This window comes from Macaca fascicularis, chromosome 4 (genome assembly GCF_037993035.2).
Source record: "Macaca fascicularis isolate 582-1 chromosome 4, T2T-MFA8v1.1".
Lineage (NCBI taxonomy): Eukaryota > Metazoa > Chordata > Mammalia > Primates > Cercopithecidae > Macaca > Macaca fascicularis.
This window is the reverse complement of record NC_088378.1, coordinates 12116962-12189050: the sequence shown is the minus strand read 5'-3', so window position 1 is coordinate 12189050 and position 72089 is coordinate 12116962. Positions and strand designations below refer to the sequence as shown.

The 72089-nt window shown below is 42.2% G+C and overlaps 1 protein-coding gene across 6 annotated transcripts; it reads left to right on the top strand.

The window, feature by feature from the left end:
• The first annotated feature begins 21845 nt into the window (after window positions 1-21845).
• Window positions 21846-70264, top strand: OSTM1 (osteoclastogenesis associated transmembrane protein 1). 6 transcript variants are annotated; one of them, XR_010586189.2, is made up of 8 exons: window positions 21846-22337; window positions 32898-33012; window positions 43687-43784; window positions 49964-50131; window positions 51730-51895; window positions 56288-57954; window positions 62663-62781; window positions 69618-70264. XR_010586189.2 is itself a non-coding variant. In XM_005551524.5 (6 exons), the coding sequence occupies exons 1-6, from the start codon at window positions 21936-21938 to the stop codon at window positions 56341-56343; spliced, it is 1005 nt and encodes a 334-aa protein (XP_005551581.2). In that variant the 5' UTR covers window positions 21846-21935; the 3' UTR covers window positions 56344-59617. The 6 variants fall into 6 exon arrangements, 3 of the variants coding, with proteins under 3 accessions (XP_005551581.2, XP_073892908.1, XP_065399271.1); XR_276034.5 differs by lacking the exon at window positions 62663-62781; XR_276033.5 differs by lacking the exons at window positions 62663-62781; window positions 69618-70264 and adding an exon at window positions 59201-59617.
• The last annotated feature ends 1825 nt before the right edge of the window (window positions 70265-72089 follow it).

The following is a 72089-nucleotide window of genomic DNA, read 5'->3' as shown; positions in this document are numbered from 1 at the left end:
CATTAAAGAATTACAAAAATAAAAATGTTTCCATTGATGTATCAATCTGAAAAGCACTTAAAGCAGATGTGCATTCGTATTACATAAATTCAATGTAACAAATGTATTGAGCGCCTTCTCTGTACAAGACATCAGGCTAAGTGCTTCTAAGTATACAAATATAAATAGGACACAGTCCACATTCTCCATAAAATCATCTCATGGCTGGAGTTGACATAAGATATACATTCTGACTTTAATAAAGAGTGAGGTAAAACACAGAAAAGGTTGCCATTTAAAAGAGCAAGTTGAACACATGATTAGATCTGTTCCTTCCTGAAATCCCACAAGATTTGTAAAAGGACTTTTAAAAAGACACATAAGAACATAGAGAACAAGAGAAAAGAAAAAGTAAAAATATTGGTGCTTGGGATGGTGATGCACGCCTGTAGTCCCAGCTACTTGGGAGGCTAAGGCAGGAGGATCACTTGAGCACAGGAGTTTGTTTGTTTGATTGTTTGTTTGTTTATTTTTTTGAGATGGAGTCTTGCTCTGTTGCCCAGGCTGGAGTGCAGTGGCGTGATCTTGGCTCACTGCAAGCTCTGCCTTCCGGGTTCACGCCTTTCTCCTGCCTCAGCTCCCGATTAGCTGGGACTACAGATGCTTGCCACCATGTCCGGCTAATTTTTTGTATTTTTTAGTAGAGATGGGGTTTCACCATGTTAGCCAGGATGGTCTCGATCTCCTGACTTTGTGATCCACCCACCTCGGCCTCCCAAAGTGCTGGGATTACAGGCATGAGCCACCACACCCAGCTGAGCACAGGAGTTTAAGTCCAGCCTGGGCAACATAGCAAGACCCCATCTCTTCAAAAATATATTGGAAGCTGGAAAGCAGGTGGACTAATAAAAACTGACTTAGCAGAACCCAAGCAGAAAAGCTAATCTGTATGCCTATAGTAGGAAAAAAAGGCAACTGAATTATATTATGGAACCCTCAAAGAGCCCAAGAAGTGAAAAGACATCAGGTACCTCTGAAAATATAGATAAAAGAAGAACCAAAACAGGATGATTGAAAGGCTATTTATAATACCCTCCCTACTATTCTATGTCCCATCCCAACTCCAACAGAATACCACTAAAATCCTGATATCTGGAGAAAGCGAAGCAAAGGGAGTCTGGACCAAGAGACATAAGCATATTTGAGGGCAGGGACATTTTGCTAAAACAGGGGGATTAAGTAAAAGTTCATTCACTGAAGTTGAGTTGCCAGCACTGCCAGGATCAGAGATTACTGGCAGCAAGGTAGCATGCTGGCAGAGTCTTCTCTGAAGAGGATAATCTGCCCAAGAGAAACGATTTAAAATACTGATGTTTTCAATGCTTTGTTTTGGGTGACCATCCTGTGCATTTTAAGATGTTTTGCAGTGTTCTTGGTCTCCATTCATCAGATGCTAGTATCATACCCTTTTCCCAGTTTTGATAACCAAAAATTTTTCCAGACATTGCTAAATATACCACAAGGGTGGGGAGCAAAATTATCCCCATTGAGAACCATTGGCCTACACTGAAACCCACAGTCAAAAAGAACTATCCACAAACACAGAGTTTCCATTCAGCTTTGTAGTGCCTCTCTCTTAAATGTAAGAAGAAAGCCAAGGTTAACTAGGCACTTAAAGAAAGGTATAGACAAAAACAAACAGGAATAAAAGTAACTTGGCTGGGTGCGGTAGCTCACGTCTGTAATCCCAGCACTTTGGGAGGCTGAGGTGGGTGGATCACCTGAGGTCAGGAGTTCGAGACCAGCCTGACCAATATGATGAAACCCTGTCTCTACTAAAAATACAAAAATTAGCCAGGTGTGGTGGTGGGTGCCTGTAGTCCCAGCTATTTGGGAGGCTGAGACAGGAGAATTGCTTGAACCCGGGAGGCAGAGGTTGCAGTGAGCCAAGATCACGCCACTGCACTCCAGCCTGGGTGACAGAGTGAGACTCCATCTCAAAAAATAAAATAAAATAAATAAATAAAAGTAACTTGGAAGAAACAGACTAGGAGGAAAACAAAGACTTTAAAAAGATATAACATCTACATAGGATGCCAAGGAGGGCGGATCACCTGAGGTCGGGAGTTTGAGGCCAGCCTGACCAATACAAAATACAAAAATTAGCTGGGCGTGGTGGTGTGTGCCTGTAATCCCAGCTACTCAGGAAGCTGAGGGAGGAGAATCTCTTGAATCTGGGAGAGTTTGCAGTGAGCCAGATCATGTCACTGCACACCAGCCTGGGTGGCAGAACGAGACTCCATCTCAAAAAAAAAAAAAAAAAGGATATAGCATCTACAAAACAAGAAAATTTGGGAATTAAAAATATAGCAGAAATGAAAATACTCAGTAGAAGCATTGAAGAACAAAGTTAACGAAATTTCTAGGAAGTACGATAAAAATATACAAAGAGATGAAAAACTAGGAGGACATAGAAGTTGAGAAAATTTAAGTAACCATCTAGGCGGACTGCATTAGGATCAGCTTAAGTTGCTGTAACAGGGACTCCAAAATATAGTGGCATTCATAGCACAGAAGTTCTTTTCTCTGGGGCCTAGAGTAGGTAGATGACTCTGCTTTATGACCAGCTGGCTCCGTCATGCTAAACATGTTGCATCCATATCCATCTCTGTATCCAGGCTGATGTTTCAGTTATTAACATTTCCTGTCCAGGTGCAGTGGCTCACACCTGTAATCCCAGCCCTTTGGGAGGTGAGGCGGGTGGATCACCTGAGGTCAGGAGTTTGAGACCAGTTTGGCAAACACGGCCAAACCCTGTCTCTACTAAAAATACAAAAATTAGCCAGGCGCAGTGGCATGCACCTGTAATCCCAGCTACTCAGGAGGCCGAGGCAAGAGAATTGCTTGAACCCAGGAGTCAGAGGTTGTAGTGAGCTGAGATTGCACCACTACACTCCAGCCTAGGTGACAGAGCAAGACTCCATCTCAAAAACAAAACAAAACAAAAAACATTTCCTAACAGGAAGAGGGTGGATACAATTCATGACTTAAAGATATGACCAGTAAGATATATGCACTTCAGTTCACACTTAACTGCAAGGAAGGTTGGAGCATGTAGTCTTGCCATGTTCAGCTAAATCTCAGGAGTTCTATCATTAAAAGGAAGGAGAGAATGGATGTTGGAGGAAGTCGAGCAATCTCCACTATAAGGTTTAACATCTGGTTGGGCCTGGTGGCTCACACCTATAATTCCAGCACTTTGGAAGGCAGAGGTAGGAGGATTGCTTGAGGCCAGGAATTCAAGACTGGCCTGGGCAACATAGTCAGACTCCATTCTACAAAAAATAAACACAAAAATTATAGCTGGGCATGGTGACATGTGCCTGTAGTTCCAGCTACTTAGAAGGCCGAGGATCCCTCGAGCTCAGGAGTTCATGGCTACTGTGAGCTATGATTTTGCCACTGCACTCCAGCCTGGGCAACAGAATGAGACCCTGTCTCCAAAAAAAAAGAAAAAAAGATTTAACATCTAAATAAAAAAGGTCCAAAAGAGTGAACCAGAGAAAATAGCAGAGAGGAAATCAGCAAAGAACTATATATTTGGGTGACTAGCTTTTGCTGTGGTGGTAATAAACCTCTTCCAAGGGAGACAACCCAAAAGTCTGACCATGTCATAGTATAAAGCTCAGTCTAGAATCTCAAAGTCTGGAATCAGGATAACCTCAGAAACCAGCAAACATGTATTTGGGTGACTAGGTTTTACTGTGGTAATAAACCTCTTCCAAGGGAGACAACCCAAAAGTCCGATCATGTCATAGTATAAAGTTCAAAGTCTAGAATCTTTGGGTAGTATGTGGGACAGTTTCTACAACAGGTTCAAATGTGGCTCCTTCAGATCCAGAGACCTATGAGCTGAAAGGCTAAGCTCTCTCACCTCATATACCAATGCACAGTGATGAAACGGGATCAGTATAACCTAGGAAATGGGGCCCGGAGACACACAGCAGACGTTAGCCCACTGCAAAAATGTAACAAAACAGTGGTTTCTAAACTATTTTTTCCCCTAGGGGAAACTTGAAAATAATCTTATGTGGAATTCCAATAATTAAAGCAGATCAAGGTGGGCTGCTCTGCTTAGGGACTGGAATGCTCACTGAGCTCCTCTTACCCTCAAACTAGGGGCTGCTCCTGAGGAAACTCCACAATATCTTTAGAGGCCATGAAGCATAGCAAAAGTGAGGTCATCAAGAGATAGTCAACTTTTGTTTCATCAAAGAGAGTAAAGGGACTGTTTAGAGAAGATCTTGGAGAAAACTGAAATTACAGATGATAGATCATGAGTTCCAAAGGACCCAGTAGAATGGTTTGGGAAGGTGGGAAGGCATTGGAAACTGGGTCAGGTGGGATGTGTAAGGTGATATGGTACACTCTCCTTTCATCATACTGGCCTAGGCAGTGCCCCAACAATTTTAAGCCCAACCATTATGCTGCTCTACACTTTCACCTGAACAACTAAACACTGCTGAAGAGAACACCTAATTAGGTCTGTTGATTAGACCTTAAAACTGTGCTCACAGATCTCAAATAGGCATTCAATATTGCCTGGCAATGTTATTATATATACCTAATAAATTTATTTTTTCCTAAGTTTATTTTTTTTCCAGAATAATTATTTCATACCTTCTTTTCGAGCCTCAAATTGCTTATATTCTACCCCTCTCTAAAGGAAATCATATTTCAATAAATATTTATTGAGCATCTATTTCATGCCACTGTTCTAAGCACTGAGAGAGCAGTGGACAACACTCTCAAGGAACTTAAATTCCAGTGCGGGGAGACAGAAATAAACAAGTGTATAGGATTCTATATGGTGCTAAGTGCTATGGAAAAAAAATAAAGCAGGTTGGGAAAAAGAGAATGCTGATAAAAGCAGCAGATCACAGATTCTTCTAAGGCATAACAAGAGTTTTGCTTTAACTTTGGGTGATATCTGTAGCCACTGGTGGAGTCAAAACAAAAAGAGTGACATGATCCAACTTAGGTTTTGAAGGAATCACTTTGCCTGCTGTAGTAAGAATAAACCATCCATAAGAGAGCAAGAGTATGGATAGGGAGACTTTTATTGGCCTTGGTTCCTGGGCCTTTTCTGGTCATCTTTGACTACCTTCTTGGCCTAAATTCTTGCTTCCCCACTATTCCATGTTTTAATAGGAAAAATTGTCCAAGTATAATTTTCAAAAAGTTAAAAACATGACTCATACAAATATAGAATGAAAATGTGTCAAATGTTTATTAACTCATTAATATTAACTCAATGTCTCTCAAACTGGTGAGAGGAGCCGGGCACATTCCTCAGCCCCGGGCTCAAAACAAACAAGCCCAGTACAAACACACCCCATCCTCCCATCTCACCACATATCGCCACATATCTCTCAAACTTCCTGAGCCCAGTACAAACACATCCCATCCTCCCATCTCACCACATATCGCCACATATCTCTCAAACTTCCTGGGCCCAGTACAAACACCACCTAGAAAGTCTCCGATAAGGAGACAGCCATTCAAAGTTTTACTGAAAGCGCGGGAACCAAAAGAATTCCTTTGTTCCCCTGTAACTTTTGGGCTATAAAAAGCAAACACTCGCATTGTTCGGGGCCCTCTTGTATGCTGAGTAATGGAGGGACCAAGTTTGAACTTGTCATAAAGATCCTTGCCGCTTGGCTTTGACTCTGGACTCTGGTGGTCTTCTTTGGGGAACAGAGGGTCTGGGCATTACATCTGGGGGCTCGTCCGGGATTCCCCAAGCCCACCAGACCCCTGGTCAACGGATCTGCTAGGATCGATCTACTGATAGGTGAGCTGGCTCATCTCCGTTTGTCTGTCTGTGTCTGTTCTGAATCTGAATTTGTCTGTCTGTGTCTGTTCTGAATCTGAATTTGTCTGTCTGTGTCTGTTCTGAATCTGAATCTGTGACTAGCGAGGTCTGAAACTGGAGCTGGCACAGTCCTGGCGGACGCGCTATAGGACGGCCAGCGGAGACCGGTGGGAGACGTCCCCTGGCTCTCGTCTGATCTGCACTGCCCCGAGTGCCGGTTTGGGGCTTGGGCAGTAGCTGTCTCTGATCTGAACTGCCCCGAGCGCGTTTGCAGTTTGGGCAGTAGCTGTCTCTGATCTGAACTGCCCCGAGGGCGTTTGCGGTTTGGGCAGTAGCTGTCTCTGATCTGCACTGCCCTGAGCGCCGGTTTGGGGCTTGGGCAGTAGCTGTCTCTGATCTGAACTGCCCCCAGCGCGTTTGTGGTTTGGGCAGTAGCTGTCTCTGATCTGAACTGCCCCGAGCGCGTTTGCGGTTTGGGCAGTAGCTGTCCCTGATCTGAACTGCCCCGAGCGCGTTTGCGGTTTGGGCAGTAGCTGTCTCTGATCTGCACTGCCCTGAGCGCCGGTTTGGGGCTTGGGCAGTAGCTGTCTCTGATCTAAACTGCCCCCAGCGCGTTTGCGGTTTGGGCAGTAGCTGTCTCTGATCTGAACTGCCCCGAGCGCGTTTGCGGTTTGGGCAGTAGCTGTCTCTGATCTGAACTGCCCCGAGCGCGTTTGCGGTTTGGGCAGTAGCTGTCTCTGATCTGAACTGCCCCGAGCGCCGGTTTGGGGCTTGGGCAGTAGCTGTCTCTGATCTGCACTGCCCCGAGCGCCGGTTTGGGGCTTGGGCAGTAGCTGTCTCTGATCTGAACTGCCCCGAGGCGTTTGCGGTTTGGGCAGTAGCTGTCTCTGATCTGAACTGCCCCGAGGCGTTTGCGGTTTGGGCAGTAGCTGTCTCTGATCTGAACTGCCCCGAGTGCGTTTGCAGTTTGGGCAGTAGCTGTCTCTGATCTGCACTGCCCCAAGCGCGTTTGCAGTTTGCGCAGTAGCTGTCTCTGATCTGAACTGCCCCGAGCGCGTTTGCGGTTTGGGCAGTAGCTGTCTCTGATCTGAACTGCCCTGAGGCGTTTGCGGTTTGGGCAGTAGCTGTCTCTGATCTGAACTGCCCCAAGCGCGTTTGCGGTTTGGGCAGTAGCTGTCTCTGATCTGCACTGCCCCGAGCGCCAGTTTGGGGCTTGGGCAGTAGCTGTCTCTGATCTGAACTGCCCCGAGAGCATTTGCGGTTTGGGCAGTAGCTGTCTCTGATCTGAACTGCCCCGAGCGCGTTTGCAGTTTGGGCAGTAGCTGTCTCTGATCTGCACTGCCCCGAGCGCCGGTTTGGGGCTTGGGCAGTAGCTGTCTCTGATCTGAACTGCCCCGAGCGCCGGTTTGGGGCTTGGGCAGTAGCTGTCTCTGATCTGCACTGCCCCGAGCGCGTTTGCAGTTTGCGCAGTAGCTGTCTCTGATCTGCACTGCCCCGAGCGCTGGTTTGGGGTTTGGGCAGTAGCTGTCTCTGATCTGCACTGCCCCGAGCGCTGGTTTGGGGTTTGGGCAGTAGCTGTCTCTGATCTGCACTGCCCCGAGCGCTGGTTTGGGGTTTGGGCAGTAGCTGTCTCTGATCTGAACTGCCCCGAGCGCGTTTGCGGTTTGGGCAGTAGCTGTCTCTGACCTGAACTGCCCTGAGCGCCGGTCTGCGGTACTAAATATCATTAATAAGTCAGATCAGATTTCCTTTGCAGGGATTCAAACACACATTCCTTTACAGGAAGAGACTACAAATTATTACAGGATGGGTAATACCCAGAGCACTCCCCTATCTCTCTTTACAAATAATTTCAAAGAAGTAAGAGCAAGGGGCCATGATCTTGGTATGGAAATCAGGAAAGGAAAGCTAATTACTCTGTGTCGCTCCGAATGGCCCGCCTTTGATGTAGGGTGGCCACCCGAAGGGACCTTCCGACCTGCGGTCATCACTAGGGTAAAGTCCAAGATTTTCCTACCTGGGCGTGTGGGCCACTTGGATCAAATCCCATATATTCTCATATGGCAGGACCTTGTTGAGAACCCGCCTCCTTGGCTGTCCCCTTTCCAATTAGCCTCTGAACCCTGTAAGGCACTGGTTGCTCGACCACTAAAATCCAAGCAACCAACTGCCCCCCCCATCCTGTTCTACCTGATAGCGGGGACCCATTGTTCACAGAACCCCCTCCGTACCCCTCTGGGCCCCAGGCCCCGACCCCCCGGGGTGAGTCACGGGAGGGAGCAGGCGGAGGGGAGGCGGCCGGCACACATGGGCCCGCTGACAGGGAAGGTAACTTTGAAGGGCCAGTGGGGCGGACACGAGGGCGCACTTCGCGGGCTAGCCCCCCCAGCCGCCTGACTCCATGGTGGCTTTACCCCTTCAGGAAATAGGACCCCCAGATGACACAGGAATCCCCAGGCTCCAGTACTGGCCATTCTCCACCAGTGATCTGTATAACTGGAAGACTCAGAGTGCTCGGTTTTCAGACAACCCCAAAGATTTACTGGCTTTACTGGATAGTGTCATGTTCACCCACCAGCCCACTTGGGATGATTGCCAGCAGCTCCTCCGAATCTTGTTTACCACGGAAGAGCGAGAGAGAATACAGGCCAGCGTGGAACTACAACACGGCAGAAGGTAGGGGACGGCTACACCTTTATCGCCAGACTTTAATGGCAGGTGTACATTGAAGGTGTACTCCGGGCAGCTGCTCGCAAGCCCACTAATTTGGCTAAAGTATATTCTATTCTGCAGGGAAAGACAGAGAGCCCAGCCACCTACTTAGAAAGATTAATGGAAGCTTTTAGACAGTACACCCCCATAGATCCAGAGGCTCCAGGAAGTCAGGCAGCTGTTGTAATGTCTTTCGTAAATCAGGCAGCCCCAGATATTAAACGAAAACTCCAAAAATTAGAAGACTTGGAAGGAAAGCGGATTCAAGACCTCCTTCAGATAGCCCAGCGGGTTTACAATAACAGAGATACTCCAGAGGAAAGGCAATTTAAGGTCACTGAAAAAATGACCAAGGTCCTGGCAGCAGTGGTACAGAAAGAGCATCTACAGCCAGAGTACACCCAACCTAGGCGGCCCCCCAGGCATGATAATCTGAGAAAAGACCAATGTGCCTACTGCAAGGAGGCTGGCCACTGGGTAAGAGACTGCCCCAAAAAGAAACAACGAGGACAGGGACCCCCTAGGTCTACACCTGTACTAGTCACTCAAGATGAAGACTAGGGAAGACGGGGTTCGGATCCCCTCCCCAAACCTAGGGTAACTTTGCAAGTAGAGGGGTCCCCAGTCCAGTTCTTGGTCGATACGGGAGCACAGCACTCAGTCTTAGTTAAAACCAATGGGAAATTATCCTCCAAGTCCTCGTGGGTACAAGGGGCCACAGGAGTTAAGAAATACCCATGGACAACACAAAGGACAGTAAACCTCGGAGCCAAGAATGTAACCCATTCTTTCCTGGTCATCCCTGAGAGCCCCTGTCCCTTATTAGGGAGAGACCTGCTAACTAAAATGGGAGCACAGATCCATTTCCTCCCTGAAGGGCCAGTCGTGACCAACTCCCACAATCGGCCCGTGTCCGTCCTGACTATAACCCTAGAAGATGAGTACCAGCTCCACCAGGAGCGAGCGGCCCCTGACCAGGACATAGCAGCCTGGCTCCAGCAATATCCAGAAGCTTGGGCGGAAACGGGGGGCTTAGGACTAGCAAAACACCGTCCTGCCTTGTCTGTTGAACTTAAGCCTGGGACAGACCCCGTGCGGGTACGCCAATACCCGATGCCCCTAGAGGCCAAGAAAGGAATTGCCCCGCATATCCGCCGGCTCCTTGACCAAGGGGTCCTTCACCCATGTCACTCGCCCTGGAATACTCCATTGTTGCCGGTACGAAAACCTAATAGTGGAGAATACAGACCTGTACAAGACTTAAGAGAAATCAATAAGAGGGTTGTGGACATACATCCAACTGTGCCTAACCCGTATACCCTCCTGAGTACCTTAAACCCTAAACATCAATGGTACACTGTTTTAGATTTGAAAGATGCTTTCTTCAGTTTGCCTTTAGCCCCTCAGAGCCAAAAGCTCTTCGCCTTCGAGTGGAATGACCCTGATAGAGGCATAAGTGGCCAATTGACATGGACCAGGCTGCTGCAGGGATTTAAAAACTCTCCTACCCTGTTCGATGAGGCCCTCCATGAAGACCTGGGTGAGTACCGACGCAAACACCCTGAAATAACTTTACTGCAGTATGTTGATGACCTCCTAATCGCTGCTGAGACCCAAGAAGCTTGCATCCAAGGGACCAAGGGTCTCTTACAAGCTCTGGAGAATCTGGGCTACCGAGCCTCGGCAAAGAAAGCCCAAATCTGTAAGCCAGAGGTAACATATCTAGGGTACCTGCTTAAAGAAGGGCAGCGCTGGTTAACAGACGCCTGGAAACAAACTGTTCTGCAGATCCCCAGGCCACAATCCACCCGACAAGTGAGGGAATTCCTGGGGTCGGCAGGATTTTGCAGACTATGGATACCTGGGTTCGCAGAACTGGCTAAACCCTTGTGTCAGGCAACCCGGGGGCAGCAGCCATTTAATTGGACAGATGAAGCCGAGTCGGCTTTCCAACAGATTAAAACCGCCTTACTCTCTGCGCCTGCACTGGGGCTACCTGATGTTACCAAGCCCTTCCACCTATATGTGGACAAGAATATGGGTGTCGCCAAGGCAGTACTAACTCAGAACTTAGGCCCCTGGCAGAGGCCAGTTGCCTACCTGTCAAAGAAGTTAGACCCAGTGGCTGCCGGGTGGCCCCCTTGTCTCCGAATGATTGCGGCCATGGCTCTGATGGTGCAAGATGCTGATTAACTTGTCATGGGACAAGAATTGCGGGTCGTTACTCCACATGCCATTGAAGGTGTACTCAAACAGCCACCTAATCGATGGATGAGTAACGCCCGGCTCACCCACTACCAAGGACTACTACTAAATCCTCTCAGGATAACTTTCCTGCCCCCAACGACCTTAAACCCTGCCTCGCTGCTGCCCAACCCGGACCTGGACGCCCCACTCCATGACTGCACCGAGATACTAGCTCAGGTGCACGGAGTTCGAGAAGACCTGCAGGACTGCCCACTTCCTGATGCCGACCTCGTCTGGTTCACTGATGGGAGCAGCTTCATGCATCAAGGCCAGAGGTACGCTGGAGCGGCAGTGACTTCAGAGACTGAGGTAATCTGGGCGGAACCCCTGCCCCCGGGGACATCGGCCCAGAAGGCTGAACTGATAGCGCTCACCCAAGCTCTTACCTTAGGGGCAGGGAAGAAGCTGACAGTATATACAGACAGCCGATATGCTTTTGCAACGGCGCATATACATGGGGCCATTTACAGGGAGCGAGGGTTACTGACGGCTGAAGGAAAAGAGATAAAAAACAAGCAAGAGATCCTAGCCCTGCTAACAGCCCTATGGAGGCCAGAAAAGTTAGCCATTGTGCATTGCCCAGGGCACCAGAAACCAACTACTCCAACTGCTCAAGGCAACTTTCTGGCAGACCAAACTGCAAGGAATGTGGCAAAGGCTCCCAGCCAACTCCTTACACTCCAGCTCCCTGACCCAGGCCCCCGGGACTTGCCATATTTCCCTGAGTATTCAGAACAAGATCTCCAGTGGATAGACAAACTTCCCCTGAAACAAGTCCAGAATGGGTGGTGGACTGATACTAATGACCAAACCATCTTACCAGAAAAATTAGGACAACAGGTGTTAGAACACATCCACTGAACCACCCACCTGGGGGCCCGGCAGATGATAGACCTGATCAGATGCTTCAAGCTCAAAATCAGACATATAGCTGAGACGGCCAGCAGTATCGTGACAAGTTGCAAAGTCTGCCAGCTTAACAACGCATACCCCCAATCTCAAGCTGCAACAGGAACAAGGCTCAGGGGAACCAGGCCCGGTATCTACTGGGAAGTAGATTTTACTGAAATAAAGCCAGGAAAGTACGGGTACCAGTACTTACTTGTCTTTGTAGATACTTTTTCAGGGTGGACTGAAGCATTCCCAACCAAAAGAGAAACTGCTCAGGTCGTAGCAAAGAAAATTCTGGAAGATATCCTTCCCAGGTATGGCTTCCCTGTCCAGATAGGGTCAGATAATGGGCCCGCTTTCGTCGCTAAGGTAAGTCAGGATTTGGCTTCCATCCTTGGGGCAAATTGGAAACTCCATTGCGCTTACAGGCCCCAGAGTTCAGGACAGGTAGAAAGGATGAATCGGACCTTAAAAGAGACCTTAACTAAATTGACTATGGAGACTGGCGCTAATTGGGTAGTCCTTCTCCCCTACGCTCTGTTCCGGGCCCATAATACCCCTTACAGACTGGGCCTTACCCCTTATGAAATCATGTATGGTAGATCCCCACCCCTAGTTCCCAGCCTAAAAGATGATCTGCTCAAGTCTGAAACAGAAAATGTCTCTGAGCTCTTATTTTCCCTACAAGCCTTGCAGAAAATTCATCAAGAAATCTGGCCCAAGCTGAAGGAACTATATGAGACCGGTCCGCCGCCGACACCCCATCCATACCAGCTGGGAGACTGGGTCCTGGTCAAGCGACACCAACAAGAGACCCTAGAACCCAGGTGGAAAGGACCACTCCAGGTACTCCTAACCACACCCACCGCCCTAAAGGTAGAAGGCATCACGTCGTGGATCCACTACACCCACGTCAAGCCGGTGGACCCAACCTCCGACCTCCTGGGACCAATCACGGCGGCGGCTGCAGCACCGGACACGTGGACTGTGGACAGAGCTAAGAACAACCCCTTAAAACTCACCCTGCACCGACAGCATAGCTCACTGCAAACATGCAGTTAGGTAGTCTGACTCTAACGTTAGTCGCCCTAGTGACCGCTGGAGAAAACATAAAGCCAGCTCCTAACCCCTTTGTCTGGAAATTCTGGCTTTATGAAAACCAAACCCACCCTGGGCAACCTCATAAGCCCGGGAAATTAGTGGCCAGTGCAGATTGCCCCTCCATAGGGTGCAATAGCCCAATTTTACTAAATTTTACTGATTTCCCAATAGCCAAACCAGCGGCACCAATGATATGCTTCGAGTATGATCAGACTCAATACAATTGTAAGCACTATTGGTGGCACCAAAGTGCCGGCTGCCCTTATAACTATTGTATCGTCCATAAATACCAATGGTGGGGTGAAAAAGAACAGATAGATCCCAGATGGCCCTTCCATCGTAGATGAGATGGAGACCTTTCATATACATGGATAGTTAGAGACCCCTGGAACTCCCGCTGGACCACGCCTCAACACGGGGCTGTATACTACTCCTCCGCCTCCACATGGCCTAGCAGTCACCTCTATCTGTGGCGGGGTCTAGTGCAGGTACGGCCCCTGGTCCATGGAAATATCCAGCGACAAGAAAACCGCCTGACACAAGATTTACGTCCTTTTTCCTGGTTAAAATTATTGCAAGAAGGATTAGAACTTGCTAACCTTACAGGACTTCACAGCCTGTCTGGCTGCTTTCTGTGTGCCACTCTAGGGCGTCCACCGCTAACCGCTGTCCCCCTGCTATGGGGATCCTCTACCTCCACCCTAGCTAACAACCACCGAAACCTCTCATATGCCCCTATCCCTAACGTGCCACTATACCTAAACCCCAGTCAAGAAAAGTTTCCCTACTGTTTCTCAGGAACTAATTCCAGCCTCTGCAACATCACTGCATTGCCCCCTAATATCACCTTAAGGGCTCCGTCAGGCATATTCTTCTGGTGTAATGGAACATTATCTAAAAACCTATCAAGCCCCTCTGTTACCAACCTACTGTGTCTTCCTGTCACATTAGTTCCCCGGTTGACTCTACTCACTGCCGGAGAGTTCCTAGGGTATACCGGTAACTGGACCAGTGCTGTTATTCACCCAGTCCTTAGACCGAGACCTGCACGAGCCATATTTCTCCCCCTCATTGCAGGAATCTCCCTCACCGCATCCTTCATGGCAGCTGGACTGGCGGGGGGACCCTTAGGTCACACCCTCATAGAAAGTAAAAAGCTGTACCAACAATTTGCCATTGCTATGGAGGAGTCAGCTGAGTCCCTTGCCTCCCTCCAGCGGCAGCTCACGTCCCTAGCACAGGTAACCTTACAGAACCGGAGGGCCTTAGACCTACTCACTGCTGAAAAAGGGGGTACGTGTATGTTCCTAAAGGAAGACTGTTGTTTCTACATAAATGAATCAGGACTTGTGGAGGACCCGGTCCAACAGTTACGCAAGTTAAGCACAGAAGTAAGAACACGGCAGTTTGCTTCAGCTGCAGACCAATGGTGGAACTCATCTATGTTTTCTCTGTTAGCCCCCTTCCTTGGACCCCTGCTGAGTCTTCTATTTCTGCTTACTGTAGGACCTTGTGTTGTTAACAGAATTTTGCGGTTCGTTAGAGAAAGGTTTGACACCGTACCCAGAGCCCAATACCAACCTGTAGACGCTGAAACAGAATCAGACTTGTAAGACCCAAGATTGGCTCTAGAGATACCTGAAAAGAAGTGGGGAATGAGAGGAGCCGGGCACATTCCTCAGCCCCGGGCTCAAAACAAACAAGCCCAGTACAAACACACCCCATCCTCCCATCTCACCACATATCGCCACATATCTCTCAAACTTCCTGAGCCCAGTACAAACACATCCCATCCTCCCATCTCACCACATATCGCCACATATCTCTCAAACTTCCTGGGCCCAGTACAAACACCACCTAGAAAGTCTCCGATAAGGAGACAGCCGTTCAAAGTTTTACTGAAAGCGCGGGAACCAAAAGAATTCCTTTGTTCCCCTGTAACTTTTGGGCTATAAAAAGCAAACACTCGCATTGTTCGGGGCCCTCTTGTATGCTGAGTAATGGAGGGACCAAGTTTGAACTTGTCATAAAGATCCTTGCCGCTTGGCTTTGACTCTGGACTCTGGTGGTCTTCTTTGGGGAACAGAGGGTCTGGGCATTACACTGGGTGAAGGCACTGAAAAAAATAATGTTAGAATTAGGTTGCTGGACAGCATAGGGGATCATGGTGGACGGGAGGCAGGACTAGATTGCAGCTCCCACGCAGCAGACAGAGCAGTGTGTGGAGACTCGCACTGTAAACTTCTGCTCCAGAACTACTGCAGGAATAAGCCAGGAAAGCTGAGAAAACCCACAGACCCTCTGAAGAAAGTGGATGACTCCTGCCAGACCCTGTAGACACCCCAAATACTGTGAGTGCCTGTCAGGCCTCTGAGCCCAAGCCAAGCCATCGCATCCCCTGTGACTTGCACGTACATGCCCAGATGGCCTGAAGTAACTGAAGAATCACAAAAGAAGTGAAAATGCCCTGCCCCGCCTTAACTGATGACATTCCACCATAAAAGAAGTGAAAATGGCCGGTCCTTGCCTTAAGTGATGACATCACCTTGTGAAAGTCCTTTTCCTGGCTCATCCTGGCTCAAAAAGCTCCCCCACTGAGCACCTTGTGACTCCCACTCCTGCCCGCCAGAGAACAACCCCCCTTTGACTGTAATTTTCCTTTACCTACCCAAATCCTATAAAACGGCCCCACCCTTATCTCCCTGCCTGCACCCAGGTGATTAAAAAGCTTTATTGCTCACACAAGGCCTGTTTGGTGGTCTCTTCACGCAGACGTGCATGACAGTGCCCAAGCTGTGGAAGTGGGAAAAGAGAATTGTCCACCCCTGAACACATACCCTCACTAGGGAACCTGAAGGTCTGGATCACAGGAGAATATTCTGACCTTACCTGGAGCTGAGTCAATTTAGAGAGCCGAGCAAAATACAGAGGTAAAGGGAGCAGCAGGAAAAGCCCTGTGGGCTCTCTGGGTCCCTGGGTAGCCATTTCTGCCTTGTCTCACAGGGGTCCTTGAGGAGGGCTGCCAGGGAAAAGACCACAGGGAGAAGGAAACCTCTAGCTGAACTTTGTAACAATTCCAACTGAATGTGAAGTCTCCTGGCATCAATCTGGTGTGCAGTTTCGCAGACTGGGAGGAACAAAAACCCAGCTGGCTTTCACAGTGGGAGGCTGGTAGCCTGGGGCAAGCTCTCAGCCCTGCTCTCCCACTGACTGGAAATTGACTTGGTGCTGTTGGGGGGTGCACAATGGGAGTGAGACAAGCCTTTTGGGTTGCCTGGGAGCTGGCTAAGGCCTGTGACTGCCAGCTCTCTCCCACTTCCTTGACTAACTGCATGACACAGCAGAGGCAGCCATAATCCTACTGGGAACATAACTCCATTGACCTGGGAACCACATCCCCATTCCCCACAGCAGTCACAGCAAGGCCCACCCAAGGAGAGTCTAAGCTCAGACAGGCCTAAACCTGCCCCAACCTGATGGTCTCCTTCCCTACCCACCCTGGTAGCTGAAGACAAAGGACATATACTCCTCTGAGTCCTAGGGCTCTGCCCACCACCTGATCCTCCCTATACTACCACAGCTGATGCTCTCTTCAAAGTGCCACCTGCCTCCTGGCAGGAGGCCAATCAGCACAAAAATAGTGCATTAAACAACCAAAAACCAAGGACCCTCACGGGGTTCATTTCACCCCCCTGCCACCTCCTCCAGAGCAGGTGCCTATATCCACAGCTGAGACACCTGCAGACTGTTCACATCACAGAACCCAGTGCAGACAATCCCCAGTACCAGCCCAGAGCCTGGTATACCTGCTGGGTGGCTACATCCAGAAGAGAAATAACAATCACAACAGCTCAGCTCTCAGGAAGCCACTTCCCTAGGAAAAGGGGGAGAGTACTTTATCAAGGGAACACCCCATGGGACAGAAGAATTTGAACAGCAGCCTTGAGCCCTAGACCTTTCCTCTGACACAGCCAACCCAACTGCGAAGGAACCAGAAAAACAATTCTGGTACTATGATAAAACAAGGTTCTTCAACATCCATAAAAAAATCACACTAGCTCACCAGCACTGGATCCAAACCAAGAAGAAATCCCTGATTTACCTGAAAAAGAATTCAGAAGGTCAGTTATTAAGCTAAAATCAAGGAGGCACCAGAGAAAAGCAAAGTCCAATTTAAGGAAGTAAAAAATGATACAAGAAAGGAGGGGAGAAATCGTCAGTGAAATAGATAGCATAAATAAAAAACAATCAAATTCCTGAATCAAAACTTCAGGAAACAACGGATGCACTTACAGAAATGCAAAATGCTCTGCAGAGTCTCAGCAATGGAATCAAACAAGCAGAAGAAAGAACTTCAGAGCTCAAAGACAAGGTTTTTAAATTAATCTAATCTGAAAAAGAAAAAATAAGAAAATATGCCCCAGTATGCTGTTTTTTACTTTATTTCCAAATTTGAGGTAATTTTTCATAACAATTTCCCATGAAAACAAATTTTTTGAAAGTCTCACAGAGTCTTGATTAACATTTTGAATTTACAAGAGGAATGTGAGGTGGCATCGTAGGTCAATTTCTCTTTCTCTTTTCTGGTTTCCAGACGTTTCCCTTTGATTGCTAGTTTTTGCTGTTACAATATTGCAGGCAAGAGATGCAAAGGACCTGAATTTAGGCAATAGCATTACTTTTTTTTATTTATTAGGTTTACATTTAAGACAAGACCTTTCCTTATTCTTATTCTTCTTATTCTTACACTATGGGGCTATTGTATCATGATAAATATAATCTTCTCTCATAATCATTAGTTAATCTCTTCAGCAATATACGTAACTACCATCTAATTCTCAGACCCTATTTGAATTTTGCTACTTGTCCCAGTAATGTCCTGTCAGGTGCAGTTCCTTAATCTTTCCTTGACTTTTGTAGCTGTAACACTTTTGAAGATTACAGTCGAGGTATTTTATGTAATGAACTTTAATTTGGTTTGTCTGACACCTCCCTCACGATTGGAATCAGATTATGCATCTTTGGCAGGAATATAACAGAACTGACACTATATTCTCCTAATTGCAGCCTATCAGGTGCACACAATTTCTGTATGTTCCATTATGATGATGTTCATGTTGATCGTTTGATTAACATAGGACTGGACAAGCTTTTCCACTGTAAATTTACTCCTTTTTCCCCATTTGTAATTAATAAGTATCTGGTGGGGAGAATCTATGAAAATATATAAATGTACTTATCAATCTATTACTTAAATTGATCCCTGTGAGCTTGTGGTTTTGTTTTATGTAACGGGTTATAATTTGTTAACCATTATTTTGATGCTGAGATTGACTCAGATTTGACCAGTGGGAGTCTATTTAAGATGGTTTCAGTATGCCCTTGACATGTTTCCAACATTATTCTTTGAGCACTTCCTTACTTTGTGGCACAAGATGATCCAGTCTCAATTTGTGTTTTTTCTGAATCAGCCATTTCTCCAAGGATCCTTGGTTCCTTTTAGTGGAGAATGATACTTAGAATCCAAGATCTGGGCATTATGCATGCTCATTATCACTAGGGTACCTTTGCTACTAAGTGTTCTAAGTGGACAAAGCCAGAGGAAATACACACACACAAACACACATATATGTATACATATAGCATATATTCATATATGTATGTACACATAAAAATATATATACATATATATTTACATCTATATTTATTTCTATACTATATATAGTTGGCCCTCTGTATCCATGGGTTCTGCATCCTTGGATTTGACCAACTGCAGGTCTAAAATACTTGAGGGCTGGGTACAGGGGCTCATACTGCTAATTCCTGGACTTTGGGAGGCCTAAGTGGGAGGATCACTTGAGCCCAGGAGTCTGAGACTAGTCTGGGCAACACAGGAAGACCCCATCTCTACAAAACAAGAGAAAAACAATTCAAAAATAAAACCACAATAAAAAGTAACATGCCACTGAAAGTACATTAAAAATGGTAACTTTTATGTTACGTATATTTTACCATAATTTTTAAAAAACTAATATCTCCTAGTAGAAAAAAAGTAACAATAAAAAACAACATAAATTAAAAAACCAAACATAGTATAACCACTATTTACATACCATGTATATGGTATTAGGTACTATAAGTAATCTAGATATGATTTAAAAGTATAAAGAAGATGCTTTAACAGAATGTAAGAAAAAGAAAAAGAGTATACAGAAGGAAATGTGTAGGTTATATGCAAATACTATGGCGTTTTATGTAAGGGACTTGAGGATCTGAAGATTTTGGCATCTGTAGGGGGCCTTGAAACATTCCCCAGCTGGTATCAGTAGATGACTATGTATTTTAAGCTATGAATTTGCACTGATATTTCTAATTTTAATCCTACATTAGAGTTCATTTCTCTCTTTTCATATTTGTAACTTTCTTCTCTGACAGTCTGAAACTGGACTCCAATTATTCTTAATATATTTACTGATTCCATCAATCCTTCTGAATGTAAGCAACCTCCCAGTCACCGCTGCCAGTCCGCCGCAGAACCCAATACTCTGCATCAGGCTGATGCTGCCACCCTCCCTCACACCACTGTCCTCTTCATCTTACCTGTGGTCTGACACCTCTCTCTGGGTCTCTGACACCCCAGCCCTACCAAGCACAGATGCCTTCTTGCTCTACTTGACCTTTAAGATTGAACTGTTCCAGGAATGGAAAGCAAAGGAAGAGGGAAAGTGTCTGTAATTTCCTTAACATTTTTATTTTATTTTATTTTTTTTGAGACGGAGTCTCGCTCTGTCACCCACTCTGGAGCACAGTAGTATGATCTTGGTTCACTGCAACCTCCGCCTCCCAGGTTCAAGAGATTCTCCTGCCTCAGCCTCCTGAGCAGCTGGGATTATGGGCACCCGCCACCACATCCGGCTAATTTTTGTATTTTCAGTAGAGATGGGGTTTCACTATGTTGGCCAGGCTGGTCTCGAACTCCTGACCTCAGGTGATCTGCCTGCCTTGGTCTCCCAAAGTGCGGGGATTACAGGCATGAGTTACCGTGCCCAGTCCCTTAACATGCTTTTTGAAGCCATCCTTTTTACCATTACAAACAATATTACAATGAATAAGTGTCTATGACAAGGTTGTGAACTTGCTGCATCAAAGAGCACGTGTTGTTGATTCTTCACATTGACTTCCATAGAAGTTAACAATTTACACATCCACTTACAACACAGAATGGTGCTTGAAATCATTTAAAAGAAAGATAATTCTAACCCATAGAAAGACCTAAGAGTTACGTGATGATTTTTGCAAAACTTAAGACAACTTATTTTCTCTTTTGGAAATACATTTATTGGTACACAAATCAAATTTCCTACTATTCAGTTTCTTATAAACAAAAATGAAACAAAATTTACCTATCCAAAGCAAATTTAGGAACATAAAACAACCATCAAACAGGCGGGGTAAAAAATAACTATAAGAACCCCCAGGCTGGGCACAGCAGCCTGTGCCTGTAGTCCAGTTGTCTGGCAGGCCGAGGCAGCCTCCTGACGATCCCTTGAGCCTAGGAGTTCGAGTCCTTCCTGGGCAGTCTAGCGAGACTATGTCTCTAAATCTCTAAACCAAACCAAATACACAACAACGACAACAACAAAGTTTTGGAAGAACTGTCAGAAACATAAATTAGGACCCTAAGATAAGTAGAATTTAGTGCAGCAGCTCTGCAATTTACAAGGCAAAAATTACAACCCTAAAAAGCAGGATGACACAAAGCCCGAAAGTAATTTTCTACCAACTTGGTTGGTCAGATACTTGTCAGAAACTGTTTTCCAGATTATGAGCTTAAATTCTTTTTACAGACTGGCAACGGTATCAGGACGCTTTTTCGAGTGTCCCCTGCTTTTGCCTCGGGCATGTCAGAAACTGGATAGGAGTTTGAAGTTGAGCAGTTTGTCCAGGATTTCCTGGGTTTTAGCACTGAACGCGCTGCGTCCCTAGTACTCCTTCAGTTCCAAGCAAACCTGCTTCTTGGCCACTGTCGGACCAGACTTGCGTCAAGTACAGTCGCCACTATACAGATGTGGCTACTTACATTTAAGTCAAACACTTATTTATTTTTGAGATGGGGGTCTCACTCTGCCGCGAAGGCTGGAGTACAGTGGTGCGATCTCGGCTCACTGCAGCCTCGATCTCCTGGCTCAAGCCATCCTCCCCGCTCAACCTAGGACTACAGGCTTGCGCCACCACGCCCAACGGCTGATTTTTGTATTTTTAGTAGAGACGGGGTTTCGCCTCCAACTCCTGGCTTCAAGCGCTCTGCCTGCCTCGGCCTCCCAAAATGCTGGGATTACAGGCGTGAGCCACCCCGCCCAGCCCTAAATTAAATAAAATTTAAAATTCAGTTCCTCAGCCGGCTCAACATCATAAATGTGTCCAGTGGCTGCCTTAATAACGCAGATGTAGAATATTTCCCTCATCCCAGAGAGTTCGATCTGACAACGCTGAGGCAGACAGTTGAGAGTTTTTTAAAAAACAAAAACAAAAAGCTCGGAAACCGCTAGGCTCCACCACCTATAATAACCAACGGGCATTATTACTCTCTCCAAATGGGATGAGGGAAAAACTACGCTAAGGAACACCACGCAGAAAATCTGCCGAGGCACCGGCCAGCGGGCTTTCTCTGTGAACGCAGCCGACGGTCATTTCCACAACGGAGGCCGTCGTCCGTCCAGCGAGGTAAGAAACTTGTAGGACGCCCGGAACTCCCAGAGGGGTGGGCGTTCAAGGGTCAGGACTCCTGAGATGCAACTGTCCAAAGCGGTGGGCGCTCGTCGTCACCCGCTGGCGAGCCTGGGCTCGGGAGCCTCCAGCGCACCACCCCCGCGCGCACCGCATCTGACGCCGGCCTGGAAGCGAGCGGCCGCAGGGTGGGCGCGTCCCGCACGAGCGCAGGCCCGGGTCCCGGAGACAGCCGGCAGCCAATGGGGCGGGGCGTCGCGCGCAGGGGGCGGGGCCGTGACGCGCCCTCCTCGTGACCCGGCTCTCGGCCTGCGCTTGCGGAAACCGGAAGCGGCGGCTGTCAGCGGTGCCGGTTGGGGGCGGAGAGGTGGTGGTGGGCGCCCTGGGGTGTGTGAGCCCCGTGATGGAGCCGGGCCCGACAGCCGCGCGGCGGAGGTGTTCGTTGCCGCCGTGGCTGCCGCTGGGGCTGCTGCTGTGGTCGGGGCTGGCCCTGGGCGCGCTCCCCTTCGGCAGCAGTCCGCACCGGGTCTTCCACGACCTCCTGTCGGAGCAGCAGTTGTTGGAGGTGGAGGACTTGTCCCTGTCCCTGCTGCAGGGTGGAAAGCTGGGGCCTCTGTCGCTGCCCCCGGACCTGCCGGATCTGGATCCCGAGTGCCGGGAGCTCCTGCTGGACTTTGCCAACAGCAGCGCAGAGCTGACAGGGTGTCTGGTGCGCAGCGCCCGGCCCGTGCGCCTCTGTCAGACCTGCTACCCCCTCTTCCAACAGGTCGTCAGCAAGATGGACAACATCAGCCGAGCCGTGGGGGTGGGTACAGGACCACGTCCGGGACTGTGGCGCGGGAGAGTTGGGACAGGAGGAGGATGTAATGATGGTCAACGCTAGGGGCCTCAGTTTCCCCAACAGTAAGAAAAAGGGGTTGGACTGGGTCTGTGGAGTTGGGACATCAGAAAAAGGGGGTGGCATTATGGGGCTTGGGGTTTGGGTTTTTGCTTCCATGAATGCTGTTGGACAGCTTTGGTTCATATAGGTGTGATTGGTTTTCTTGGGGGTCCTGATTCCTCAACCCTCTTCCTCTTCCTCCGCCCACTCCACCATAGCTTCTCGTCATCTTCTCCTGGAGTTCCCGGGAAGGATCCTTTTCTGAAACAGGTGGGATGGAGACACTGGTAGTGGTTGGGAATTTGAGATTTGTAGCCGGAAATGTTCCATGTCCACCACCTTCTAACTATGTAACCTTGGAGTAATTGTCTTCTCAGAACCTTAGTTTCCTCCTCTATAAAGTGGAAAGAACAGCTGCCTAATGCGGCTGTTGGAAGAATTAAAAGAGATGTTGCCTGTGACTTCATCTTTGTGATATAGACAGTCTGGAGCTAGCGGCCAGGAGTCCAGTTCCATTCTGCTTATTAGCGGTATACTCTGGGCAAGTTACTTACATTCTCTGTCCTTGTTTACTAATCTGTAAAATGGGGATAGGCCGGGCGCGGTGGCTCACGCCTGTAATCCCAGCACTTTGGGAGGCCGAGGCGGGTGGATCACGAGGTCAGGAGATCAAGACCATCCTGGCTAACAGAGTGAAACCCCGTCTGTACTAAAAAATACAAAAAATCAGCCGAGCGTAGTGACGGGCGCCTGTAGTCCCAGCTACTCGGGAGGCTGAGGCAGGAGAATGGCGTGAACCCGGAAGGCGAAGCTTGCAGTGAGCCGAGGTCGCGCCACTGCACTCCAGCCTGGGCGACAGTGCGAGACTCCATCTCAAACAACATAAACAACAACAACAACAAATTAGAAAACTGACACATAGTAATACCTCTAAGTAAATGGGAGGTAAAATTTTAAGAAATTGTAAGACTGCACTTCATTCTTGGTACCTTGAGGGTGTTTCTAGTTGTGTGGTACCTGCTGTGAGGGCCTTAATTTAAAAAAGAAAAACAGACACAATTCCTGCTCTTAAGTACTTTATAAAGTTTAGACTAGGAAAATATTAGAGTGTCAGGGTTGTTGGGAGTCACGAGGTGTGGGCCGGATATGTTTGGTAAAGGAAAAACATGAGGAATAACACTGGGATTGGAGAATGAGAAAGTTCCTCTTGTATTAAGGGGACAGCAAGTAGTCTCATGAAAATGTGGTTGGAATTATTTCATAAATTTAAACTTGTCTAAACTTGTTTATAGTTGCACTAAATATAAATTTGTATCTAGTTGTATCCTGCTTTAAGTCAGCCTGTTATTATTTAAAATAAATCTGTCATGGCTGTGTGTGGTGGCTCATGCCTGTAATCCCAGCGCTTTGGGAGGCTGAGGAGGGGCATCGCCTGAGGTCGGGAGTTCGAGACTAACCTGACCAACATGGTGAAACCCCTGTCTGTACTAAAAATACAAAAATTATCCGGGTGTGGTGGCATGTGCCTGTAGTCCCAGCTGCTCTGGAAGCTGAGGTAGAAAGATCACTTGAACCTGGGAGGCCAAGGTTGCAGTGGGCCGAGATTGCGCCCCTGCACTCTAGCCTGGGCAACAGAGTGAGACTCCATCTCAAAATAAATAAATACGTAAAAATAAAAATCTGTCATTTTACATAAATGGGGAATTTATTGCGTTAAATAAATTCTGTAGTCAACCCTTTTGTAAAGAGCATGTGTTTTTGTTTGTTTTTTCTTTTTTTTTTTTGAGACAAGTTCTCGCTCTGTTGCCCAGGCTAGAGTGCGGTGGTGTCATCTCGGCTCACTGCAGTCTCTGCCTTCTGGGTTCAAGTGATTCTCCTGCCTCAGCTTCCTGAGTAGCTGGAACTACAGGTGTGCACCACCACACCTGGCTAATTTTTTTATTTTTAGTTGAGACAGGTTTCACCATGTTGGCCAGGCTGGTCTCGAACTCCTGGCCTCAAATAATCCACCCACCTCGGCCTCCCAAAGATTTGGGATTACAGGTGTGAGCCACCACACCTGGCCAAGGACGTATTTTCAAGGTAAATAAATTCAGGCTTACATGCAGTATTTTCGAGGCACACTTGCATTGGGTATAGCAAGGAATATATATCTTACTATCACTTTAAAACATAGTACCTAAGACATGTCCCTATCAACTGCAGCAGGATATGGTATAGCATCATATTCAGTGTTGAGCAGTTAAGATGAGTTGTTTTAGGGTTCCATTTACTCTAAAGAACAAGTGTTATTGTGGGCAGAATGGCCAGGGATCATGATGCAAAGTGTGGGTCTTTGGAGGCAGCAAAGCTTTTCTCATATGTGTAGGTACTGTGGAATTAAAAAGAGGCTAAAAGTAGCACCTCAAACTCTAGTGTGCAGTATTATAGGCATCACCCAATCTGCATATGAATTTCTATATGAATTCCCCACTACCCAGAGGAGGCTTCCCAGTGGGGGAGTTGTAGAAACCCCCTTCCTCTCCCTCAGATTCTACCAGCAACCTGGGTACCCAGCTCAACTCACCCTGATGTGAAAGGAAGTAGATAAATAGGTGAAAAGAGGCAGGGAAACTTTTTTTGTATTTTCTCTCCAACTCATCCTAAGCCTTGGTCTCGGCTCCCCTTGTTTCCCCAGTAGAGCTGTATATGATTCTTTAGCTCAAAAACATGACTTCTACAGTTCTGAGGTACTTTATAGATTTAAAAGGCTATACGGACTGGTTTGGGAGTTGAACCATCATGTATAATAATGAACTTATGAGGCCAGGCATGGTGGCTCATGCCTGTAATCCCAGTGCTTTGGGAGTTTGAGGCAGGCAAATCTCCTGAGGCCAGGAGTTCGAGACCAGCCTGGGCAACATGGTGAAATTGTCTCCACTAAAAATACAAAAAAAAAAAAAAAAAAAAAATTAGCTGGGCATGGTGGTGCGCAGCTACTCAGGAGGCTGAGGCAGGAGAATTGCTTGAACCCGGGAGGAGGAGGTTACAGTGAGCCAAGATAGTGCCACCACTCTCCAGCCTAGGGAACAGAGTGAGACTCCAATGCAAAAAAACAAAACAAAAACCTATGGAAAAATGTGTCATGAGTGAACTTGAAGGAATTAGTTGTCTTTTGGGGAGGTTTATTTATCCAGTGTAATGTTTTTTTTTCTTTTTTGAGACGGAGTCGCACTCTGTTGCCTAGGCTGGAGTGCAGTGGTGAGATCTCTGCTCACTGCAAGCTCCACCTCCTAGGTTCGTGCCGTTCTCCTGCCTCAGCCTCCTGAGTAGCTGGGACTACAGGTGCCCACTATCACACCCGGCTGATTTTTTATATTTTTAGTAGAGACGAGGTTTCACCGTGTTAGCTAGGATGGTCTCGATCTCCTGACCTTGTGATCTGCCCGCCTCGGCCTCCCAAAGTGCTGGGATTACAGGTATGAGCCACCGCACCCAGCCTGTTTTTTTTGAGACGGAGTTTCCCTCTTGTTACCCAGGCTGGAGTGCAATGGCATGATCTCGGCTCACTGCAACCTTCGCCTCCTGGGTTCAATCCATTCTCCTGCCTCAGCCTCTCAAGTAGCTGGGATTACAGGCGCCTGCCACCATGTCTGGCTAATTTTTGTATTTTTAGTAGAGACAGGATTTCACTATGTTGGCCAGGCTGGTCTCGAACTCCTGACCTCAGGCGATCCACCCATCTCGGTCTCCCAAAGTGCTGGGATTATAGGCATGAGCCATCACCCCTGGCCTATCCAGTGTAATGTATTTTGTTTGACTCAGACTCAGTCTTTCATTTAAATTAGTTTTTAGCAAGCACCTACTATTCTTGAATATTGGGCTGGTAAAAGGATAAGAAGGAAAAGAAGGGTAAGATTCAGGCCTCAAACTATCAGTATAGTTAGGGGAAATAAAGTACCTTATATGGGGAAATAGGAAAATATTGGTGAGTGTTATAAATTGTACCATAGCAATTTAGAGCAAAAGAGTGAAAGGAATGCCAAGTTAAAGGAGGGAACAGAGCCCAGTGCAGTGGCTTATGCCTATAATCCCAGCACTTTGGGAAGCCGAGGCAGGTGGATCGCTTGAGGCCAGGAGTTTAAGACCAGCCTGGTCAACATGGCAAAACCCCGTCTCTACTAAAAATATAAAAAATTAACCAGGAGTAGTGGTGTGTGCCTGTAATCCCAGCTACTCAGGAGGCTGAGGTGGGAGAATCACTTGAACATGGGAGGCTGAGGTTTCAGTGAACCAAGTTTGCACCACTGTACTCCAGCCTGGGTGACAGAGTGAGACTCCGTCTCAAAAAAAGAAAAAAAAAAATGAGGAAACAGAGCAAGGCTGATTGATCAGAGGAAACCTACAAGCTGAATCTCAAGGCATTCTGTCTACCCTTCTTTAGTGTGAATGGACATGGATTGATTGAGAGAGGAGAGGAGTATAACAAGGAGAAAAAAGAATCAAAGCCAGAAACTAGTAAGCTATTTATGTGGTACAGCAATATAATTAGTTTAACTGTAATAAATTTCCATGATAAGAATCCTAGGTTCTTGTCACTTCCTTTTAGAATTTCTGGGACAGGGATCGCATATAGTTTTATTATCTCAAGGTAAAAAATACAGTGATTTCTGAAACCTGAATGATAGAACTGAGAGGTTCTCTCTTCCTTAGAGTCATACTTGCTCCTTTTAGTTTAAACTGATAGGGATATAGTTTCATTGTGATTCAGCATTATCAGAATGGTCCTGAGGATGCTTTTGACCCCTCAGATTCTGAATTGGTAGGCTCTGTCCTATTCTACTTGGTTTAAAATTTAGATAGTGTTTAAAATTTAGATTTATAGATCCATCCATCTACCTATCTATCTCTATCTATCTATGTATCTGTATATCTTTGTGAAGTGCTAGTCATTTGGGTTATGTATTTGGTGAGTATTCAATATACTTTTACTGTAGATTATTAACTAACAAATTCTTAGGACTATAGGGAGAAAACCAGAACATAGTATAATAATCTGTGCCTTTCATTAGAGATCAGAAAATGTAATATTTCTTCTGCATTCATTCAAAAAAATATTATTGAGTACCTATTATGTACAGGTTGTGGTAGCTACTAGGGATATAGCGTGAATGAGCAGAGCTTGTAGTCTGAAAACAGACATTAAGCATCTCCTTATACAAATAATTATTTAATTCATGTATGGTAAGTGTTGCTGATTAAAAAACCCAGATGCTACCAATGCATATGACAAGAGTGCTGACCTTGAGTATGACTGGGGGATAGGTAGAATGGTCAGTGATTAAAGCAGACATCTACAATTTGAGAGAACATGGGGCGTGGGAGGGAAGGTGTACATGTAAAGAAATAGCAGGCATGAAGACTGAGATGGGAAGGAGTTTGTGGTGTATTTGAGGTCTAGAACACAGCGCAGTGAGCAAGAAGGAGACCCATGGTCTGAGCCTGAAGAAGTAGACAGGCGGCAGGTCATGTGGGCCTTGTAGGATATGTTAAGGATTTTAGACTTTGATTTTAAAGCAGTATGATGTTATTGAAAGGTTTAATTCTGTGGAATGACATAATCAGATTTGTACTTTGCTATGTGACAGAAAATGGAGGGGGTTGGGGCTGGGGAGGGTAGGGGAAGAAGATATGTGGGAAGATTATAATTAGACTATTGCAGTGGTATGAGAGACAATAGTGGCTAGATTATGTGGGGGCCATCATGATGGGGAGAAATGGGTAGATTTCAGAGATACTTAGGAGGCAGAAATTAGAGGCTTGGAGGTTAATTGAAAGTGGGGAGTAAGGAAAAGGTAGTGATGATTTCCAGGGTTTTAATAAGAGCAGCTTAGTGAATAGGGTTGTCATTTACTGAGCTGGCAGGAGGAGTCTGTTTAGTGGGGGAAGATCATTAACTCAGTTTTGAACTTGTTGATTTTGAGGTGTTTATGAGCTTTCTAAGTGGAGCTATTGCCTATGTGGTTGAATATAGACATCTAGAGGACTGGACTGGAGATAACGCCTTTGGAAGTGTCAGCATAAAAATGGCATTTGAAATTATGACTTGGGTGAACATACCTGAAGAATTAGTAGGAACACTAAGAATTTAAGATTAAGTAAAGGATAAACTCTCAAAGGTGACTGAGAAGGAAGAATTGGAGAGATAAAGAAGAATGAGGAGAACATGATGTCCTGTAAATCAAGGAAAAGGGAAGGGGTGGTTATTTTTGTCAAATCCTGCTGAGAGAATTGGAGGTCCATCTGTCAACACTGGCAGTATTAGTGACACTAGCAAGAGTGAATTTGATGGAGTCCTTGGGTGTGAAAGTGAGATCAGATTGGGTTGAACGAACAGGGATTGGAAGATGAGGACTGGAAGATGAGGACGTGGTAAGAGTGAACCTAGACAACTGCTGAAGAGTTTGACCTTGATGGGGAGACAAGAAAGAGAGGCCACTAAAGAGCAATGTGGGACTCAGAGACTTTCTTTCATTTCTGTCTGTCTCTGTCTGTTTTTTAGACAGAGGCTTGCTCTGTCGGCTAAGCTGGAATGCATGGCACAATTTCGGCTCACTGCAGCCTCCACCTCCCGGGTTCAATCGATTCTCCAGCCTCAGCCTCCTGAGTAGCTGGGACTACAGGTGTCCACCACCACACCTGGCTAATTTTTTATTTTTAGTAGAGGTGGGGTTTCACCATGTAGGCCAGACTGGTCTCAAACTCCTGACCTCATGTGATCCACCTGCCTCAGCCTCCCAAGGTGCTGGGATTATAGGCTTGAGCCACCATGCCAGGCCAACTTTCTGTCATTTCTTTCCATTCCCCTGTCCCTCCATTCCTTTGTCCTGCCTTCTCTTCTTTCTTGCCCAAGATGGGAGAAAGCTGGACATGTTTAAATGTTGATAGTAAGGGTCCTTTAGAGAAGGTGAATATTTTGTAGGAGAGAGTGGGAAGCAGACAAGGTCAGTTTCCAGAAAAGGCAGGGTAGATGGGATCTAGGGCATCTTCAGAGAGATGGGCCTTGAAAGGGACAGGTGCCTTCCCCACCATAATAGGAGGGTAGAAAGAGAGGTTACATGTAGAGGTAGGCAGGTTAGAGTTTCAGCTCGAAGGCTTCTGTTATCCAGGAGGCTAGATCTTCTCTTGAGAGTAAAGAGTGGGAGAGGGATCAGAGTTTCTGGGAGAGTGGAAAAGTTGTAAAAAGGAGAGAATGAGCAGATAGAAAAGCGAGGGATATGGTTTAGGATTATGGATTTACTGTGGAATTAATCTGTGTTGTTAATTTTTTGCCAGCAACTCCTGACTTCCTGGGTGCAGGCATGATCAAAAGAAATGGCTGGCTTCATGATAGTTAGGGTTCTGCTAAGTGGTTATGATAGATTTGAGTATTAAGAGGTCTACGTATAAACAAGGACCATTGCTTTTTTGGTCACTTGGCGAGGTGTTGTGAATACAAAGATGTGGCAGTTTCCATTTTAAAGGGACGTCTGTCCAGAAGAGAAACCTAAACGTAATAGATGGATATCATGCTTTAAGAAACCATGCATCAGGGTAATGACACATGGGTCCCACATTGCTCTTTAGTGACCTTTCTTTCTTATTTCCCCATCAAGGCCAAACTCTTCAGCAGTTGTCTAGGTTCACTCTTCCCACATCCTCATCTTCCGTTCTCTGTTCAACCCACTCTGACCTCACTTTCACACCCAAAGACACCATCAAATTCATTCTTGTTAGTGTCACCAATACTGTCAGTGTTGACAGATGTACCTCCAATTCTCTCAGCAGGATTTGACACAACCACCACTTCCCTTTTCCTTGATTTACAGGACATCGTGCTCTCCTTATTTTTCTTTCTCTCTCCAATTCTTCCTTCTCAGTCACCTTTGATAGTTTACCCTCTACCCAGCTAACAGTACCTATTTCATAGAGTTGTTATGAGGATTAAGTAAGGAAGTGCAGTTGGGACATTTAGAACTGAGAAGTACTAAATAAGTACCTCATCATCGTTTGGATTATTAGTCATTTCCTTTCTGTCCTCACTGCTGTCATCATCCTTTCATTATACCTGAGCTACAGAAGTAGTGTGATGCAAGTCTCCCTGCCTCCTCACCTTACATATCACGGCCTAAACATATATTCCTGAAACTGCTTTTCATGACACCCTCCTCAAAAATCTTCAAGAATTTCTCACTAACTCTCATGACCCTCAAGGCTTCTCATAACCTTGTTCTAACTTAGCCCTTTAATAGCCCTACTTTCATAGACTACCGAATACTCCCCGAATACCACATAATCATTATCACTTTCATGCCGTGATAATTTAATTCTCCTATTTTCGAATCCTTTTCTCTTCCTCAATATAGGGCTTAGTTCATATCCTGCTTCCTTCATGAACTCTTTCCTAACTTCTCAAAACTACATTGATATCTTCCTCAACTGAACTATTCCACACACTGAACACCCATACAGGCTTTACTATTATTGGTTTTTAAAATGGCCAGTCACCTACTTATGAAGATTCAACTTAAGCAACTAATTACACTTATCCAACTAACCCTACTTAGAGCACTTCATGTTGGCAGCATGGTAGCTAGGTGAAATAGCATATATCATTCACTGTGTACCAGATAATGTGCTGAGTGATTAATCTATGCTATTTCATTTAATACATACAGTAACTGTAGAACCCTTGATTTTGAAACCGAACCTTAGAGAGGTAGGTCAGCTGCCCAAGGTCACTAGCTAGTGATCCAGGCTTGTATTAATACACTATTATTACTTCTACTTAAGAAGAGATAATAGGCCAGGCATGGTGGCTCATGCCTGTAATCCCAGCACTTTGGGAGGCCAAGGCTTGTGGATCACCTGAGGTCAGGAGTTCAAGACCGGTCAGACCAACATGGTGAAACCCCGTCTCTACTAAAAATAAAAATTATCCAGGTGTGGTGGCACATTGCCTGTAGTCCCAGCTGCTCGGGCGGCTAAGGCAGGAGGATCACTTGAACCCAGGAGGCAGATGGTACAGTGAGCTGAGATTGTACCACTAAACTCCAGCTGGGGTGATAGAGTGAGACTCCATCTCAAAAAAAAAAGTGATAATAGAAAATTTTCTTCTGGCCGGGCGCGGTGGCTCAAGCCTGTAATCCCAGCTCTTTGGGAGGCCGAGACGGGCGGATCACGAGGTCAGGAGATCGAGACCATCCTGGCTAACAGGGTGAAACCCCGTCTCTACTAAAAAATACAAAAAGCTAGCCGGGCGACGTGGCGGGTGCCTGTAGTCCCAGCTACTCGGGAGGCTGAGGCAGGAGAATGGCGTAAACCCGGGAGGCGGAGCTTGCAGTGAGCTGAGATCCGGCCACTGCACTCCAGCCTGGGTGACAGAGCGAGACTCCGTCTCAAAAAAAAAAAAAAAAAAAATTTTCTTCTATGACTGGTATTGCTCAGAAGGTAATTCTAAAAAGGAGTCTTTTAAAATGTTGTTCATGGCCAGGTGCAGTGGCTCTAAAAATACAAAAATTAGCTGGGTGTGGTGGCATGCCCCTGTAGTCCCAGATTCTCACTGAGGCACAAGAATCGCTTGAACCTGGGAGGCAACGGCTGCAGTGAGCTGAGATCTTGCCACTGCACTCCAGTCTGGGTAACAGAGTGAGATTCTGTTTCAAATAACAACAATAATAATAGTAATAATAATAATAATAAATAAAATGTTTTGTTCAATTCACTATTTTAAAAGCAAGCACTCATTCAAATGGACCTTTTAATGGTATGACAAAACTAAGCTACAAAGAAGATAACCTTCCCAAAATGAACATCAGCAAGTATTTTAAAGCAGAGATTCTTCCTTTTCTCCTTTTTTCCATTTCTTCTCCCACATGGCTGATCATTTGCTTCCCAGGAGTTACCACTCTCGTTTATTATTCGTCACACTGTATAACTCCTTGTCTGTGTATCTGCGAGAGGTTCTCAAAGCCCCAGAATCGATGGCATTCTTTTATACTTTTTATATCATCAAAACTTCAGGATTTTTATAGTGCCTAGTAAATAGTAGGAGTTAAATAACTGTGAAAGAATTAAGGGTCAGTAGGACTTAGTTCCTTGCTTGGGGCACAAGGGAAAGAAAATAGATAAGGATCAAATAATTTGGGAACTTGGATTTATTATTTGCATAGCATGAGTTTCTTTCATTATTAAAATGATCTGCAAAAGCGTATTTTTCCGTCTGAGTACAAGCTATTTAGGTACAAAGATTTTCTTCCTTTGCAGGTGAACCTAGTACCAATAAATGTTAGCTGCTAATTACTTTATTATCATTGTTATTATTAATGTTAACATTATCTGATCATATCAAACAAAATGTTACAAAGCTTGTAATAAATGTTATTTTTTTGTAAGGTTTTTGCCTCAAGTTGTTTGCAAAGTCTAAAAATACTCAGATTGTATTTTTCTCTCTTGTTTTTGTTATAGAATACTTCAGAGAGTCAGAGTTGTGCCAGAAGTCTCTTAATGGCAGATAGAATGCAAATAGTTGTGATTCTCTCAGAGTTTTTTAATACCACATGGCAGGAGGCAAATTGTGCAAGTAAGTAATTCTTTCATTTTCTTGTTGCAGTTACAGTTCAGTAGTACAAATGTCAGATTTTATTTTAGTGAATTTTGGGATCTTTGAAGCTGGATAATACTTTTTATTGCTAAGTTTAAATGAACTGTCATGGACACCATAGTTTATTAATGGCAACTGAGCAAATGGTGAAAGGCAGAAAAGTGTAGCAGTTACTACGCGCTTTGGATTTAGACAGACTTGAGTTTGATTCTAAGCTCTGCCACTTACCAGCCCTAACCTACTAGCTGTCAGATATGGGAGAAAAACTTTGCCTCTTGGAAGTTCAGTTTCTTCATCTGTAAATTGGTGGTAATGATAGAACCTATCTTATATAGTCACCTTGAGAATTAAATGAAGTAAATTGTGTAAAGCACTTAGCTCAATGCCTGACATATATTTAATGTTCAAGAAATGTTAACTGTTTAGTATAATAATAATTATGATGTTTACAGTAATCTGTCAAGTGGTATGTGGCAGGGGATGGGGTGGGATGATAACATCTGTTCTACCTTCTTTGCAGGTTTGTGTGTAATTGTGTAATAAAGTAAGATCTATTTTTAGATAGTCTTTGGAAAAATTAAAATCACTATCCCAATTCAGATGGTGTTTTGAATACCAACTATGTGCCAGGCAGTTCTTATTTTTCAAGTCTTTCAATTTAGTGAGTGAGAAAGGTATATTTACAAATACAACCTAGGACAGACACATAAATGCTTTAATAAAGTTATAGAGTCCTTGGAGGAAGAAGAAAACAAATTTTACTGGGGAGAATATGAAGTGACTTCCTGGAGGAACTACCTTTTGAACCTAGGCCTGTACTATTGGACATTATTTCAATAAGTAGAGATGACGCCAGTGAGGTGGCTCACGCCTGTAATCCCAGCACTTTGGGAAGCCAAGGCAGAATTGCTTGAGCCCAGGAGTTTGAGACCAGCCTGGGGAACATAGTGAGATCCCCGTCTCTACCAAAAAAAAATTTTTTTTAATTAGGTGGGCATGGTGGCGTGTGTCTGTAGTCCTAGCTACTTGGGAGGCCAAGGCAGGAGGATACCTTGAGCCCAGGAGTTCAAGGATGCAGTGAGCTATGATTGTGCCACTGCATTCCAGCCTGGGCAACAGAGCAAGACCCTGTCTTTAAAAAAAAAAAAGTAGAAATGAGAGAAGGACATGGCAGGTAGTGGCATGGGCAGAGGCACAGAGGTATAAAAGGGCAACAGATGTTCCAGGAAGCATAGTGGGAGGTAAAGTTGGCAAGGGAAAGTAGGACCTTGACTGATAGAGTAGTTTACTGTTTGGGCCAACATTTTTTATACTGCTTAGATTATAATCACTATATTATTAAGAAGGAGTTATAGACCAGGCATGGTGGCTCATACCTGTAATCCCAGCAGTTTGGGAGGCCAAGGTGGGAGAATTGTTTGAGCCTAGGAGTTCAAGACCAACTTGGGCAACATGGCAAAACCTTCTCTAAACAAAAAATAAAAAATTACCTGGATTTGGTGGCGTGTGCCTGTAGTCCCAGCAACTTGGGAGGCTGAGGTGGGAGGATTACTTGAGCCTAGGAGGTCAAGGCTGCAATCAATCATGATTGTGCCACTGCACCCCGGTCTGGGCAACAGACCTAGACCCTATCTACAACAACAACAACCAAAAAAAAAAAAAAAAAGAAAAGAAAGGCTTATACAGTATTCTCCTATTATGATTATACAGTATTCTGTTAGCCATGGTTTCACTTGCTGTAGTTTCAGTTACTGCAGTCAACTGCAGTCCAAAAATATTAAACGGAAAATTTCAGAAGTAAACAATGTATAAGCTTAAATTGTGTATGATTCTGAGTAGCATAATGAAATCCCACGACATCCTGCTTCATCTGCGTGGGCTGGGAATCACCCCTTTGTCCAGCAGAACTATGCTGTAGATGCTGCCTGTCCTGCGAGGCGCTCAGGAGCATCGTGGTTTTAAGGTCAGCTGTCATGGTGTGGCACTACTTGTGTTCAAGTAACCCTTAGTTTACTTACTAATTCTTTAATAATAGTAACATAATTATTAGTTTTTGTTTAGTCTCTTCCTGTGCCTAATTTATAAATTAAACTTTATCATGGGTATGATATAGAAAAAAGATAAAATCATAGTATATAGAAGGTTTGGTACTATACTTGAAAAAAATAGAAATAGAAAAAGCATATTATATAGAAGGTTTGGTACTAGGTTTCAAGCATCCATTGGGGGTCTTGGAATGTATCCCTTGAAGATAAGAGGTGACTACTATATGTTGTAATATCTTTGGGATTTACAGTGTACCTGGAATATTAAATGCATTGAGTAGTACTACAGAGTTTTTTAAAAGGATTTTGTTTTTGGCTCAATGGGGAGGCTCACGCCTGTAATCCCTGCACTTCGGGAGGACACGATGGTAGTATTGCTTGAGCCCAGGAGTTCAAGACCAGCCTAGGCAACAAAAAAAAGAAAAGAAAGGAAAAGAAAAAAATTAGCTGGGCATGGTGCCAAACGCCTGTAGTCCCAGCTGCCTGGGAGGCTGAGGTGAGAGGAGTGCTTGAGCCCAGGAATTGGAGGCTGCACTGAGCTATGATTGCCGCATTGAGCTATGATTGCGCCACTGCACTCCAGCCTAGGCAACAGAGCAATACCCTGTCTTAAAGAAAAAGGTTTTTTAAACATCATTTAACCTAGCACTTTCTAAGCCTTAAAAAAAAAAAAAAAAACCACACTGCAAAGATCCTTTTTTCATGGAACCTCATTGGAAGAAAGAGAGACCAGTAAGAAGTTTACTGCTATAGTTTAGGCAAGAAGGAAAGAAAATGTGAAGTAGGGAGGGGCCTTGGAAATAGAAGGATAGATTAAAAATTTGTGTCCCTATAAATCATTAAGTAGCTTAGCTTTTATAAAGACTTATCTTTTTGTTTAGTTCATATGAAGGAAAACTAAAATGGGATAAGAAGCCCCAGCTAGTTTTTTTCCCTTGTCATTATACCATGGTATATTGAATATTGACTTTTAAAATTTTGTCTCCGAAGCTTGACTAACACAACTTTTTTTTTTTTTTAGCATATCTTTTACTTTTCAGAGTAAAATTTTCTAGTATAAATATGATTGAAGAGCATTTGCTTAACATATGTAAACCTGTTTTTAAGTATTAAGCTTTTTAGAAAAATCCATTAACATAGAAAATACGTTAATTATAAATAATTTAAAATCAGTTAATTGGAATAAGTGGATATGTACTGGGATTCACTTCTTTATTTTTAAATTTTATTTAATTCATTTAATTTTTTAAGACTAGTCAAGTGAAGCAGTGAGAAGAGGAGAAAGAGTAGAACAAGGAGTTCAATCTGTAACTGACTGTGAACAATTAATTGAGATAACTCACTACCTTCAGATGAGCCAGGGTTTCACTTCTTTTGACTGATGTGACTAAATTTATATACTTAGAAGAGGTAAGGCATTTTTTTCTTTAAAAGATGTTTTTGTTTGTTTGATTTTTGAGACAGTCTTGCTCTGTTGCCCAGGCTGGAATACAGTGGCACAGTCTCAGCTCACTATAGCCTCCACCTCTTGAGGGCTCAAGCAGTCTTCCAGCCTCAGCCTCCCAAGTAGCTGGGTGTGGGGAAAAGAAAGAGAGTTCAGCCTGTTACTGTGTCTATATAGAAAGAAGTAGACGTAAGAGACTCCATTTTGTTCTGTATTTGAGATGCTGTTAATCTGTGACCCTGCCCCCAACCTTGTCCTTGCAAGAGACATGAGCTGTGGTGACTCAAGGTTTAATGGGTTTTGGGGTGTGCAGGATGTGTCTTTGTTAAACAAGTGCCTGAAGGCAGTTTGCTGGTTAAGAATCCTGCCCTTCCCTGGGCAATGGAACATCTCGGTGTGAGACCCGATTGTATGCTCTGTTTACTGAGATAGGAGAAAACCCGCCTTACGGCATAAGGTGGGACTTGCTGGCGGGACTTGCTGGCGCAATGCTGCTAAAAGATTTGTGGAGATGTTTGCATATGCGTATTAAGGCACAGCATTTTCCTTTGAACTTACCCATGTCACAGAGATCTTTATCCATATGTCTTACTGCTAATTTTCTCCCTAAAATGATCCTATTGTCCTGCCACTTCCTTATCTTTAAGATGGTAAAGATAATTATCAATAAATACTAAGGGAACTCAGAGACCGGTGCCGGCGTGGGTCCTCTGTAAGCTGAGTGCCAGTCCCCTGGGCCCACTTTTTTCTTTCTCTATACTTTGTCTCTGTGTCTCATTTCTTTTCTCAAGTCTCTCGTTCCACCTAACGAAAAACGCCCACAGGTGTGGAGGGGCAGGCCACCCCTTCAGCTGGGGCTACAGGCAGCACCGGGATGCCTAGCCAATTTTTGTGTTTTTAATGGAGAATGGGGTTTTGTCATGTTTCCCAGACTGGTCTCAGATTCCTAGACTCAAGCCTCCTTCCTTGGCCTCCCAAAGTGCTGAGATTCAAAGTGTGAGCCACTGTGCCTGGCTTAAAAGGCATTTTCTAATAAAGATTTCACTAATTCGAAGTACAGACCTTTTTTGCTCAGTTAGTTGAAAAGAAAACATTTTACTGCATATTTACTCAGTATGGCAGGTATAAAATGCTGTAGAAAAAATTCTTAGGGTATTTTGTTCCTCTGTGAGGCATCCTATCTTGAAAATATTCCTTACATTGAACTTCTGAGGACCAAATAAAATGCTAAGCAATTAGATATGACTTACTTAAAAGACTTCCCAATTAAAATTAATTTGGCCCAGACATACGGTCTCAGGTAAAAGAAGCGAGGTACAGAAAAGTATGATATTTTGTGTTCTAAGAATACGTATGTATTTTGAAGGAAGGTGGTTGGGTAGCTGCGTGGGCAGGAAAGGAAGGAAGATTTAGTTTTCACTGTATTTGCATTTGTACCCTTTGGATTTTATGCCATATACATTTAATACCTATTCAAAAATATATAGAAATTTTAAAAATTTAACAATGTTCAAATCTGTGATAAGTATTTGTATGTTAGATGTGGTTAGAGAGATTAGCTATTTCATTTTCCAGAATTATGCATTAAAAATTATTGTCATTCATCATCCCATTTACGTGGCAGAAGAGTGGAAGAGTAAATCCCATTTGTGAAGAAGGAACCCTCATGACCTGGTCACTTCCTAAAGGCCCCACTTCTTGATATTATTACATTGGCCATCAAGCTTCGACATATCAATTTTGGGAGACACATTCTGACCATAGCAAGGGCTATTAGAATTTTTGTAAAATAATATTATTAAACAATAGAAAAAAATGTAAAAACATAAAAGGTAAAATATTTCTAGAAAGAATATTATTAAATGAGTATACTGCCCCAAACTATCTTTCTGTTCTGCTTAATTTAGCTTGAAATAGGGGTGGCATCTAGTCTCTGCAGTTATTATTCATGAAAAGAATGCTAGGAATCCAAAAGAGGAGAGAATGCCATCCATGTACTACTCCCATCCCTTTTCAGAATTCCTGTGTCTTCGAATGGTATTAGTCTTGGTAGGAAGCTGGTTATTGGAAATGGATGGAGGGTCAAAAGAAGTGTTAAGAGTGCAACTGTTTCTACTCATACCACAAATAACATGGAAACTAGCTCTTTCTTATGGAGAATGACTGCTAAAAAGTAAAGAAAGTATATTAAAGGTTTCTCAGAATTTTAAAGCTGTGTATTGTTGACATAGGGATAGCCTTGTATTGAGACCCTTCTTGCTTATTTTGTGCATACAACAGTTAAATAATCAGCAGAATGACCAGATTTCATGAGTTCATGACTGCTTTAGTGTTTGGATTCTTTGGTAAGCAGTATCCAGTATGAAGCATTATTGTAATAGGATAGGCTTCAAAATTATCAGTTCATATGTTTGTTCTTACACACTGAAAACTCTTTCTTTATGAGCAACCTATATCTTTAGTGATCCAGGTGATCTGGGTGATAATTAATGAACATAATGATGCTATTGAACCACTGTGTAATCCTGATGTATATTCTGATTCATCAAAGGCAAATTAACTTTCAGTTAATACATAAAATATATGTCTCGATGCTTTAAAAAGCAACAACAGTAGTACTTAATGGTTAACCAGAAGGTCAATTAACCAAAACCTTTCTTCACGTATTTTATCCAGAGGGAAATGTACTAAGCGTTATAATCATATCATTTGTATCTTATAATTTAAAGTATCTTAGTGTTCATATTTGTTAAACTTAATTAGGTCATTTAGGTACAAAGTTTCCGTAGTTTATTTTGTATTTTCTGAAGCTTACCCTAAATTGGTGATTATCTCTGCTATTTTCTATAAAACTAGTTTTGAAAAACTGCAAAGATCTTTGTAAAATTCCTAAGAGATGCCAAATGCTTTATTTAAAGATGCATAATTCCTGTTATGATAATTTAGTAGGTTTCTATGTGAGGTCTTAACTCGAATCCTTAATACCCTTAAGAATGCCTCTTGAGGCCGGGCACAGTGGAGGCTGCAATGAGCTGAGATTATGCCACTGCACTCCAGCCTGGGTGACAGAGTGAGATTCTTCTGTCGCAGAAAAAAAAAAAAAGAAGAATGACTCTTAAGCTGATGCCTGAGCCTTCTCTGAGAAAGCCACTCTGCTAATCTGTCCTTGATGAGGCTCCATTGATTAAGATGAAGGAAATTCATAATGACCACTTCACTTAGTGCTTAAAGGAAGCTTTATTATTATTAATATTCTTTAACTTACCAATTTCTAAACCGTATAGCTTTTCATTGTTTATAACCTTAAGCTCCCAATTCCTGCAAAAAGATAAAAAAGGAGTTTACTAGAGATCTGTTATTTTGATTCAGAAAGTCACGGCTCTTTAATGATGAAGACTTTTTAACCCCATTATATAAATGAACTCCTTTGTGCTTTATGTTAGCACCGTCTAATGATCATTGAAAAAGTTTTGATGGTACTGCATGAATGTAGTACTTAACAAGATGACCAGTCTATATTGGCTTTTCATTTTCAAAGTATTTTACGTAAAAAGTAAATGGCTGTCAATAAGATAGAAGACATTAAGTTCTTTTGTTCTTCAGAGAAGCTTTCTTTATAAATTACTTTTTAAAAAGAAATTATTTGTTTTAATTATGTGTCTTGCATAAAAGAAATTTGCTATTGCTCTCTCATGATAATGTACTGTATACTACTTTTGTAGGCAGTATGTGGACCCCTTTCATTGTTGGAACCGAACTGTCGATTCCCTCCTGGGCAGGGGGTCGCCGCGAAGGATCACCGACACGAGATTCACAGCAGAGAGTTATTTATTACTAGCGCGCTAGGGTCCCAAGCTCTAAGTTGGCCCTGGGACCCCGAGTGCTTGTTACAGGTTGTTTATGTAGGCAAACACAAGTTCAAACACAGCTTAAGGCGCGAAATTCAAACAAAGCTTTAGGCGCGTGGTAATTGGGTCTAGCTATGGCCTGAGCAAGGTGTCTTGTTCTAATTGGTTAGAGCAGGACCTTATGAGGTTTTTTCTTGGAGTTGCTGATTCCGGGAACTTCGAGGCAGGGTGGGACCCCCGGAATTGGCAGGGTGGGACCCCATGAGGTTGTTTCCCGGAATTGGCAGGGTGGGACCCTATCAGGGTGGGACCCTATCGAGGCAGGGTGGGACCCTATCCAGAGCCACCTGGTGTTAATTTTTTCTATATGAGGCCTAGTTTCTAAGTTTTATGAGGCCTAGTTTCACATCCCTATGTTGTATATGTCAGTTGTCATGACATAGCTCATTATAACACAGATGTACAATTGTTGTGAATGAAATTGTGTTCCCTCAACTTCCCTGCAATACATCAACTACAAAAACTGAAAACTGTTGTCTTGTTAGCCTAATATCCTAATATTCTGCATATATGTAGTTGTTCTTATTTATATCAACTATGCCTCATCCCTAAAAGGATTGCAGGCTACTTCATGATGATATTAAACTAGCATTAAGAGGAGCTATGAGACGAGGTCTTACTCTTTCATGCAGGTTGGAATGCAGTGGTGCAGTCACAGCTTATTGCAGCCTTGACCTCCCCAAACTGAAGCAATTCTCCCCTCTCAGCCTCCCAAGCAGTTGGGACCACAGATGCATGCCACCATGCCTGGCTAATTTTTGTATTATTTGTAGAGACAAGTTTTCACCATGTTGCCCAGGCTGGTCTCGAACTCCTGGACTCAGGCAATCTGCCTGCCTCCCAGAGTGCTGGGATTACAGATGTGAACCACCATGCTGGGCCTATTTTTATTTCAGTGCCTTATTAACTTGTGGTATGATCATCAGCATATCACCGATTTCTCTGGCTTAGTTTCCTAATTTGTAATGATCCCTCAGATTTTTTAAATGATAAGGGTGAGAAGTTAGAAAGAGATTCATGTTCTTGAGAAGATAAAGCTTCAGAGAATGTAGAGTATGTGAGTTCAGAGAGGGGACGACTCTAGAAATAGGTTTACCAAGAGGGTCCTGTGTACAATGGGTGCAGAAGGAGCCCTGCACAAGGGGCCTGTGCAAGGAGGTGAATGGGGCTGAACTCCAGCGTAGCTTCTGGAGGCAGGAATGACCTTTTGTAATTTATCCACCCAGAGCGGGTATCTTTTTCTGATTTGCACAAAGGAGCTTTACTGTACTGTCTGCCCCCTGTCTACCAGGTTTAGGTTTCATCTCAGTTGCTAACTCTGATCAGTTGGTGGGGACTGCCTGAATCCCTGTATGGTGTAAGATATATATGGGTAGTGGAGGGAGTAGGCAGTGGCATGTATTTGTAGACTCTGAGTCTTGAACTTTTAGTAGTTTAGAATGTAGATATAAATATGTTATTTATTTTGCAGTGTTTGAGAGTGCAGACTTAAGAATCAGTCTGAGTAGAGATTCTAGCTTTTTACTTACCAGTTTTATGACCTTGTGTAACTTCCTTAATTTCTCTAAACTTCTCTCTGTTCCTTATTTATAAAATGGAGATTAATTTTTGCCTCATGGAATTACTGCAAGAATTAAATGGGCAAATGTGTTTAAAGTGCAGTGTAAGCATAGTTCTTAGAACATAGCAAGTATTTAGTGTTAACTTTCGGTGTAGTGATTGTTGTCTATCAGAGTATATGGATGTCCCTTAGTATGTCATATCCTAGTGTCTACCTAGTCAGTCTCTCTTTTCTCCACGAATTCTACTTGCCCTGCTGCCTTTCTCCTGGGTAATTGCAATAGCTTTGTATGTTGTCTCTCCACTTTAGTTGAGAGAGATCCTATCTGATGGCCCTGAATTTCTAAATAAGGTGGCATAATACAAAGCCATCTGTTGAAATTAAGGGGAACAAGAGTAGGGTTGGGGACTAGAGATTAGAAAATATTTGGAACATCCCTTGTAGAGCAATTAGTAAGGCATCTACAAGGATCATTTTGTTTCCCTGAGATCAGAACACATGAATTTGAATTGAGTCCCTTCATTATCATTTTAGAATTTCTGTAGTAGTATTCTATAACCAGAATGAGAGTATAGAAAGTAGATGGGGACTGTCCAGGAATGAAAATGGCCGTGAGTGTGTGGAAGATAAAGAGGGCAAGGATTCTAGGAGAGTGAGATGGAAACGGCTGACCACAAGTTCCAAGATCTGGATCCAGGCAGTTGAACCTCGATTGGAGATAGCAGGCTGAGAACACAAGGAGAGGTAAAGACAAAAGTTTATCTGAGGATAAAGACTAGGTTCCCTGGCTGAGCGCAGTGGCTCATGCCTTTAAGTAATCCCAGCACTTCGGGAGGCTGAGGTGGGAACATCACTTGAGCTCAGGAGTTCAAGTCTGCAATGAGCTGCAATTGTGCCACTGCACTCCAGCCTGGGCAACCGAGAAAGACCCCGTTTCTTAAAAAAAAAAAAAAAAGAAAGAATAGATTATTCCCTGAAGAAGAGAAAATGGATACATAAATTGTGATATACTCATACATAGAAAACAAAAGGGATGAGTGAAATTGAGCTAACTCTAAGCAAGAATAGCCAGTTACAGAGAAATACCATTTATGTAGGATTTTTAAAAATGTAAAACAATTTTGTTTCTAGACTTTACTTGAAGCCCCCATGTCAGTATTTTAGGCAAAATTCTCACCAGTTTGTTTCTCTGGGCTCCCAACTCATGATGGATTAGAAAGAGCAAATTTTAAAAGTTACCCCATTAGGTACAATAAATGACTCATTAGTGAAGTTGGAAGATGCAGAGAACTATGAAATTTGACACAAAAAATGATGATAAGGCATATGAGTTTTGGTAAAATGAATGCGGGGTAAACAGTCTTACGCCTAAATAGCACTATTAAGGCAGCATTTGATAGCTGATATTCCATGATTATGACCTTGTGCCATCAAAAGTCAATTTGAATTTTATTTGGTATATTTTTATGAAAAGAGGAGAGTATGTGATTATTTTAAGATGTTCATGAAAATGGTTATGACTTTTTTTAACTTCTGGAAAATGAAAGGAGTGAGCTTCATATATTTGGAAAATTCATGCTTGTTTGAATAAAGAATTACTGTAGTGTGAAACGAAGCTGATAGCTTAAGAGATAAACGACAACATATAATTGTTTCTTGAGTTATATTAATATACTTTTTGAATTTTTTTGACAGATTGTTTAACGAACAACAGTGAAGAATTATCAAACAGCACAGTATATTTCCTTAATCTGTTTAATCACACCCTGACCTGCTTTGAGCATAACCTTCAGGTATTTTATATATAATATTTAAAATTAAAATGCTGCCTTATACAAAGGAATAATGTGCAGTTCCAAGTTTTTATAGCACTAATTATTGATATTTATCTAAATTCATGATGTAGAGGAGTTAGTGGACCTGGATTTCTGCTCTTTAAGTAAGTTCTTCTACTTACAAATCATGAAAACTTCAGTTCTCTCATTTGTAAAATGGAGATAATATCTATCCTGCCTATCTTCAAGTATTTTGTAATGAGAATCTGGTGAGATAATGAGTGTGAAAACATTGAAGTGTGTGATTGTTTAATTAAAACACAATGGTTTTCAATCTGACTTAGGTAGGTATTTTGCAGTGTAGTAAGATTCTGTCTATAGGAAGTTTATTCTTTGCCTGAAATTTGCTTAAATATGTTTTACCTACCTTAAAAAGCACTGTTTAGTAAAGTATCTTTGAGTATTGAATTATGATAATAAAAGGTAGCCTTTAAGAATCTTAACCTTGTAGATTTTTGCCATCTCTATCACTGACTCTTGAATTTTGGTATTGGAACTTGTCTGGTCGTGGTGAAGGATGAGGTTGGAACTCTGGTTAAAATGTAGTTTTGAAACTTACATAACAAGGAAGTAATCCCCACAGTAGATGTACACATGCTTACAGTATAAGCATGTATGATTTCCTCTGTAAGAAATGTGGTAACACTGAATTATGAATTTCCCTAAGAATAATAAAAATTGGGCCGGGTGCGGTATCTCATGCCTGTAATCCCAGCACCTTGGGAGGCCGAGGCAGGCGGATCACTTGAAGTCAGGAGTTCGAGACCAAACTGACCAATATGGTGAAATCCTGTCTCTACTAAAAATACAAAAATTAGCCAGGCTTGGTGGTGCGCGCCTGTAGTCCCAGGTACTCGGGAGGCTGAGGCAGGAGAATCGCTTGAACCTGGGAAGTAGAGGTTGCAGTGAATTGAGATCACACCACTGCACTCCAGCCTGGGTGTCGCAGCGAGACTCTTTCTCCAAAAAAAAAAAAAAAAAGGTGAACATTTCTCAGAATTTGTTCTGCAGCATGTTAATAGATGTCCTATCAGAAAAGGTTTAGTATTCCATTAAGGTTGGGAAATGCTTTACTATAGGACTTCACAACCTTTAGTGGACTGATGTGTGTTGTAACACTCAAATAGCAATTTTTCTATAAAGTCGTCCTTCTTATCTATGGCTTCACTTTCCACAGTTTCAGTTACCTGTGGCCAACTGCAGCCCAGAAATATTAAATGGAAAATTCTGGAAACAATAAGTTTTAAATTGCATACCATAAACAGTCTTCTTTTCATTTAACTTAGAGCACTTGTATGAGTTTGGTAGATTTCTAGAAGTGGAGAAAAAGACAGTAGAGAAAATTATCTCCAAATATGATGAGTGTACTAGGGAATAAGAAAGGAGTATCATAATTTGGAATGCACTGGCAAACCACCAGTACATCCAGTGAGGGAAGGGTAAAGGGAAGCTTTTACTAGCAGAAAGGGAGAGGTTCACACAAACTGCTTAGAAACTGAGTTCACTGGTTCCAGAGGCTCAAAGCCAGAGTTGTCGTCAGTTCATTTGTGGAGATGCCATTACTGGGCAAGTGTTCTTCTGAGCGCATCTTATCCAAATTACTGCAGTCCTAAAGAATGGCAGTGGTAAACCATGTGAAAGCAGGAGTTGCATGAAGGGCGTGAAAGGGTTTCTTGTGGGGTTTTTAGAAAGTCCTTGGAAACAGCTATGTCAGACACATAAGCATGAGTCTCCTCTCCTTTGGGCCTTCCTGGCTGTATTTTGTCTGGGTCTGACAAAGATGATTTCATCCTAATGTCTACAACTTTCACATTATCAAAAGATATGTGCATTTTAAATTTTAATAAAAATGGCAGCCAGGTATGGTGGCTCCTGCCTGTAATCCCAGTACTTTGGAAGGTCAAGGTGGGAGGATCATTTGAGCCCAGGAGTTTGAAATTAGTCTGGGCAAAAAAAAAAAAAAAGGTTAAATTACTCCCCATCAAGATTATGTGCACAATTTTAGCTAAATTGATCATGTGCTCAATTTTTTTTTTTTTTTTGAGACAGAGTCTCGCTCTGTCACCCAGGCTGGGGTGCAGTGGCGTGATCTCGGCTCACTGCAAGCTCCACCTCCCGGGTTCACACCATTCTCCTGCCTCAGCCGTCTGAGCAGCTGGGACTACAGGCACCTGCTACCATGCCCAGCTAATTTTTTGTCTTTTTAGTAGAGACGGCGTTTCACTGTGTTAGCCAGGATGGTCTCGATGTCCTGACCTCATGATCCGCCCACCTCGGCCTCCCAAAGTGCTGGGATTACAGGCGTGAGCCACCGCGCCTAGCCCTGTGCTCAAGTTTTAGCTAAGTGCACAATTGTTCTGTGAAAAACAAGCAATAGGCTATTTCTTGTAGCAGACTAAGGAGAGACTTAGTTTTTCTGTCAAATAGATGGTGAGGGTCACATTGTTGGGCCTACATCAGTGTAATTAGTTTGATTTTTCTCTTTTCTCTTTCATCCCAATGTTCAGTTAGTATCCTTTCTTCATACTAGAAGGTAAAGAAGAAAGGGCGTAGAAAGCAAAGGTGTGAATTGACTGTTTAGCAAACTTATTCTTGAAAAGACAAGTGTCAGTCTAGAAGTACAAAAGATTGAGATTTACTAGCATAATTTTTTTTAAATTTTTTTAATTATTATACTTTAATTTCTAGAGTACATGTGCATAACGTGCAGGTTTGTTACATATGTATACTTGTGCCATGTTGGTGTGCTGCACCCATCAACTTGTCAGCACCCATCAACTCGTCATTTACATCAGGTGTAACTCCCAATGCAATCCCTCCCCCATCCTCCCTCCCCATAATAGGCCCCAGTGTGTGATGTTCCCCTTCCCGAGTCCAAGTGATTTCATTGTTCAGTTCCCACCTATGAGTGAGAACATGTGGTGTTTGGTGTTCTGTTCTTGTGATAGTTTGCTGAGAATGATGGTTTCCAGCTGCATCCATGTCCCTACAAAGGGCACAAATGCATCCTTTTTTATGGCTGCATAGTATTCTATGGTGTATATGTGCCACATTTTCTTAATCCAGTCTGTCACTGATGGACATTTGGGTTGATTCCAAGTCTTTGCTGTTGTGAATAGTGCCGCAATGAACATACATGTGCATGTGTCTTTATAGCAGCATGATTTATAATCCTTTGGGTGTATACCCAGTAATGGGATGACTGGGTTGTATGGTACTTCTAGTTCTAGATCCTTGAGGAATCGCCATACTGTTTTCCATAATGGTTGAACTAGTTTACAATCCCACCAACAGTGTAAAAGTGTTCCTATTTCTCCACATCCTCTCCAGCACCTGTTGTTTCCTGACTTTTTAATGATTGCCATTCTAACTGGTGTGAGATGGTATCTCATTGTGGTTTTGATTTGCATTTCTCTGATGGCCAGTGATGACGAGCATTTTTTCATGTATCTGTTGGCTGTATGCATGTCTTCTTTTGAGAAATGTCTGTTCATATCCTTTGCCCACTTTTGGATGGGGTTGTTTGTTTTTTTTCTTGTAAATTTGTTTGAGTTCTTTGTAGGTTCTGGATATTAGCCCTTTGTCAGATGAGTAGATTGCAAAAATTTTCTCCCATTCTGTAGGTTGCCTGTTCACTCTGATGGTAGTTTCTTTTGCTGTGCAGAAGCTCTTTAGTTTAATTAGATCCCATTTGCCAATTTTGGCTTTTGTTGCCATTGCTTTTGGTGTTTTAGACATGAAGTCCTTGCCCATGTCTATGTCCTGAATGGTATTACCTAGGTTTTTCTTCTAGGGTTTTTATGGTATTAGGTCTACATTTAAGTCTCTAATCCATCTTGAATTAATTTTCATATAAGGTTAAGGAAAGGATCCAGTTTCAGCTTTCTACTTATGGCTAGCCAATTTTCATAGCACCATTTATTAAATAGGGAATCCTTTCCCCATTTCTTGTTTCTCTCAGGTTTGTCAAAGATCAGATGGCTGTAGATGTGTGGTATTATTTCTGAGGACTCTGTTCTGTTCCATTGGTCTATATCTCTGTTTTGGTACCAGTACCATGCTGTTTTGGTTACTGTAACCTTGTAGTATAGTTTGAAGTCAGGTAGTGTGATGCCTCCAGCTTTGTTCTTTTGGTTTAGGATTGTCTTGGCAATGCGGGGTCTTTTTTGGTTCCATATGAACTTTAAAGCAGTTTTTTCCAATTTTGTGAAGAAAGTCATTGACAAATTAATGGGGATGCCATTGAATCTATAAATTACCTTGGGCAGTATGGCCATTTTCACGATATTGATTCTTCCTATCCATGAGCATGGTATGTTCTTCCATTTGTTTGTGTCCTCTTTTATTTCACTGAGCAGTGGTTTGTAGTTCTCCTTGAAGAGGTCCTTTACATCCCTTGTAAGTTGGATTCCTAGGTATTTTATTCTGTTTGAAGCTATTGTGAATGGGAGTTCATTCATGATTTAGCTCTCTGTTTGTCTGTTACTGGTGTATAAGAATGCTTGTGATTTTTGCACATTGATTTTGTATCCTGAGACTTTGCTGAAGTTGCTTATCAGCTTAAGGAGATTTTGGGCTGAGATGATGGGGTTTTCTAAATATATAATCATGTCATCTGCAAACAGGGACAATTTGACTTCTTCTTTTCCTAACTGAATACCCTTGGATTTCTTTCTCTTGCCTGATTGCCCTAGCCAGAACTTCCAACACTATGTTGAATAGGAGTGGGGAGAGAGGGCATCCCTGTCTTGTGCCAGTTTTCAAAGGGAATGCTTCCAGTTTTTGCCCATTCAGTATGATATTGGCTGTGGGTTTGTCATAAATAGCTCTTATTATCATCCTGATACCAAAGCCTGGCAGAGACACAACAAAAAAAGAGAATTTTAGACCAATATCCCTGATGAACATCGATGCAAAAATCCTCAATAAAATACTGGCAAACCGAATCTAGCAGCACATCAAAAAGCTTATCCACCATGATCAAGTGGGCTTCATCCCTGGGATGCAAGGCTGGTTTAACATACGCAAATCAATAAACGTAATCCAGCATATAAACAGAACCAAAGATAAAAACCACATGATTATCTCAATAGATGCAGAAAAGGCCTTTGACAAAATTCAGCAGCCCTTCATGCTAAAAACTCTCAATAAATTCAGTATTACTAGCATAATATTTTATGTACCTCCACTCTCCTCATTTTAGGTTATATAGTTCTTTGGTATTTGGCCCTTTTTGTTGACTTGAAAGGCCTAGATTATGAGCCTTGTGATAAGAGAATTGAGTGGGGATGCAGTTTTGGTGCCTTTTCCCTTTCCATTTAAAAAGTCCTGTCTCAGCAAGATAAACTATGGTGTTGAAGTCAGCATAGGCAGGAACCTATTTTATTTATTCAGTGAGAGTAGGATAGATAACTGCAGATTTGTAATGAGATAATTTAGGAAATTTTGTATTTAGTTACTAGTAATTTGGCATATGAATTATTGTTATCCTCAGTTAATATTAGCTAATGCGGCCGGGCGCGGTGGCTCAAGCCTGTAATCCCAGCACTTTGGGAGGCCGAGATGGGCGGATCACGAGGTCAGGAGATCGAGAGACGATCCCGGCTAACACGGTGAAACCCCGTCTCTACTAAAAAAATACAAAAAAAATAGCCGGGCGAGGTGGCGGGCGCCTGTAGTCCCAGCTACTCGGGAGGCTGAGGCAGGAGAATGGCATGAACCCGGGAGGCGGAGCTTGCAGTGAGCTGAGATCCGGCCACTGCACTCCAGCCTGGGTGACAGAGCAAGACTCCGTCTCAAAAAAAAAAAAAAAAAAAAAAAAAAAAAAAAAAAAAAAAAATTAGCTAATGCAGCAGTTTTCAAAATTTAGAGGCACCTAGAAAGTTCCAAACAGTTTGCCATCTGCTTCACATACCAGATCTCTAATCCTTTGGACTTATAATAGAGGTAGAGGTCGTTTTATTTTGTAGATGATAAAACTGAGACTCAGAGTGATTTAGTAACCTACCCAACATCACAGCTTAGCACTTTAACATACCATATTGTTTCCCGTCTTCTAGAAGGGCAAATAGCTTACATTAAAGAGATATTGTGTATAATGTTTATTGTATATATTACATGTGCCTTTGTCATTTTAGGGGAATGCACATAGTCTTTTACAGACAAAAAATTATTCAGAAGTGTGCAAAAACTGTCGTGAAGCATACAAAACTCTGAGTAGTCTGTACAGTGAAATGCAAAAAATGAATGAACTTGAGAATAAGGCTGAACCTGGAACACATTTATGCATTGATGTGGAAGATGCAGTAAGTACTTTGCTTCTGATGTGATACATGTATTAGAGTGTTATTGAATGTACCTTCAGTGTGATTATTCTTTTTGGAGATACAGTGGAATCTGCATATTCTGTCTTCAACCAAAAATAACTAGTTATAAAATAGTAAAGTTTTAGAATATCCTGGTCTGTTAAACCAAAATGGATATTTCCCTAGTCTCATGGTTAGGATAAAAATAAAATAAAACAAATAAATTAGGCACTTCATAAGTGAGTTGATCATTTGGTACATTTAATCTTTTTAAATTTGAAAATATGTCCATTTGCAGAGGTGTAGATATTGTTATATATTTATATTTCAGTTTCTTGTGCACTTATCGCTAATTTAAGAAGTTTCTGGGTGGGGCGCAGTGACTCACACCTGTAATCCTAGTACTTTGGGAGGCCGAGGCAGGCAGATCACGAGGTCAGGAGTTCAAGACCAGCCTGACCAACATGGTGAAACCCCCATCTCTACTGAAAATACAAAAATTAGCCAGGCGTAGTGGCACACGCCTATTATCCCAGCTACTCAGGAGGCTGAGGCAGGAAAATCACTTGAACCCGGGAGGCAGAGGTTGCAGTGAGCCGAGATCGTGCCACCGCACTCCAGCCTGGGCGACAGAGCGGGACTCCATCTCAAAAAAAAAAAAAAAAGACGTTTCTGGATTTCACTACCTGTTTTAGAAGCCATTCTTCGATAACTTCCTATTCCATTGTTTTATTTTCTTATATCTGTTACCATCTGAAAATATTTGTTTATAGTCTGTCTTCCTCACTAAAATATAAGCCACATGAGGACAAGGACTTAGGCTTTTTTTGTTTACCATTCAGTATTTAGGACAGTATTTAGGACAGTCTAGCATGTAATGGGCTTAATAAACATGTATTAATTGAATGGTCAAAAAAATTTTTTTTCCTCCATTTTATAGCCTGCCTTTATATAGGGTGCCACTAGATGGCAATCATGCCTTTTTAGGCACTATGATGCCTGAGTATTGGGACATTAGAGGAAACTGAGAAATTATTGGCTCAAAGTGGAGAACTTGAGGTCAAAATTAATGAGCGTAAGAATTGAGAATGAGTGTGAATTATCACAGCAGCTCAGAGGGAACTATAAGAACCAATAATATTCGAGATGGTTAAAAAGCACTTAAAATGAAATGTACAGTGTGGATTTTTGTTTGTTTTTACTGCTCCCTTCCTATTGCCTAAAACAGTACCTGGTTTCTAGTAGGCTCTCAATAAATAATAAATATTTTGTAAATGAATAAAACAGGGCCTAACTATATTCCTCTTCATACAAGTTCTCTGTTTGAATGTACAAATGGTTGACATTCTAGAATACTTTGGTCAGTGTTATGGACTTAGAATATGAAATTTCTGTATGGATATAAATTTATACAATGACTGATTGTGAACCAGGATTTTTTCGTGGCAGAAGAAGTTGTCCTCAACTATCAGTAGATTTTTAGAGATGAATATTTAGTCTAAATTCTAGGTTCCTGTTTAGTTATTAGCAAAATAATTATAAGAAATTGAAGACAAGTTAAATATAAAATAGAATGATATTGTTTGTTCTTGTTCCAGATGAACATCACCCGAAAACTTTGGAGTCGAACTTTCAACTGTTCAGTCCCTTGCAGTGACACAGTGCCTGTAATTGCTGTTTCTGTGTTCATTCTCTTTCTACCTGTTGTCTTCTACCTTAGTAGCTTTCTTCACTCAGAGCAAAAGAAACGCAAACTCATTCTGCGTAAGTTTTTTACAATTATTTATTTTATAAATAAAAGCCTGTATTTTAAAAACTTAGACCTGTTTTAGAAATGATAGCTACTCTGAGAACTCAAAGTGGATTAGCCTAAAAGGACTCTCTGCTTTAAATTTTACAGTCATGCTTACTGTAAAAAAGATCTGTGAAAATTTTATAAGTGTAGACAATATAAAGTTAAAACAGGGCCGGGCGCAGTGGCTCACGCCTGTAATCCCAGCACTTTGGACACTTTGGGAGGCTGAGGCGGGTGGATCACAAGGTCAGGAGATCGAGACCTGGCTAAGACGGTGAAACCCCATCTCTACTAAAAATACAAAAAATTAGCTGGGTGTGGTGGCACATGCCTGTAGTTCCAGCTACTCAGCAGGCTGAGGGGAGAGAATCACTTGAACTTGGGAGGCGGAGGTTGCAGTGAACCGAGATCGCGCCACTGCACTCTAGCCTAGGGGGCAGAGTGAGAATGTCTCAAAAAAAAAGTTAAAACACGGTGTCTTTCAGATGATTAAATTGAAAATGCTAGATTACCCCTGGAATAAGGTTGGCAACAACAGAAGAATAGCAACAGAGACTTTGCACTCCTGACATGGCAATAGCAGGGAGATACAGACAGCTCTTAGATCCACTGGAGTTGTGGGTCTTAGAACCACCTAAAGGTGTGGCAGGCAGGAAGAAACTATAGCTAACATACAGGCAGTTTGTGAACAAATTGGAGTCATAGTTCCAAGGAGATTACTTGACATAATAGTGTATGCTCAATACATATTCATTCCCTTTCTTTCTCCCTATGAAATAGGCCAGAGCAAAAGAAGCACTAACTAGAGATCCCATCCAGCTAAAGAAGAGTGGCTTCTAAGTCACATGGGTTTCTTGTTTATTATCAGAATGAAAGTATGGGCTTATGCTTTAATAATTTTAGTTTTTAAAAAAGAGAACTGTTTAGGGAAAAAAGTTAACTTTCTTTTCTCTCAGATACTATTTGTAGTCTAGGAATGTATGGTATAAAAATTCTTTTCCCTGTAAATTTGGATCACTGCTTCATCTAACTTTGCTTCTAATAGATCTAACTTTTAAAAAAAGGTTACCTGTAGATGAGTTTGAACTGAATTTGTAATGTTTTGTCCCCTTAAAATGCTACTAGAGGGGAGAGTCTTTGTCACAGGTGTATTTAGTAAAGCTTTTTGAAGGCTGCCAGCATTCCGTAAATATGTAGTAGCTCAGGTCCTTGAAGCACTTATTCAGAATAACAGCAAAATATTGTGGGCACCTCACCGTTGAGAAACTATTTTTCAGAGCTTGGTATACTTTTAAAGTTTAGCATCTTATTTGCCTTGCAAATCTATTTAACTTTATGGAAAGTATTTACTGCTTCTGATCAGGATCTTTTGTTTGTTGTCACAGTAAAAGTCACTACCAGTGTCACTATTTGCTATGGAAGCCACAAACCTTGTAGTCATTTCTTACTTCTTTTCTTTCTTTCATTTTTCCATTCCCACATAACCCTCCTCATCCCCTTTTAATTCATTAGCAAGTATGCTGCCAGTCCTACTTAGTTAGTCTTCTCTCTCCCTCCACTGGTAAACCAAGCCATCTTCATCTCTCTCTTATTTATTTATTTATTTATTTATTTATTTATTTATTTATTTATTTTTTACAGAGTCTCACTCTGTCACCCAGGCTGGAGTGCAGTGGCACGATCTCGGCTCACTGCAACCCTGCCTCCTGGTTTCAAGCTATTCTCCTGCCTCATCCTCCTGAGTAGCTGGGAGTATAGGCACATGCTACCACGCCTAGCTAATTTTTGTATTTTTAGTAGAGACGGGGTTTCAACATATTGGCCAGGCTGATGTCAAACTCCTGACCTTGTGATCTGCTCACCTTGGCCTCCCAAAGTGCTGGGATTACAGGCGTGAGCCACCGCGCCCGGCCCTTCATCTTTTACCTGTACTAATGCAAGAGCCTCTTAACTGGTATCCCTCCTTCCATTTCTTGATCTACTAAAATCCATATGCCATAAAGTGGCTAAAATAATTTTTTAAACACAAATTCACCATGTTTCTCTACTACTTGGAACCCTTAATGTGTTCCCATTGTACCTAGAATAAATCCAAACTTACTTTCCAGGGTCTGCTCTCCAAGCTGTACATGACCTGCCCCATAGCCACCTTTCTAAACTCGTCACATCCATTCTCCTCATTGCTCATGGTGCTGTGGACAGTCTGGTTCCTTTCTGTTCTTCTCTGCTACCAAGCTCATTCACACTGCTGCTTTTCCAAGGCCCTTCCCTCTTTCCTTACCTGGCTTCTTGCAAGCCAGGTCTTAGCTCTAAAGTTACTTGCTCAAAGAGACCTTTTATGACTCCCCAGTCTTAAGAATCCACCCCTCCATTCATTTTTCTGTGCCGTCTTTCTTTAATGGCACTTAATCACTTAAGCTAATTTAAATTAAATAATTGGTTATTTAAATCATCTTCTTCATTTATTCTCTATTTGTTTGTCTCCCCTGCCTGGAGGGAGCAGCGACTGCATTAGAGGTGTTGAAATTCACCATTAGATGATCCCTGGGGTAGAATTTTAAAGGATGTGGGGATTTATCAGGTAGAGAATATAAAGGCAAGGAAGTTGTAGGTGTATGTACTCATTCGTATTTAACTTGGCCAGTTTATTAAGTCATTTGAAATTTAGTCAGAAGCTAGATCACTTCTAGTAGTTTTTAACAAAGTAATTCTCAAAAACCCAAACTATTGATTTGGTTTGCCTCCCAAATCTGCTGAAGTCTTAAGAAGTAGATTTTAGTTTAGGTCAATGTTTTTAGTTTAAGTTTTCCCTTTAGTTTAAGCTGAAGCAGTACACTGGTCCAGGAAGTCATGTTGTCATTTTCCACTTACAGTGGTGGTCAGGGGGACCCTGATAGAAACCAGAGACACTGGTAGGCCAGGCGCGGTGGCTCACGCCTGTAATCCGAACACTTTGGGAGGCCGAGGCGGGCAGATCACAAGGTCAGGAGATCGAGACCATTCTGGCTAACATGGTGACACCCCATCTCTACTAAAAATACAAAAAAAAAAAAATTAGCCAGGCGTGGTGGCGGGTGCCTGTAGTCCCAGCTATTCGGGAAGCTGAGGCAGGAGAATGGCGTGAACCCAGGAGGTGGAGCTTGCAGTGAGCTGAGATCAAGCCACTGCACTCCAGCCTGGGCGACAGAGACGAGACTCTGTCTAAAAAAAAAATAAATAAAAAATAAAATAAAATAAAATAAGCAGAAACACTGGTTCTCATCCTTGGCTACATATCAGAATTATCTGCAGAGCTTTAAAAAAAAGTACAGGTACTAGGGTCTCATTGCAGAGCTGCTAAATCATAACCCCTACCCAAGTTTTGTGAAGCTCTGAAGTAGGGACACTCTTAGTTACTCAGTATAAATGCTCTCACTGTGGGCATGATTGGTTTTCATTTCTAGAACATGAGAAACATTCATGTTTAACTGTAAGTACAAAACATATTACCAAGCCAAATAGCCATGATTTGTTTTATTAACCCTAATGACTCAGTCCCATTAGCATCAAATCAGAATTGATGGTAATGTATTTTGTTAGCTGCCATATGTGTTTGTGTGTGTATATAACATAAAACTCACTTCTCTTTGAGCATCTTTAAACATTTTTTTTCATAATGCAGGATTCCATAATAATATACAACTCACTTTTCTTTGAGGGTCATTAAAATTTTTTTCTTTTTTCCATTACAGAGTTCTTTCACTGAATTTTTTTTCACCTGAAAATAGAAGCAGTTGTATTTCTTTATTTTCAATATGTATACCTTTCCTTTTCTTTCTCTTGCCTTGTTGCACTGATGATAAATTAGTGGCATGATGTCGAGCAAGACCAGGTATTTTTGTCTTATTCTAGATCTTAGGGGGGAAAAAATCATTCAGTCTTTCACAATTAAGCATAGTGATTGCTATAGAATCTTTGTACATGCTCTTTATCAGGTTGAGGAAGTTTTCACTGAATTCTTTTAAGAGAAATTTAGATTTGGATTTCTAACTTAGACTTTTAGATGTATAATTTTGTTATTCTACCTTATAGCACTTTCATTGTCTAAGTACATTTATTTCACCTACATTACATATTTAAGATTGTGATGTTCAAGAAGATATAAATAATTTTGGTACTGCTTCTAGCAAAGTCGTGCAATTTCTAACAAAGTTATGTTTTTTGAAGAAAGTTTTAATTAGGTTTTAATTCTTATAAGGCTGGAACTGTTAGGATTCAAACATAGAATTGATAGACAAATACTGTAGTTTACATAAAAATAGTAAATAATTATGTTTGATAATTAAATTTAAGTTAAAACACAATTCTTTTGATTTGTCTAGCCAAACGTCTCAAGTCCAGTACCAGTTTTGCAAACATTCAAGAAAATTCAAACTGAGACCTACAAAATGGAGAGTTGACATATCACATGAATGAATGGTGGAAGACACAACTTGATTTCAGAAAGAAGATAAACTGTGATTTGATAAGTCAAGTTCTTAAGAAATACAAGGACTTCAGATCCATTTTTAAATAAGAATTTTCCATTTTTCTTTCCTTTTCCACTTCTTTCTAACAGATTTGGATATTTTTAATTTCCAGGTGTAGCAATGTTATCTATTTTAATGTGTATTTGTCACAATAACAGAAGATGCAAGAACAATCATTATTTTATTTTATAGGCATTTTATCACCATTCTAGACTTCTGGTATTAATAAGAATAACATAAGTATCTCAAGTAGAAACGTTTTTGAAAACTAACATTTAAAAATTAATTGGTTATAGCAAATACTTCGAAAAAGAAATGTACTTGTCAGGAAGTAGCACGCCCAAAGATTAATTACTCCCCATTGCAGTATTATTATTATATATATAGTTAATATGTTGTACATCACAATAATATATAATTCAGTCTCTAGTTTCCCTAGAGTCATTTTTGAAACCACTGATTCCAAACCTCCCTAACAATTTTTAGAAGTAGTAAGCCACATTACATTTATCTTTGTAAAAAGATTTATGGTAGCTGGTTTCTTACTTGACTTTTATAAATAGTATTTTACATCTTATTTTTTGCCTTTATTTCATAACTAATTTAAAAATCACTGGATTGCTTTATTATATTCAGGGCAATATGGATTATTTTTATACCAAGGATTTGCATCGTGAATTACATTAAGTTATTTGGCAATTTATAATTTATTACTACTTTAAATCAAATGTAGCATTATCACACTGTATTTAAATTGTCATTTTTTAAAGGAATATTTTTCTCTTGAGATATGTAGAGGATTTGGGAGCAGAGAGAAAGGAGGGGTAAAACCAGCTTAAGGTTCAGCGAGCAGACAGGGACCTGAGAGGATGCTGACTGTAAGACTGTTGGACAGTGGTGTGTATTGAGGGCATGAATTGGAATGATAGTCTCATACAGAAAGCAGTGAGATTAAGATGATCCTTATTTTTTCTAAATTTTTCAATCAGATGAAAGTGATACGATTGAAATGAAATCACATATTTCATGCTCAGAAATTCTATTTTGGTATGTTTGTATTAGCCTTTAAAAAAAAAACACTTCATTTCAGAATTGTTCACAATTTTATTTCTTAGGTTTTTAGAGTTCAGGATTTCATTTATTAATTTCTTCTTGCTTTTTTGGTGGAAATAGGCTTTGTTGTAAACATTAAGAATGTAACATCTCCTCTATATAGAAACAAGAGTTTTGTTAAATAATAAGAGAATTTGAATCCCTCCCTATACTATAAAATGCTCTATAGGGAGACAAAGTGTTTCTTTTTTCTTTTATGTTTACCATATATGTGGAGCGAAAGATAAGGCTCTTGGATGTGTAACATACTCAAAAGCTGTTATACTTTCTCTGATTTGCTGTGATCCACTGAAAATGTGCTGGGGTTTGTTCTGCTGTCACTGTTCATGCTGCTGGAACTTAGCACTGTCTTGATTTGAAGCATATGATTGAGAGCCATTGGAAGCAACCTTCATTAATGCAGATAAGTAAGTGGTGACTTTTTGAGCACCTTTCAGTATTACGTATTTGTAAAAACCATTGTTTTTGGATATAAAGCTAATAAGCACTTTAAAAAGGAAAAGGCAGCCTTTACTATTTTTTCTGGTTGAGTCATTGCTCTTTAGACATAGCATCAGCAATAGATTTCAAAGATGAGTATTAAGCGCTACCCTAAAGTATGTACATTTTTCATTTTGTCATATTGAAAAATTATTTGCATAGTTCTGAATGCTGAGAGGCAGCTTATATGTATTCACAAGAATATCTTTAAGTGTTTTTTTGACATGTTAAAATAAAGGAAATAAAATAAGGAAATTGTAAGCTTTAGTTAGATTTTTAAATACATTTTTAAGTTTTCAGATGTAATTTAACATCACATTTCAGTTTTTCGGGTGTTGAGTTTGGATGCCTACTTTTATGAGTACCATCAGCTGGACACAGTGTCTCACACCTGTAATCTCAGCACTTTGGGAGGCTGAGGCAGATCGCTTGAGCTCATGAGTTCGAGACCAGCCTGGGCAACATGGCGAAACCCTGTCTCTACAAAAAATGCAAAAATTAGCTGGGTATGGTGGTGAGTGCCTGTAGTCCCAACTACTTGGGAGGCTGAGATGGGAGGATGTCTTGAGCCCGGGAGGCGGAGGTTGCAATGAGCCGAGATCGTACCACTGCACTCCAACCTGGGCGATAGAGCCAGAGCTTGTCTCAAAAAAAAAAAAAGTACCATCTATCTTAAATTTTGCTGCAAATAAAAATGTACTTTGGATTATTTATTTATTGTTGAACTTGAGAGAGAGAAATAACATCAGATATATTTTTTCTTTTTTTCGATAATTAAATTTTTTTTTTTTTTTTGGAGAGACAGTGTCTCACTGTATTGCCCAAGCTGGCCTTGAACTCCTGAGTTCAAGTGACCTTCCTGCCTCAGCCTCCCAAAGTGCTGGGATTACAAGCATAAGCCACAACACCTGGCTGAACATCAGATATTTTAAAGTGTAGCCCAGAGTCTAGCTGGTAAATGTTACTTATATTGGGACTAGTATTTTCTAATGTTTCTGGGATATGCTTCCTATAAAATGAAATGTTTTCCTGGAACAAAACTAGTTAGGATTGCATTCCTGGCCAAAGATATGACATCATATAAGTAATAGACATCACCAGCAATGAATTTTGAAAAGCAAAAAATACTATTAACCTATATAACCATTTAAAATGGAAAAAATTATATTCCAGGTACCTCTATTTTCTGAACTAGAAGAAACCTTAGAGGCCATCTGATCATAGAGTCCCAGAACTGGATGGATCCCTAGAGACTACCTAATCTGACTTTCTGTCCACTGCATGGATTCCTCTAAAAAGTGTGTCACTTATTTCCCTACCTTATTAACTAAAGAAGCAGAACAGCATAGAGCTCTTTATGTATAACAGGCATTCCTTGATAATCAACTCTAAAATGGAGACTTGAGATGCTTAAATATTGTACTACTGTGCTTATTTTATAAAGATTTCATAAAATGATAGTATTGGTTATTTTAAAAGGGCTTTGGCTTATGCTGAATTATACATGTGCACCAAAATATTATAACTCTACTAAATTTCCTTGTTCTAAACTATCATATTAGCTATAATAAATATTAGTCATACATGTAACATGTTTAATGACCAATACTTACTTTGTCTCCTTGGAATTAAAGAGGGCTTTTAAAAGATAATTTGACTGATCCATGCTTCTTATAGTGTGGAGCTTTTCAATAATGATTTTTTAAATATGTTTTTCTTGTGATCAACAGGTATGTTTAAAAACATGCTGGGTGCAATGACTCAGACCTGTAATCCCAGCACTTTGAGAGGCTGAGGCGGGAGGATCACTTGAGCCCATGAGTTTGACACCAGCCAGGGCAATATAGTGAGAACTTGTCTACAAGAAATTAAAAAACTAGCTGAGCATCATGGTGTGTTCCTGTAGTCCCAGCTACTCAGGAGGCTGAGGTGGGAGGATCACTTGAGTCTAGGAGGCAGAGGCTGCAGTGAGCCAAGATTATGTCACTGTACTCTAGGCTGAGTTACAGAACAAGATGCTGTCTCAAAAAAAAAAAAAAAAAAAAAAATCCATCTGAGTACCCCAATGCAATCAAAACATTTCAAAGCTTTAAAATGAATGATGCTGGGTACAGTGACTCCTGCCTGTAATCCTAACACTTTGGGAGGCCGAGGCAGGGTGATTGCTTGAGGCCAGGAGTTCAAGATCAACCTGGGCAACAAAGTGAGACCCCCCATCTCATATTTTGAAAATTAAAAAGTAAAAGTAAAAAAGAAAAAAAAAACTAAAATGATAGGCTCATTTCAGCTAGAAATTGTGGTAATTCCTCCATTGTCTTAAATGCTCAGGATCATGTCTGAAAGATTTGCCCAGTAGCATTGGAAGTGGAAAATAATTCAATTGTAATTCTCAGATGATTGTATACAACTAGAGTATAGATAGGCAGAATTGATAATTATTAGTTGCAGGCCGGGCGCGGTGGCTCAAGCCTGTAATCCCGGCACTTTGGGAGGCCGAGATGGGCGGATCACGAGGTCAGGAGATCGAGACCATCCTGGCGAACATGGTGAAACCCCGTCTCTACTAAAAAGTACAAAAAAACTAGCTGGGCGAGGTGGCGGGCACCTGTAGTCCCAGCTACTCGGGAGGCTGAGGCAGGAGAATGGCGTAAACCCGGGAGGCAGAGCTTGCAGTGAGCTGAGATCCGGCCACTGCACTCCCGCCTGGGCGACAGAGCGAGACTCTGTCTCAAAAAAAAAAAAAGAAAATTATTAGTTGCTTGTCCTGTTTTGACTTCTGAAACAGAAGAGTGGTCACACAAAGGTAAGAGAAGGGCCGGGTGCAGTAGGTCACGCCTGTAATCCCAACACTTTAGGAGGCTGAGGCTGGCGGATCATTTGAGGTCAGAAGTTTGAGACCATCTTGGCCACATGGTGAAACTCCATCTCTACTAAAAATTAGCCAGGCGTGGTGGTGCGTGCCTGTAATCCCAGATACTCAGGAGGCTGAGGCAGGAGAATCACAGGAGGCGGAGTTTGCAGTGAGCCGAGATGGCACTACTGCACTCCAGCAAAAAATAAAAAGAAGGGAGGAAAAAACTACTATCACTGTATTGGGTATCTTTAGAGGCAGGGGCCCACAGCAGAAAGCCTTGCAGCCATCCCTCTTTCCAGAGAGGATCAGCTATTTTTTCCTTTTCCTCTCTCTCCTACTAGTACCTCATTTTCTACATTGATTTGTAGTGCTATTGCCAGTAACGTAATAGGAGCTGAGCTACAAAGGGCTTGCTTGGCCTTGACTTTTTGAAACCCTCTTTACATCTTGGCTGTCCTCCATTAAATAAGGCACAATGTTTATTTGTATAACCCAGAGACTCTGAGCAGTCAAAATCCAACACCCACCCACCTCCCTCCCCACTCCATGCTCATGTTCTCTCTTACTGTGACAACTAGCATAAGGATAGCATAAAGAAGGTAAGTAAGCAAGTGGAATCTCTAGATTGAATTTCCACTACCCCCAGTCGTGACTACATCCTGTGATTCCTGAAGGTATATGAGGGAACTAGAGGTAGCAGTCTACACGGAAAAGGGAAGTTGGGAGTCACTTGTCTTGAAGAGTGTATGTGTAGAAATTGTAAAATTAGATTGTATATTTTTAAGCTTTTGGGAAATGATGGAGATTATGGAAAGGATTGAAGTTCTGCTTGACCTTGCACTACTTGGCACATTTGGCCCACCATCCATTCAGGACTCACCCCTTGCTTCAACTCAATATCTCAAATAGGAGCACATGGGTGTTCCTCCTGGGTCTGTGACCTCTGCATTAGCAGATTATTTGTTCACCTTCTTCTTCCTGTCTCCTGATATCACAATAGATGAAATCATAGGAACTATCCTTTGTAGTTTGGCTAGTGTCACAATCTGTACCATTCATTCTATGTCTTTGAGACATTGGGGGATAGGTACTTAGGTGGGCACTGCAATTATGCAATTTTGCTTGTAGCCAACTCCACTGTGCTGAAAGTTATTTAGAGAATGTAGTCTCTGATGTGGTCTGGCTCTGAAAAACCCATTTTAGGTTTGGGGACCTTGCTTATTGATGGCCTGATTTCAAGAGGCATACCCATATCATTCTGGCTCTCAGGTGCACCCCAGCACCTTGCATCTAAGCCCTATCATTTACTCTTGTTCCCACAGTACCACCATCTTTCTTCTCAACTCTAGCCCTGATTAGCCTCACTAACACCAAGATTTCAAGTGACCTGATAAGATTGTGGTAAAGTCTAAGTTTTCTATTATTTTAAAGAAATTACTCCATTGCCTCCTGGCTTGCAAAGTTTTTGTTGAGCATACTGCTGTAATTCTAAATTTTGGTCATCTATACATAATTTTTTTTCCTTGTTGCCTTCTAGATATCCCTTTTTAAAATTTTTAGCAGTTAAACTATGATGTGTCTTTTTTTGATACAAGATCGATTCTGTTGCCCTGGCTGGAGTGCAGTGGTGTGACCTCAGCTCTCTGCGACCTCTGCCTCCTGGGCTCAAGCAATCCTCTCACCTTAGTCCCCTAAGTACCTATAATTACATGCATGTGCCACCATACCCAGCTTTTTTTCTTTTCTTTTCTTTTTTTTTTTTTTTTTTTTTTTTTTTGTAGAGCTGAGGTTTCACCATGTTGCCAGGCTGGTCTGGAACAACTGTGATCAAACAGTCCTCTCACCTTGGCTTCCCAAAGTGCTGGGATTACAAGCATAAACCACTGCGCCTAGCCTCTGGGTATGTTTTTCTTTGTATTTCTTTTGCTTGAGATTCTCCAAGCCTCCTGGGATCTGTTTGTTGTTTTTTATTAATTTTAGAAAATTTGCAACCATTATATGATCAAATGTTCTTCTGAGACTGCAATTAGATTTATGTTAGGCCATTTGATATTGTCCCATGGCTCTGTTGGATGTGCTGTTTTATTTTATACACTCTGTTTTTCTTTGTGTTTCAGTTTGGATTATTTCTGTTAATCTATTTCAGGCTTACTGATTTTCTCTTGTGCTGTGTTCAGTCCACTGATAAGCCTGTTGAAGAGATTCTTTATCTCTTAATATCATATTTTTATTTCTAGCATTTTTATTTAACTCTTTTTTTATAGCTTCCATCTCTCTGCTGAAATTCCCAATCTATTTATGCATGGTGTCCATCCATTCCACTAGGTCCTTTAGCATTTTAATCATAGTTGTTTTAAAGTTTCTATCTGATAATATCGGTATCTGGGTCATCTCTGGATCTGGTTCTGTTGACTACTTTATCTCTTGACAATGGATCATTTTTTTTCTTGCTTTTTAAAATGTCTTATAATTGTTGATTAAATGTCAGATGTTGCATGTTAAAGAACAGTAGAAACTGAGGTAAATAGTATTTATATCTGGAAATGGGCACAGCTTTCCTTCTATTAGGCCATTAGGCCTCTATTAGGGAGAGGCAAATAACTCTAATAAATAGTTGATCTGAGTTTGAGTTTGTTGCTGCTATAGTTACTTTCAGTATATCACAGATTTCAAATTCTTCAGTGGTGGACTGCTGCTGCCGTGGGCTTAGTGTGTGGCCTAGAGTGCCAGAGTTTTTCTCAGTGTTCCTGCTCCACCCTCAGCTTTTAGCAGACTCTGCATGCTTATATCACCAGTGATACCTCTCTCTCTCTGCTCGTGTCCCTCCTCAGCTGTAGAAATCTATTGCTTAGTACTTTGTGCAAGGCTTATGGTTGGGGCAGGAGGCGGTTCTCCTCCTCCGGCCTCTGTCTCATGCAAACCATGGGTGTGTGAGCTTCAGGGCTGGGTCCCCTTTCTCTGTGGCACACAGACCCTGCTTTGTAATTGTGGGAGTCTTAGGTGAGAGTGAGTTTCCCGTCCCTCTCTCACTGGTGGCAAACCTCTGCTTTGCATCAGTGCGGGATCATGGTCACAAGTGAGTTTCCTTGCCCTGTCCAACAGCAGATGTTTTTTGCTTCAACTCCTCCCTGCCTACAGCCAAGTTCGTTGGCTGAAACCAGGGGATAGGCGGTTTCGTATCACTTCCCTGGTGGCAGAGGGCTTTTTCTTTATGTAAGAAAAGGACCTGGGTTTCATATCTCTCTCACAGTGGTAGCTGGTTGTCACCTGCATGCCTGTGTCACCGAAAGGAGTCTCTTTCAGTTGTCCTGCTCTGTCCCCAGTTTTTCTTATGAACACCCAGTGGAGGCTATGAAAAAGAGCCGGTAACTAGGGCTAAACTCTCCTTGTGTCTGTGGCTCTTGGGAATTCTAAGCTGTCACACTAGCCCACACTTGCTCTTTAAGCATTTGTTAAAATTTCAGTTTTCTTTCTTTTTTTTTTTTTTTTTTTTAATTTGCTGCTATCTTTCATCCTGTACTCTGCCCAAGGCAAAGTAGTTTGTGAGAGCAATGCTTCTTGGCTTTCTCTATCCTAAGTGGAACTGGAACTTACTGATTGCTTTTTTTGTTGTCAAGTTTTACTTGACAGAAAATTGCTCTGAAATGTGTTTAATAGGTTTGAAGAGATAAAACAAGAAACAAGATTAATAATTATGGAAACCATAAAAAGAACAAAATCCCAAACAAAGAAAAATAGTAGGTGAAATTAAGAACTAAATGGAAAGGTTTTATAGCAAATAAGACATAGTTGAAGATATAATTAAGAATATATTAGAAGAACATTTCCAGAAGGAAACATGGAGTGAGAAAAGGTCGTAAGTACAGACAAGGGGGATAAGAGATATAGGGGATACAATGAGAAGATTTAATATAAATGTATTTAGAGTCCCTGAAAAGCAGAGAACAGAGACAATGTGAGAGAAGCAACTTTTTTTTTTTGAGACAGAGTTTTGCTCTGTCACCCAGAGTGAAGTGCGATAGTGTGATCTCACCTCACTGCAACCTCCGCCTCCTAGGTTCAAGAGATTCTCCTGCCTCAGCCTCCCGAGCCGCTGGGATTACAGGCATCTACCACCATACCCAGCTAGTTTTTGTATTTTTAGTAGAGATGGGGTTTCATCATGTTGGCCAGACTGGTCTCGAACTCATGACCTCAGGTGATCCACCCACGTCGGTCTCCCAAAGTGCTGGGATTATAGGCGTGACCTACTGCACCCAGCCTAGAAGCAACTTTTGAAAAGATAATAGCTGAGGACTTTCCAAAACTGGTGAAAAGCATGTCACAGATTAAAAATCCCAAGCAGAATTTAAAATATACAAAAAACCCAGGCACATTCATAGTAATTGATAACCAAAGATAAAATCTTACTAAATAGCGAGAGAAAAAAAGACATCACCATCAAAAGAGCAACCACTAGACTTACTGCTGGATTCTCCAGAGAAATAATGAAAGCCAGAAGACAAATAGAATATTTTCAAAGTGCTGAAAGAAGGTAATTGATTGGTCAGGTGTGGTGGCTCATGCCTGTAATCCCAGTACTTTGGGAGGCTGAGGCAGGCGGACCACTTGAGATGAGTTCGAGACCAGCCTGGCCAACATGGCGAAACCCCATCTCTACTAACAACACAAAAATTAGTTGGGTGTGGTAGTGCATGCCTGTAATCTGAGCTACTCAGGAGGCTGAGGCAGGAGAATTGCTTGAACCCAGAAGGCAGAGGTTGCAGTGGGCTGAGATTGCACCACTGCACTCCAGCCTGGTTAACAGAGTGAGAGTCTGCTTCAAAAAAAAAAAAAGAGTGTAACCAATTGTCTAGAATTCCATGCCTAGCAAAAATGGTCTTCAAAATTAAAAGGGAAATCAAGGCATTTCAGGACAAAAAGAATTCATCACAAGTAGGACTGCACTAAGAAAACACTGAAGATGCCTTCAGGTAGAAGGAAAATAAACCCAGTTGGAAACTCACAGGTGCAAGAACAGGAAATTAGTGTAAAGGGCAACTATATGGATAAATCTAAATAAATATTGACTGTATACAATATTGTCATGTGGAGTTAACATATATATATGTATATATACATACATAGAGAAAGAATAAAATGCACAAGTGACATAAAAATCAAGAGGTGGTTTATATTAGGGTTCTCCAGGAAAACAGAACCAGGAGGAGAGAGAGATATATGGTATATAAGCCATATTATATATGATAATATATAAGCCACTTTTAATTTAATTTTATTTTTTGAGACAGAGTCTCACTCCTATCGCCCAGGCTGGAGTGCAGTGGCACCATCTCAGCTCACTGCAACCTCCATCTCCTGGGTTTAAGTGATTCTCCTGCTTCAGCCTCCCAAGTAGCTGGGATTACAGGCATGTGCCACCACATCCAGCTAACTTTTGTATTTTTAGTAGAGACGGGGTTTCACCATGTTGGCCAGGCTGGTCTCGGACTCCTGACCTCAGGTAATCTGCCTGCCTCAGCCTCCCAAAGTGCTGGAATTACAAGTGTGAGCCATCATGCCTGGCCATAAGCCACTACTTAATAATTAATATGTATGTCATAGGAGATAGATATTTTATATATGTTGTACATTTAATATATGTCATAGGAAACACATACTCTACATATAGAACATTCTATATAAACAATCTACATGTTATATGATCTGTATATCATATATTCTCTATGTATTATATGTCTCCTATGACATATATTAAATATATATAGCATATAAATGTCTTCTATGACGTGCATACATCATACATTCTTGGTGCATACATGAGCCAAGAAATTGGCTCATGTAATTATGGCACTTGAGACATCCCGAGATGTGCATTTGGCAAGCTGGAGCTACGGGAAAGCTGTCAATGTAGTTCCAATATGAGGGCAGGAGACTAATGCCCCAGCTCAGAAGTCAGGCAGGAGAAGTTTCCTCTTATCAGACTTTTTATTTTATTCAGGTATTCAATTAATTCGATGAGGTCCACCAACATTGGGGAGGACAATCTACTTTATTCAGTCTACTGATTCTAATGCTAAGCTTATTCAGAAATACCCTCACAAACACACCCAGAATAATGTTTGATCAAATGTCTGGGCACCCTGTGGCCCAGTCAAGTTGACACATGAAATTAACCACCACAATATTCTTGGAGTTAAAATGTTTTAGGTTGTGGCATTATTTGGGAGTGAGATAAAAATTCAAGTAACATTGGAGATTAGGATTAATGTTGAAACCTTTAAGGTAACTGCTAAAAAAAAAAAAAAAGTAAAAGAAGGTGTAACTACCAAACTAATGGGAGGAAGGGGAAATATCAATATAGCAGAAATCAAGAGAGAAACGGGAACACAGGACAGGACAAATAGTAACATGATATATTAAACTCAAATATCAGTAAGTAGATGAAATAGAAGAGGGAAAGAAGGAGGGAGGGAGGAAAGGAAGGAAGTTCCAATCAATTTTACAAAGTCAGCATCATCTTGATGTCAAACCTGATGAACATAGCACAAAAATGAACTAAAAAATCTCACTAAAAAATATTGAGAGTGAAAACAAAACAAACAAAAATATCGAGAGTGGCAGGAGGCAGCCAAATGCCTAGGCAAATAGGGATGGGTCCCTGGTGAAACCCCATCTTCAAGTCCAAAAGCCTGAAACCTGCAGCCCAAAGTGAGAACTTCTATTCCTGTTTGCTCTGTCTCTCTTGATTTGTTCTTTCTGAATAATGTCTTTTTACCAATCCAGTGTTGCCTTTTCCAAAACTACCTATGACCCACCCCACCCCCATCCTGTGCCTATAAAGATCCCAGACTCAGTCAGTAGAAAGGAGAGATGGCCAGACTTTGGAGAAGAGAGGGCCAGATTTTGGGGAAGACTATCTGCTTTTCCCATCCCCTCTCCAGTTCCCCTCTATGCTAAGAGCCATTTCCACTGCTCAATTAAATTTTCCACCCTCACCATCCTTCAAGTGTCCACGCAACTTCATTCTCCTTGGATGCTGGATGGACAAGAGCTCAGGGCCCACGGAGTGTGGGGACCCCAAAAGGCTATCACACCGGCCCTTTGCCCTTGCTGTCAGAGGGCAGCCACCCCATGTGACGAGACAAGGGGCCAGCTGAGCTGTTAACACACAGCCGTCTGCAGATGGCAGCGCTAAGAGAGCACTGTAAAACTCCCCCTGGGGTTTTGGGGTCACAAGCTCCCTCATCTTGGTGGTGCCATGGGCCCTGCACAGAGCTTGCTCCCGCCAGTGCCCAAAGTGGCCAACCAGATCCTGCACTCACTCGCTCACTCCTGATCTGGCCATGAGCCTCACATGGAGCCTGCTCCTGCCGGTGCCCAGAGCAACTGGCCAGATCCCACACTCACTGGCTCATGGCTGGTTTGGCCATGGGCCCCACATGGAGCTTGCTTCTGCTGGTGCCTGGAGTGGCCGCCTGGGTCCTACACTCACTTGCTCACAGGCTCCTACCCACAAGGGGTTGAATGTGGTGGGCTGAGTAAATGTTCCCTCCTGTTGGGAGTCCAGTGAAGGGGCCAAGAAAAATCCTGCATCAATCTTAAGACAAAATGTCACATATAGTATTTGTGGACTTATCAGTATGCTAAAAGAATAGTACACTTTGAACAAATTAGAGATTATCCTAGGAATTCAAGTTACTAAGAAATCAGTGTAACTGAGGCGACCTTTAGTTGTATAGCCATCAGGGGTTACCTGTCCTTTTAACACCTATGAATCTCATTGGAGCCCTGAGTCTGCACAACTGGGATTGTCCTTGCAGATACTTAGAAGTTGCACAAGTCTGCCCTGGTTATCCATTCTCCTGAGCTACCATTTCGAGAAAGCTATTTACTCTGAAGGTTACTTCTTGCTATAGCCGTATTTCCAGGATGCTACTGCAGAAATTATAAAGAAAATGACTCAGATTTGTCTGTGTTTAAAAAAAAATCAACTAGAAGTAATATGCAGCATATATGACAGTTCAAAAAATCTTAACATGTAAAGTGTTCTAAATTAATGAGACAATTAAAATTAATTTTAATTTATAAAATTAAATTTAAAATAAAATTATTTAGAGGTAAATAAATATAGAAAAATAAGCAAAGCATGGCGTGGTGGCTCATGCCTGTAATCCTAGCATTTGGGAGGCTGAGGCGGGAGGATTGCTTGAGTTCAGGAGTTCAAAACCAGCCTGGGTAACATGGCAAAACCCCATCTCTACAAAAAAATTTTTTGAAAAATTAGCTGGGCATGGTAGTGTGTGCCTGTAGTCCCAGCTACCTGGGAGGCTAAGGTGGGAGGATTGCTTGAGCCCAAGAGGTCAAGGCTGAAGTAAGCCAAGATCATGCCACTGCACTCCAGTCTGGGAGACAGAGCGAGACCTTGTCTCCAAAAAAAAAAAAAAAAAAAAAAAAAAAAAAAAAAAAAAAAAAATCAGCAAAGGAAAAGGCACAGAGAATTCTAAAACAAAGTTAGGCAGCAAAGATACGAATAGGTGTTCATATCTACCCACTGAAGAAACACAAACTGTAGCCACATGGTGATACTATATTCCATCTAATTGAATGGTAGATACTGAAAAGGAATGATAATGTCTGGTGTTGGCATGAGAACAATGAATTTATATAACATACGGTGTGAGTGCAAATGGATACAAACTTTCTAAAGGGACATTTTCTTAATTATTTCTTTAGGCTTAATTCCTGGAAGCAGAATTGATTGTCAAACAAATTGCATCAAGGTATTTGCTGCTTTGAAGTTGGGTTGAAGGGTACATTCAGACTCAGATCCAATTCCACTCCTTCCATGACGTCTTACATGATTTTCTTCTCCTGACTCGTCATATTTCTTAAAGAAACAACTTGCCATAAAGGAAAGGCAAGGACTTTGCAATCAGACCTGGGCCTTTCCCCCACTTGAACAAGCAACTTGGTTCTCTGAGCCTCGGTTTCTACACCTGTGAAATGGGAGGTCATAATATTTGCCTCGAAAAAAAAATTTTGTGCAAATTAAGTATACAAAAAGCCTACAGCACAATACCCAACCTGGAGTATTTCTTGCTGCTCAGTAAGTACTTGTCCATCTGTTTCCTTATGGGCTACACTGCACAAATTGGCTATGTAATTTGGCACTTGTTTATGCACCTCTCATGCTGTTACCAGCTTCTTTATTGTTCTTTATTGTGTGTGATTGTTATTCCTCCTCTCCAGACTACATTGTAATCTCTTCCAATTCAAGGACTATCTCCTCTGTCCTTTGTACCCATAGTTCAATGAATGGTTTTTGAAGTTAGAGTAGCGCTTGTTTGAGAAAAGATAACAAAATACATTCCTGAACTACATTGTCTGATGTTAGAAGGTGTCTTTGTAGCAGGTCTACAGAAAAGAATGTTTGAGACCTTGAAGAAAAGTCCTTCAGCTGCCCATGAAAAGTATAAATGGTAGAAACGTAACTATTTACTGGAAAGTGAGAAGCACTGCTTTGCCATTCATGAACCCCTCCTGTTAAAGCACTGAAAATTCCAGGCTGGAGCAAGTGCTGAGCATCATGAATTACTGCCCTTAAAACTAGCATCTCAAGTCATATATAACACCTTTTCTGGGCAAGAGTCCCATCTCTTTAATCTCTGCTAAATGAGTGTTTATTAGATCTGGCTGTTGAAAAATACCAAGTTAAATTAGACAGTTAAAAAAAATCAACATGATGCCCATAACTGGTTTAATTTATCTTCCCTCTTCAGTAATCCCACGTATTACCTACTTATTTGCTGTAATGAACATGCCATTCAGCTAAAATAAGATTAACCGCTTAAACCATGGCATTACAGGCAGAGAACTTTAATGCCGCTTTGTGTTTCACTGTAAGGTTCAGCAGTTAAACGATATGGTGTTGTCGTTTCTTCCTTTGTAATCAAGACGGTTTCACTTAGGATTAGTGCTCCCCAGATGATTCTCCTGATGGAACATTTGAAGCAGCAAATTTATATGTTTAAGCTACAGCCTGGCAGCAATAACAGTCTTCTGAATCAAACCTGTTGGCCTCATCAGCACTCAAATTGCACTGCTCTTTGTGAAGCCCCGTCTGCTCTGATGGTGATGGAAATCTCGCCTGCCATGCAGATCAGAGATGGAAAATTGAAAGGGGACTTGGGCATGCATCTGGAAAACAGCACTGTGATGCCCCGGGTGGGATCGGGGTTCAGAAAATTAATCCACATTCCCTACGTGAATGAGCATTTGCCTGTTCCCTGCATCAAAGTCAAATCCCACTTCTTCAGTGGTGCTTTCTGGACTGTTCCAGCCCCACTCATCTCTCTTTTCTTTGAACTCATTAGAATAATACACTTCTCTACATTACTTAAGGCCAATTATTTGTTGATTTATGCAAATCATGTCATTATTCCCTCTGAGCTAACACTGTCTCTTCACTTAGACTGCAAGCTCTTATAAGTCAGGGACTAATAAATAACTTCATGGTCCTGGGCCTATAGGAAGGGCCTATAGGAAGCTCCTTGACTGAGGGAGATACCCTCTGTGCAGTGTGACCAATATTAAAACTCTGCCTGGATCGTCCAGAGTGGGGAAGCAGCTTCAGCTGAGTGTGCTTGAGTGCCTCTCCTGATCCTCCCTTCTCTTCCATGGAGCATATTTTACTCTGGTGGCTCATCACATCTGGCACCACAAAGAGAGTCAATTTAATGACCAACAGATGTGTCCATCCATTTGTTCAATTATCCACTCAGTAAATATTTATTGCTGGGCCTTATGCCTACAATCCTAGCACTTTGGGAGGTGGAGGGATCACTTGAGCTCAGAAATTAGAGACCAGCCTGGGCAACAGAGCAAGACCCTACCTCTACCAAAAATTAAAAAAAATAGCCAGGTGTGGTGGTGCACACCTAGAATCCCAGCTACTCTGGAGGCTGAGATGGGAGGATCACTTGAGCCTAGGAATTTGAGGCTGCAATGAGTTATGATCACACCACTGCACTCCAGCTTGGGTGACAGAGCGAGGTGCTTAATAATTAGTAATTTATTTCAATTTAACTTTAACGTTTAAACTAATAATTTAAAATAAAATACAATTATTATTTACTAAGCACCTACTGTGTGGCAGCTCTTGTTTCTCAGGAATCTGAGAACTGAGAAACTCTTTGGTGGTATTTT

Bases quoted from the DNA above. Each gene is read 5' to 3' on its own strand.
- OSTM1 (XM_005551524.5), top strand. From the start codon at position 21,936: ATGGAGCCGGGCCCGACAGCCGCGCGGCGGAGGTGTTCGTTGCCGCCG. The intron at 33,013-43,686 runs GTAAGTAATTCT...TTTTTTTGACAG, and splicing joins GCAGGAGGCAAATTGTGCAA to ATTGTTTAACGAACAACAGT. The intron at 50,132-51,729 runs GTAAGTACTTTG...TTCTTGTTCCAG, and splicing joins GCATTGATGTGGAAGATGCA to ATGAACATCACCCGAAAACT.